This window comes from Jaculus jaculus, chromosome 14 (genome assembly GCF_020740685.1).
Source record: "Jaculus jaculus isolate mJacJac1 chromosome 14, mJacJac1.mat.Y.cur, whole genome shotgun sequence".
In the NCBI taxonomy this organism is placed as follows: Eukaryota; Metazoa; Chordata; class Mammalia; order Rodentia; family Dipodidae; genus Jaculus; species Jaculus jaculus.
This window is the reverse complement of record NC_059115.1, coordinates 5824907-5894037: the sequence shown is the minus strand read 5'-3', so window position 1 is coordinate 5894037 and position 69131 is coordinate 5824907. Positions and strand designations below refer to the sequence as shown.

Below are 69131 nucleotides of genomic sequence, written 5' to 3'. Positions count from 1 at the left end.
ATTCTTCTTTTAATTTTTCGTTTTTCGAGGTAAGGTCTCACTCTAGCCCAGACTGACCTAGAATTCGCTATGTAGTCCCAGGGTGGCCTCGAACTCATGGCAACCCGCCTACCCCTGCCTCCTGAGTGCTGGGATTAAAGGTGTGCAGCACCATGCTCAGCTAGGTTCTTTCTTTACTTTTCTCTCTTTCTTCTTTCTTTTCTCCCTTTTTCCTTTCCTTCCTTTTTTGCATGTGCATTGTGTGTGTGTGTGGGTGGGTAGGTGGGTGCACATGTATGTACGGAGGCCAGAGGACAGCCTTGGGTATTATCTCCAGGTACAACATTTGTGTTTTTTTTTTTCATTATGGAGCCTCAGGGTGGCCTCATACCCACACTGATCCTCCTCCCTCTGCCTCCCTGATTCTGGAATTAAAGGTGTGTACCACCACGCCTGGCTACAGAGGGCCTCTAGGTGCTGCAAACAAACTCCAGATACATGTGCCACTTTGTGCGTCTGGCTCTATGTGGGCTCTGGTGAATAGAATTTAGGTCATCAGGCTTTTCAGGCAAGCGCCTTAACCACCGAGTCATCTCTCCAGCTCCATCCACCATTTTGAGATAAGGCCTCTGGCTCTCTCCTTCACTTGGAACCCCCAAATCAGGCTAGACTGGCTGGCCAGCGAGGGATCCTCCTACCACCACCCCCCAGTGCTGGGATTACAGGTGCATGCCATTGCAGCCAGCATTTTTATTTGTGTACTGGAGATCAAGCCCAGATTCTCATGCTTGCAAGCCAAGGACATTACCTACTAAGCTATCTCTCTATGCCTGGCTCATTCATTTAAAAATTCCTGAGGGCTGGAGGGTTGGCTCAGTGGTTAAGGCACTTGACTGCAAAGCCTAAGGACCCAGGTTCAATTCTCCAGGACCCATGTAAGCCAGAGGCACAAAGTGACACATGCTTCTGGAGTTCATTTGCAGTGGCTGGAGGCCCTGGCACGCCCATTCTCTCTGTCTCTCTTCGCCAGGCCCCCACTCTTTCTCTACTTGCAAATAAATATTTAAAAAAGTTAAAAACCTCCCAATAGTGGAAGAGTTTGTAACATGAATTTTGTGTATCATTTCATTGGCTGATGGACACTCGGCTGATCCGTGTCGTGACTCCTGGAAACCCTGTTTCACGAGCATGAGAGTGCACCATCACGTGTGCAGTGTGCGCACGCCTGCTTCCTGCCCGGGCTTGCAGAGAAAGGAGCTTTTTGTGCCTCTTTCTTTTTCTTTTTCTTTTCTTTTAATCTACTTATTTATTTGACAGAGAAAGAGGGAGACAGAGAGAGAGAGAGGGGGGGGGGAGAATGGGCACACCAGGGCCTCCAGCCACCGCAAATAAACTCCAGATGCCTGCACCACCTTGTGCATCTGGGTTACGTGGGTCCTGGGGAATTGAACCTGGGTCCTTTGGCTTTGCAGGCAAGCAGCTTAACCGCTGACCAAGCTCTCCAGCCCTCTTTTTTTTTTTTTTTTTTTTTTTCTTTTTGGTTTTCTGAGGTAGGATCTCACTCTAGCTCAAGCTGACCTGAAACTCACTATGGAGTCTCAAGGTGGCCTCAACCTCACAGCGATCCTCCTATATCTGCCTCCTGGGTGCTGAGATTGAAGGTGTGTGCCACCATGCCCAGTGTCCTCCAGCCCTCTGGGCCTCTTTCTACAGAGTGTGACTTTATAAACAGTTACGGATGGGGAAACTAAGGCACAAGAAGGCTAAGTCACAAGCAAAAGAGTAGCAAAGTTGAGCTTTGTATGTGCATGTGTGTGCGTGTGTGTGTACGTGTGTGAACGTGTGTGCACATGCATGTGGAGGCCAGAAGTCTGTTAGGGAAAGTTTTCTTTAGTCATGCTCCACCTTATTTTCTTTCTTTTGTTTTCTTGGGTTTGTTTTTTTTCTTTTTTTGGTTTCGGTTTTTCAAGGTATGGTCTCCTCACTGGAATTTACTATGTAGTGTCAGGTGGCCTCGAACTCCTGATGATCCTCCTACCTCTGCCGCCCGAGTGCTGGGATTAAAGACGTGCACCACCACACTTGAGCTTATTTTATTTTCTGATGTAACCATATCCCAGTGACTCCTTCTCATTACTCAAGCACAATGCAAGTTGATTTTTCATTTTTATATATTTGTGAAGGAGAGAGAGAGAGAAACAGACAGACAGACAGACAGAATATGAGACTGGTTCCAGGGCTTCCTGCCACCACAAGCAAACTCCAGACATATATGCCACTTTGTGCATCTAGCTTTTCGTGAGTACTGGGGGAATTGAACTCTGGGCCAACAGGCTTTGCAAGCAAGTGTCTTTAACCACTGAACCATCTTCCCAATGATTTCTACCTTTTTTTTTTTTTTTTTTTTTGAGACAAGGTCTCTCACTCAACCCAGAGCATACTAGTTCAACCATATTAGCGATCCTCCTACCTTGGCCTCCCAAGTGCTAGGATTAAAGGTGTATGCCACCTTTAGGTAGAACTTGAACTCTTGATCCTCCTGTCTCCCTATCACGTACTCTGGAAATACTTTCAAAACATACAGCTGGGGCTTCAAGTAAAGCCTCATGCAAATCACTCATTTGTAGTTCCTTTGAGGCTTCTCCAGACCTGGGTGCACCCATTCTCTCTCTATTTTTCTGCTTGCAAAAAGAAGGAGGAGGAGGGGGAGGGGGAGGGAGGAGGAAGGAGGAGGAGAAAAAGGAGGAGGAGGAGGAGGAGGAGGAAACCGGGAATGGTGGCACATGCCTGTATTCCGAGCAGGATGAGTTCAAGGTCAATGTACTGCCTCCACAGTGAGTTCAAAGCCAGCCAGGAGCACCTGACTCAAAACCCCAAACCAAAGTCCTGGAAAGCGCCGCTTAGGGCTGGCTGACAACCGCTGAGCTTTAAGAAATCTCACCCTGGTGTGGACCATTGACAACATTCCCGCCGCAAAGCCTTCAGGTGCGCACGACCGAGTCTGCCCTCCAGCCCCTCCCTTCTCTGTGGGCGGGGCCTGCCTGGCCGCAGGGGGCGTAACGGGCGGAGTCAAGAGGCTACTTCCGGGATCCTCCCTCCACCGCGCTCCCAGAGAATTACTTTTGTATGATTGGCAGCATGTGTAACCAATAGTGGCTGGAAATCGCCATCTCGCCCCCCAAAATAACCAATGGAAAGCTTGATGAGGCGGGCTCTCTCCCAAGGGGGCGGGACAAGGTGATGGGCGTGTGTTTTGACGAATGAGAATATGGCCGCGCGTAAACTCGGGCCATGAGGAGTGAGAAGGCCGGATCTGGGGCGGGTCTGGAGCTTCAGCAGTTGAACCGCTCGCGAGCTGAGGAAGCCTGGTGAAGAAGGTGAGTGGCTGCGGCGACGGTGGGATTGCCGGGTGCCCGGGGCGAGCTGGGCTTTTCCCAGGGGAGCGAGGGCTAAGGTGGCCGGTGACCCCGTGGCGTGGGAGTCGGGAGAGGGGTGCCCCTTTAGCACGCGAGGGCCGAGGTGCGAGGTAAACAAGTCCTGTCGGGGGCACTTGATGGAAGAGGGGATCCTTGCAGAACTGGCGCTTAGTGGGAGATTGTCATGCAGAATGGAAAGACTTGGGGTGGGGGCGGTTCCCCCTGCCCCCCGTGTGTTGAGAACTTGATTTGGAGGGACGGTGTGTGCAGAAGCAAGCCTTCCTGGGCTGAGGATGTGCCTGTGGTATGTGAAGGCAGTGCCCTACTGTGTGCGTGCCCATCGCAAGTCTACAGGAACTCCCTTTCCCCTCCCCCTCCCGGCTCTGCTGTGCTGGGGATCGAACCCAGAGCCCTGTGCACGCCGGGCGTGAGCTCTGTCACCAGTCCCTGCCTAAACCTTTCAACTTCCTAACAAATGCAACCTTAGTGGTGGTGTCCACCTGTAATCCCGTCGCTGGGCAGGCCGAAGGAGGAGGGTGGAGAGTTTGAAGACATGAGTGTGAGATTATCATGGGTTGCATAAGGAACCCCTGTTTAAAACAAAACCAACACAGGCGCAAGACGAAAGAAAAAGAAAAAGTGGGTCCTAGCCGGGCGCACCTTTAATCTCAGCACTTGGGAGGCAGAGGTAGGAGGATTGCTGTGAGTTCAAGGCCACCCTGAGACTACATAGTGAAGTCCAGGTCGGCCTGGGATAGAGGAAGACCTACTTTGAAAAAACAATAAGAAACAAATAAAAAAGAGTGGGTTGCGTGTCTGGGAGACAGAGGTAGGAGGGTCACCATGAGTTCCAGGCCACCCTGAGACTGAAGGCACACTGGCTTTGGGCCAATTATTTAACCCTCTTGTGTCTGAGTTTCATCTTGGGTGGAATGACTTATTTTCTCTTTCTTTTTTCTTTTTCTTTTTCTTCTTTTTCTTTTTTCTTTTTTTTTTTTTCCTGAGTTAGGGTCTCGCTCTAGCCCAGGATGACCTGTAATTCACTATGTTGTCTCAGGGCAGCCTCAAACTTTCTAGAATCCTCCTACCTCTGCCTCCCAAGTGCTGGGATTGAAGTCATGCCCCACCACACCCAGCTGACTTCTTTGTCTCTATCTCTGTCCTAGTAGCCTTACCATCTTGCTCCAGTGGCAACTCCCAGGGGTCTCTTCCTGGCATCCACCTCTGCCCCACACTCCAGTGTCACCAACCCAAAGGCAGGCTGTTTGCCCAGACGCCCAGTTGGCATGTAGACTTAGTCTTCAAACAAGCTGGGCATGGTGGCACATGCCTTCAATCCCAGCACTTGGGAGGCAGAGGTAGGAGAATTGCTGTGAGTTTGAGGGCACCTTGAGACTCCATAGTGAATTCCAGGTCAGCCTGGAGCAAACTGAGACCCTTTCCCAAAAGACAAACAATCAAACAAACTTGTAGTATTCTTGCTCAGCCTCCAAAGCGGCTGGCGCAGGTCCCTTCCCTTCAGGTACTCAGGATGGAGTTGTTCATGGCTTTTCTCTCAGCCAAGTATGTAGTCAGGCTAGGAGCACATTTCTTGTCCAAGGTCAGGTTTGCCTGTATGCCTAGATTGTGAGTTTGGGCTAAATGACGAGACCATCTAAAAAAATTAAAGTAGGGCTTGAGAGATGATTTAGCGGTTAAGGCGCTTGCCTGCAAAGCCTAAGGACCCAGGTTCGACTCTCCAGAACCCACGTCAGCAGATGCACAATGTGGCACATGCAACTGTAGTTTGTTTCCATCAGCTAAAGGCCTTGACATGCCAATTCTTTCTCTCCTTACCTTTCTCAAATAAATAAAAAGAAAATATTTTTTAAAACCCAATGGAGAAAAAGAACCCCAAACACATCTAGGATTGAGTCCATCTTGCCTCCCACTCTGATCTAAGCCACAGTGACCTCACTGTGTTCTCAGTCTGTGTGTTTGGTCTGCATAGTCAAGTCAAAATAAAAGTGGAGAGCTGGAGAGATGGCTTAGTGGTTAAGGTGCTTGCCTGCAAAGGCGAAGGACCCAGGTTCGATTCCCCAGGACCCACATAAGCCAGCTGCACAAGGTGGCGAATGCATCTGGAGTTCATTTGCAGCAGCTGGAGGCCCACGTGCACCCATTATGTCTGCCTAGTTCTTTCTCTCTCTCAAATAACAATAAATACTTTTTTAGAAACCAAAGCAAACAAAAATGAGCTTAATCTCCAGAAGTTAGGTGAATGAGCCTGGTATGGTGGCATGAGCACTTTTTAAAGTAAAATTATTTTTGTTGATATTTATTTATTTGAGAGCGACAGAGAAAGAGGCAGATAGAGAATGGGTGTGCCAGTGCCTGCAGCCACTGTAAATGAACTCCAGATGCATGTGCCACTTTGTGCATCTGGCTTATGTGGGTACTGGGGAATCAAGCCTCGAACTGGGGTCCTAAGGCTTCACAGGCAAGCACTTAACCACTAAGCCATCTCTCCAGCCCTGGCATGAGCACTGTTAATTCCTGTGCTGGGGAGGTAGAGATAAGATCCCTGATGCTTGCTAGCCTGCCAGTCTAATCTAATTGGAGTGCTTTAGGCCAATGAGAGATCCTGTCTCAAAGAAAAAAAAAAAAAGTTGGTTCTGGAATGATGGCTTAGAGGTTAAGGTACTTGCCTGTGAAGCTTAAGGACCCAGGCTCAATTCCCCAATGTCCACATAAGCCAGATGCTCAATGTGCCACACACATCTGCATTTTGTTTGCAATTTCCAGTGACTGGAGGCCCTGGTGTACTCATTTCTCTCTGTCTGCTTGCCTCTGTCTCTTTCAAATACATTATATTTATTTGAGAGGGAGAGAATGGGCACGCCAGGGCCTCCAGCTACGGCAAATGAACTTCAGATGCATGCAGCATCTTGGATCTGGCTTATGTGGGTCCTGGGGAATCAAACCTGGGTCTTTTGGCTTTGCAGGCAAGTTCCTTAACTGCTAAGCCTTCTCTCCAGTCCAATACATTTTCTTTTTTTTTTTTTTTTGCAAAAAGGTGGATGAGCCTTAGGAACGACACCTAAGGTTGCCCTCTGACCTCCACATACACACACGGGCACACGTATGCTTACGCACTTGCACACAGGAACACGTAAAAGTCTGGTCTTTTGATTTTATTGTTGAGAGAGTGGTAGAAAGAGGAAGGAGGAGAGAGAGAGAGAGAGAAGGAGGGAGGGAGAGAGGAAGGGAGGGAGGGAGAGAATGGGCGCCCCAGGGCCTTTCAGCCACTGTGAAGGAACTCCAGACGTGTGTGCCCACTTGTGCGCATGTGCAACATTGCACTGTTGCGTCACTTTTGCATCTGGTATACGTGGGACATGGGGATTCGAACAAGCATTCTTAGGCTTCCCAGGCAAGTGCCTTAACCACTAAGCCATGTCTCCAACCCAAAGTCAGGTCTTTTTTTTTTTTTTTTTTTTTTAAGGTAGGGTCTCACTCTAGCCCAGTCTGACCTAGAATTTACTACATAGTCTCAGGGTGGCCTTGAACTCTCGGTGATCCCCATACCTCTGCCTCCTGAGTGCTGGGATTAAAGGCGTGCATCACCACGTCTGGCTTAAAATATTTTTATTTATTTGCAAGGAGAGAGAAAGAGCATGAATGAATATGACTGTGGGAATGCTGGGGCCTCCAGCCACTGCAAACCAGCTCTAGATGCCTGAGCCGCTTTGTGCATCTGGCTGTGTGGAGGTACAGGGGAATTGAGCCCTGGTTGTTAGGCCTTGAAGGCAGGCGCCATAACACTGAGCCGTCTCCCCAGCCCCCAGGTCGGGTCTCGATACTCGTCTGTGGAGACCCTCCCCCGGCTCCGTGCCACTCCGCAGAAGTCCCCACCGCACTCGCGGGCCCTCCTCCCTCCCGTCCCACTGTCCCCAGCTCCCTTCCTCACTGCCCGAGCCCCCTTGGTCTCCTGCTGTGCTTTAGACATGACACGTGTACACCGCCACAGCTGTTGTCACAGTGCTGTCCCCCATCTGGATTTGTGAGCCTTTCCTCTGCCCCCTGCCTCTCAACCCCCCTTGGGCCTCTTTGGGAGGCAGCTCTGCAGATGGGCCCTCGCCCCACTGGTTGATCTGTCACCTGGTTTATGTTGTTAGAGCCTTTGTTATACTTACCCGGCTTCTCAGGCTTGCCCACTGGGGTGTTAGGTGGGCTCAGGGAAGGCTGCAAGGAAGCGGCTTGATGCTCATTGTCAGCCTGCCCCATGTGTGCAAGCCTTTGCAGACAGAGAGGGACATGGTGCTCAAGACGGCTCCTGAGCCTGCCTGGGAGCCAGGGTGAGCTGAGACCTGGAGTGTGACCAAGAATGACCTTGGCTGTTTCCCCAGTGCCTAGGACACTGTTCCTGGCATCTCCATTAGATTGGCAAGCAGTCCCAGAGCTGTGCCAAGCCAGGGTACTGAAGGTGTAAGAAGGACAATGAGACAGTTCTGTTCTGTTTATTTACAGTGTTGGGGATTGACCCTGGGCCTTGTGCATGCTTGATAAATGCTCTACCTCTAGCCACGCGCCCAGCCCCTCACTGTGGGTTCCAGACAAGTGCTCTACCTCTGAGCCACGACCCCAGCCCCTCACTGTGGATCTAGACAAGTGCTCTACCTCTGAGCCATGCCCCAGCCCCTCACTGTGGACTCTAGACAAGTGCTCTACCTCTGAGCCACACCCCCAGCCCCTCATTCTAGACAAGCTCTATGTCTGAGCCACATTCCTATCCTCTCACTGGTGGGTTTTAGGCAAGGCTAGAGCACAGAACTCCTTCCCCAGCCCTCTTTATTTTGAGTCAGGATCCCAAGCTGGTCTTGAACTTGCGTCTTTCTGCTTCAGCCGCCTCAGGGCTGGGATTATAGGCCTTCCCCACCAGGCCCTGCTTTTGCTGTTCTTTCCTAATAGGAAAAGGCTCAGAGAAGACAAGCTCCTCACCCAGTCATACTGGGGTGGGAGGGGGGACCTGTGATCTGAATCCGGCATCCCCAGCCTGTTCCACAGGCCACGCGTAGGGCGTGAGCCTCATTAGTGCCTAGAGGGAGGGAGTGGGGAGCTGTGGGAGGATGGTCAGGGAAAGCAGGTGGGTGGTGAGTAGGGGATGACCAGTGTTCCTAGCAGGGGCGCGCTCAGTTTCATCTGTAAAATGGGGAGGAGATGGTTTTATTACCACTAGGCGGAGCTGTTGAGTAGGTAAGTGTGCTTGTCCTTGTCCCAAGCAAAGAATTTGAGGGACATGATGGGCCTGGACATGCTGAGGAGTGTTGGGGCACTTTGGGGTGTCCTATACTTGATCGTAGCCAGAGGCCGAGAAGCCTGGTGGGCTGTCTTAAAGGGCTTCTGTTTCTGTGTATTCCAGGGGACTATGAACTATGGCATGTACTGGGAGAGTGCAGGCGGAGGGAGGTGCAAGCTCATATTCACCCAGGGGTGGGGAGGCCAGCTCAGTGAGGCTGCAGCCCCGGCTGCGGGTGTCGCTGTGTGGGGTGGAGGGTTAGTGTGCTGGGCTAGGCCACGGCTAGCTGGCGAAGTGATACGTGGGTGCTGCCTGCCAAGCGTGGGTGGGCAAACAAACCTCGGTGGGGTGGGTGTGGGTGGGCGGTCTGCCCACGAGGCTGATGAGAGATGGTGGTGTGCATGAATCAGGGGGAAGTCGGTGTGTAGATTTCTTTCTGCTGAGGGGTGTGAAATCGGGGAGCTCAGTTTGGGAGGAGGAGCCAGGGGTAGTGACATAATTCCAGAAAGGCAAGGGGATCCTTAGTGGAAGATGTCAGGGGGAGAGCTAGATTCTGAGTGCGAAGGGAGCCTTGATGTCTTGAAGCCGGACACTGGGTCACAGTGGGTCACTGGGATGCCCCCACTCCGGCTGGGCTGGGGTGATGACGTCACGGGCTGGTGGGGGCGGGGCCTCGACCCCTCTCCCTCCCCTTCCTACGGGGCACTGTGTGGAAGAGGAGCCTGGAGGGGCTTGGCTTGGCAATGGAATCGGTGACAGGAGGGGCCGCGGGTCCCAGGACAGACACACAGCATGCAGGTAGAGGAACGGGGCGGGGTCGGGGGATGCAGAGCCCAGGGTTCCCCAGAAATGGGCATGGTGATGTTTTGTGAGGCTCTCCTTGGGAAGGAGGGGTTTACATACAATTTGGGCCGTTCCAGGTGAAATGTGCGGTAGATGGAATGCTGGCTGAAGGAGGATGCATGTCTGTTAGACCCTCGAAGAAATACGTGGGCAGAGTAAAGGGGTGTGATAGAGTTCAGGCAGGAAACGTGGGGAGCCCTAGGAGAGCATGGGGGCTGGCGCAGGGAGAAGCAGTGGGTGGCCCCCCATTACTCAGTGGAGAGTAGGATGGAGGCAGGAGACTGTGGGGAGATGGTGCTGGCTTCTGGGGAACACAGCACTAGGGGCAGGGACGTGGAGGGGGTCCTGAGAGGGAGGGGGGAGGTACCCCAAAGGAGAGGGAGCTGGAGTGCTGTGGCCGTGTGGGGCGTGTGGTGGCAGCCGGGTCAGGGAGGGACTGCAGTGTGCGTTGGTTGTGTGGGAAGTTGGGGCGCAGGAGCGTGCTGTCCAGCTGATGCGTGGGCCCGCGTGGCGGGTGCAATGAGGAGTGCTGGGAAGCGCGGCAGGGCCCGTGGCGGGAGAGAGCGGCTCTGCTGCGGAGAGCCCGGAGGTGGGGGCAGAGGGAGGCGGGCTCCTGTCCTGGGTCCTAGGACCCCTTCTCCAGCCCTAGTCACCCCCAGTGCCTTGGTAACGGGGACGGCGCGGCTTCTGATTGGTGCTTGGAGAGTGAGGGTAGGTCTGTGGGCAGGGCCCAGAACCCCCAGCGGGGCGGGGCGGGCACTGCCAGGCTCTGCACTTGGTGCCAATGAAGGAAGCTTAGGTTCTGAGCTCTCAGAAAGTGAAAGCACAACTGTTAGGGTACCCCAGATTTAGTAAAGCCCTCCAAAATGCACCAGACACCCCTCTCCCGGATAAGAGGTCGGTTCTAAGGCTGCAGAGTGAGTCTAAGGTCAGTCTGGGTTAGAATGAGAACCTACCTTGAAAAAACAAAACAAAAATATGAAAAAAGGGAGCCGAGCATGGAGGCACACGCCTTTAATCCTAGCACTTGGGTGGTAGAGGTAGGAGGATCACCATGAGTTCGAGACCACCCTAAGACTACAGATTGAATTTCAGGTCAGTGTGAGCTAGAGTGAGACCCTAGTTTGAAAAGCCATAAAAAAGGGGGGAGAGGGGCTGGAGAGGTGGCTTAGTGATTAAGGTGCTTGCCTGGGAAACCTAAGAACCGAGGTTCAATTCCCCAGTACCTAGGAAGCTAGATACACGTGGTGGCACATGTGTCTGGAGTTTGTTTGCAGTGGCTGGAGACCCTGGTGTGCTCACTCTCTCTTTCAAATAAATAAAGAAAAATTAAAAATAATGAAAAAAACAACAAAACCTGTACTACTGAGGCAAACCCCTAGCCCTTTCGGTTGGATTTTAGGCAAGTGAACCACACCCCCAGCCTCTCACTGGTGGATTCTAGACAAGTATTCTATTGCTGAGCCACTCCCCAGCCCCTCACTCATGGATTCTAGGTGTATAGTCTATTGCTGAGCTACATCCCAGCCCGTTTTTTTTAAAAAAATTATTTATTAGAAAAAGATAGAGAAAGAGGCAGATAAAGAATGGGCACACCAGGGCCTCCAGTCACTGCAAATGAATTCCAGACACATCACCTTGTGCATCTGGCTTATGTGGGACCTGGGGAATTGAAACTGGGTCATTAGGCTTTGCAGGCAAGAGCCTTAACCCCTAAGCCATCTCTCCAGCCTTTTTTTTTTATATTTTATTTTTTGGTTTCTCGAGGTAAGGTCTCACTCTAGCCCAGGCTGACCTGGGAATTCACTATGGAGTCTCAGGGTGGCCTTGAACTCACGGCGATCCTCCTACCTCTGCCTCCTGAGTGCTGGGATTAAAGGCGTGCGCCACCACGCCCGGCTTCCAGCCTCACTTTTTTTTTTTTAAATCCAAACATATATTTATTTATTTGCTAGCAGAGAGATAGAGACGGAGAGGAACTATAGAGGCTCCAGGACCCTTGTCACTATGGAGAACTCCAGACATATGCATCGCGTCATTGTGTGCATCTGGCTTTATGTGGGTCCTGGGGAATTAAACTGGGCCAGCAGGCTTTGTAAGCAAGGGCCTTTAACTAGTGAGCCATATCCCCAGTCCCTATAATAACTTTAAATTCACACCAAAACCCACACTATAATCACATTGTGTACATGTATCAAATTATCAAGCAAATATGTGTAATTGTTACATGCCAATAACAAAAAAGTACCTAATATAAATTAAATTGAAATGGAAAGCACATTTATAGGCCATTAGTGAAAGCCTCACTGTAATAGAAACTCCACTGGGCGGAGTCTTATTGAGCGTTAAATATGCAAAGCACTTTGTACACACTCTTACAAGGGAGTGACTCTTGGCTCCACTTTTAAAATAAAGACATAGAGACACTGAGTGCTTAAGAAGTAACATATGGGGCTGGAGAGATGGCTTAGCGGTTAAGCACTTGCCTATGAAGCCTAAGGACCCGGGTTCCAGGCTCGGTTCCCCAGGTCCCACGTTAGCCAGATGCACAAGGGGGCGCACGCATCTGGAGTTCGTTTGCAGAGGCTGGAAGCCCTGGTGCACCCATTCTCTCTCTCTCCCTCTATCTGTCTTTCTCTCTGTGTCTGTCGCTTTCAAATAAATAAATAAATAATTTAAAAAGATTAATTAAAAAAGTAACATGTAGGCTGGAGAGATGGCTTAGCTGTTAAGGCACTTCTTGCCTGCCAAGCCAAAGGACGCAGGTTCAATTCCCCAAGTCCCACATAAAGCCAAATGCACAAGGTCAGTCTCACTTTTAAAAGTATGTTTTATCTACCTGAGAGAGAGAGAGAGTATGGGCGCACCAGGGCCTCCAGCCACTGCAAATAAACTCCAGGTGCATGCGCCCCCTTGTGCATCTGGCTTATGTGGGTCCTGAAGAGTCGAACCTGGATCCTTCCAAGGCAAGAGGATTTCTGCAAGTTTGAGGACAGCCTGGGGTTCATAATCAGACCCTGTCTGAGGGTTGGCTTACTGGTTAAGGTGCTTGCTTGAAAAGCCTGAGAGCCCAGGTTCAATTCCTCAGTACTGAAATAAGCCAGATGCACAACGTAGCACATGCATCTGGAGTTTGACTGCAGTGGCTGGAGGCCCTGGTGCGCCCATTCTCTCTCTCAAATAAATAAATAAATATTAAAAAAAACAACCACAAACTCTGTCTCAGGCAGGCGTGGTGGCGCACACCTTTAATCCCAACACTCAGGAGGCAGAAGTAGGAGGATCACTGTGAGTTCAAGGCCACCCTGAGACTACACAGTGAATTCCAGGTCAGCCTGGGCCAGAGAGTGAGACTCTACCTGGAAAAAAACAAAACAAAACAAAAAGCCATATCTCACACAAAACCAAACTCATCTGTCTGTTTTGTCCCTTTCTTTAGGGTCCCTGGCCATGGACCAGCCCACTGGCTTGCAGGTGGACTATGTCTCCCGGGGTGTGGAGCACGTGGTGCGGGTGGTGGTTTCCGGGCAGGCCCTGGAGTTGGAAGTGGAGGACCGGATGACGGCCGACCAGTGGCGGGGTGAATTCGATGCCAGTGGTGAGTGTTCCTACTGGAGTGGGCTCACCTGTCCTCCCTGGGTTCAGCTTCCCCCAGTGTGGTGGTTTGATTCAGGTGTCCCCCATAAACTTAGGTGTTCTGAATGCTAGCTCCCCAGCTGATGGAGATTTGGGAATTAATGCCTCCTGGAGGGAGTGTATTGTTGGGGGCGGGCTTATGGGCTTTATAGCCAGTTTCCCCATGCCAGTGTTTGGCACACCCTCCTGTTGCTGTGGTCCATCTTATGTTGGCCAGGGGGTGATGTCCACCCTCTGCTCATGCCATTGTTTTTCCCTGCCATCGTGGAGCTTCCCCTCGAGCCTGTAAGCCAAAATAAATCTCTTTTTTCCCAGAAGCTGCTCTTGGTTGGGTGATTTCTACCAGCAATGCGAACCGGACTGCAACAGTAAAGTGGTACCGAGGAGTGGGATTGCTGCTAGATACCTGACTATGTGGCTTCAGCCTTTTGTAGCTGATTTTCAAGAGGAAAGTGGAAGGAGTTGAAACCTTGGCCTAAGAGATGCCTTGCAATGCTGTAAGTACAGCTTAATGGACTATTCTGGTCTGAGCTCTAAGACCTGAATGCAGTAAGAACTATGGACTGTGAGGTTTGGCTTATGAGGGTGAGAAAGAGCTGTGCCTGGACTGGGCTAGCAGTTTGTGTGAGAAGCTTGCTCTTGTGCCCATGTTCTGAGAAGTTGTGCAGGGTTGCTTTGCGTAGAAATGAACTGGTGTGTGCAGAGGGATATGGCACAGAAAGGAAAATCTTTGGGTGAACTGCTGCCCGTTTAGCTGCAACTGAGAGATTACAACCTTTGAGACTGGGCTAGCTGACCTGCGCTAGGGCAACAAGAAGAATGTCAACTCTTTTGAAGGGGTCTGAGTGCTCAAGGAGTGTCCTGTTCTTCAAAGTCTGCTTTAATCCCCCCTGGATTAACAAATTGGCACCCTACCTGGTATTGTGGAGTATAAGAAATGCTGGAAAGAGGGTCATTGAGTTTGCAACACGGTCTTGTGTTTTGGAAATGGCCATGGGCAGTGTGAAGCAGGTTTGCTGGTTGCCTGCATAGAGACCCCATGGGGCCATGAAGATGAACCGTGGCTTGCAGTGGAGACCCAGTGGAGATGCCGGGACCATGAGATGGCTGCCGAGGAGCTGCCGGCCCCGATGAAGTTTCCCAGGACTGTGAGTAGCCTAGCTGGAGGGGCGGAATTGGAATGCCAGAGACTTGTTGCTTGTTAGAATTATCAGACTTGAAGATTTGTCACTGGTTTGAGTTGCTGGACTTGAAGTTACAGAGTTTGATGTTTGTCCTGGTTGTTTTAAATCTTGTATTGGTTGAATGTTTCTTTGCTATGCCCAATGCCATCTTTTGCAGTGTGAATATTTATTCTGTGCCATTATGGGTTTTTTGAGGTTATATTTTGGTATTATGGCTCAGTTAAAAGATCTTGAACTATGGGGATATATGAACATCATTGAGATTGTTAAAAACTATGGGGACTTTTAAAGTCAGACTGAATGCATTGTATTTTACATCATGTATGGATATCAGTTTATGGGGGCCAGGGGCGGAATGTGGTGGTTTGATTCAGGTGTCCCCCATAAACTTAGGTGTTCTGAATGCTAGCTCCCCAGCTGATGGAGATTTGGGAATTAATGCCTCCTGGAGGGAGTGTATTGTTGGGGGCGGGCTTATGGGCTTTATAGCCAGTTTCCCCATGCCAGTGTTTGGCACACCCTCCTGTTGCTGTGGTCCATCTTATGTTGGCCAGGGGGTGATGTCCACCCTCTGCTCATGCCATCGTTTTTCCCTGCCATCGTGGAGCTTCCCCTCGAGCCTGTAAACCAAAATAAATCTCTTTTTTCCCAGAAGCTGCTCTTGGTTGGGTGATTTCTACCAGCAATGCGAACCGGACTGCAGCACCCAGCAACCAAGGCCAACCTTAATCATGGATCCCCTGCCTCTTCTGTCTGACCACAAGCTCTCCAGGGAGAAGGGGTGTGGGGCACCGCTGCTCATGCCAGAGGCACCGGAAGGAGGCACAACTGGAGAGCTTGAGTGCCTTGCTTTGGGGTTGGATGAGTGGTCAGACCTCAGGAGGAGCTTTTCTTCCCACCAGTCATCGAAGACCTGACTCACAAGACGGGGAACTTCAAGCAGTTCAACATCTTCTGTAACATGTTGGAGTCAGCCCTCACCCAGGTAGGGCCCAGGCTGTAGGGTCGGGTGAGGTGTGGAAACCCCCTGATGGATGCAGGACCCCGGGCTTTCTCTTGCTTTTGTCTTTTCTTCCCTCCCCTCTCCCCCAGGTAGTGTGTCACTCTAGCCCAGGCTGACCTTGAGCTCGCAGGGAGCCTCCTGATGCTGGGATTAAAGGTGTGCGCCTCCATGTCCAGTTGGGCTTTTGTTCACTGACAGGACAGGGCTTCCTCGTTCTCCAGTGTCAGTGGAAAATTCAGATCACAGGGAAATGTAGAGAAGAAAGTAGAACTCCACTGTTCATGTTCTTGTTAAGATGTTGGTGAGAATTGCCAATTGATTCAGCGTTTTCCTCCCTCTCTCCCTCCTCTCTGTCTGCAGATCTATAATTACACATATAGTCGATATATTTTCCAAGGTGTTCTGCAATCTGCTTTTTAAAAATATTTATTTATTTGAGAGAAAGGGGGGAGAGAGAGAGGAAGAGAGAGAATAGGCATGCCAGGGTGTATAGCCAGTGCAAATGAACTCCAGATGCATGTGATACCTTGTGCTTATGTGGGTACTGGGGAATCGAACCTGGGGCTTCAGGCTTTGCAGGCAAGCACCTTAATTGCTAAGCCATGTCTCCAGCCCTTGCAATCTGCTTTTTTACAACTGAGAACTTTGGTTTTTTTTTTGTTTTTTTTTATTTTATTTTATTTTTATTAACATTTTCCATGATTATAAAATATATCCCATGGTAATTCCCTCCCTCCCCACCCCCATACTTTCCCATTTGAAATTCCATTCTCCATCATATTACCTCCCCATTACAATCATTGTAACTACATATATACAATATCAACCTATTAAGTATCCTCCTCCCTTCCTTTCTCTTCCCTTTATGTCTCCTTTTTAACTTACTGGCCTCTGCTAGCAAGTATTTTCCTTCTCACGCAGAAGCCTAATCATCTGTAGCTAGGATCCACATATGAGAGAGAACATGTGGCGTTTGGCTTTCTGGGCCTGGGTTACCTCACTTAGTATAATTCTTTCCAGGTCCATCCATTTTTCTGCAAATTTCATAACTTCATTTTTCTTTACCGCTGAGTAGAACTCCATTGTATAAAAATGTGCTACATCTTCATTATCCACTCAACAGTTGAGGGGCATCTAGGCTGGTTCCATTTCCCAGCTATTATAAATTGAGCATCAATAAACATGGTTGAGCATGTACTTCTAAGGAAATGAGATGAGTCCTTTGGATATATGCCTAGGAGCGCTATAGCTGGGTCATATGGTAGATCAATCTCTAGCTGTTTTAAGAACCTCCACACTGTTTTCCACAATGGCTGGACCAGATTGCATTCCCACCAGCAGTGCAGAAGGGTTCCTCTTTTTCCACATCCCCGCCAACATTTATGATCATTTGTTTTCATGATGGTAGCCAATCTGACAGGAGTGAGATGGAATCTCAATGTAGTTTTAATCTGCATTTCCCTGATGACTAGTGACATAGAACATTTTTTTAGATGCTTATATGCCATTCGTATTTCTTCCTTTGAGAATGTTCTATTTAGCTCCATAGCCCATATTTTGATTGGCTTGTTTGATTCCTTATCACTTAACTTTTTGAGTTCTTTGTATATCCTAGATATTAATCCTCTGTTTTTTGTTTTTTCAAAGTAGGGTCTTGCTGTAGCGCAGGCTGACCTGCAATTCATTCTGTAGTCTCAGGGTGGCCTCGAACTCACGGCGATCCTCCTACCTCTGCCTCCCGAGTGCTGGGATTAAAGGCGTGTGCCACCACGCCCGGCAGGTTATATATACTGTTATTTTTCCTCTCCCCTGTTCCCATTCCCCTGAGGGTTCCTCAGTGGGGTTATGGATAATCTCTGGAGGGGGGAGCATGAATGTGCCACTTAGTCTCTGTGAGGGGGCAATGCCTCACAGTGCACCTTCCCACCCTACAGCTTTCACAGTCTGCCCACTCTTCTACCACGTTCCCTGAGCCTCAGAGGGCGTGTTAGAAGTCTCCCTCAATGTAAAAGAGGTAGCCATGTGCTGCAGTCAGGTTCTCATTGCTGGCAGAAATCACCCAAGAGCAGCTTTTGGGAAAAAAGGGTTTATTTTGGTTTACACATGATGGCAGGGGAAAACAGTGGCATCACCCCCTGACCAACATAAGGTGGACAATAACAACAGGAGAGTGCGCCAAACACTGGTGAAGGGAAACTCTTTATAACACCCATAAGCTTGCCCCCAATAATACACTGCCTCCAGGAGACTTTAATTTCCAACTGCCGTCAGCTGGGGAGACTGGCATTCAGAATACCTAGATTGAGCCAGGCGTGGTAGTGCATGCCTTTAATCCCAGCACTCTGAGTCAGAGGTAGGAGGATTGCATGAGTTCAAGGCCACCCTGACACTACACAGTGAATTCCAGGTCAGCCTGGCCTAGAGTGAGACCCTGCCTCGACGAACAACAACAAAAAGAATACCCAAGTCATGGGGGACACCAGAATGAAACTACCACATTCCGCCCCGGCCCCATGAACTGATATCCATCCACACATGTTATGAAATACACTGCATTCAGTACAACTTTGAGTCCCTATCGTTTTTAGTAATCCTAACAAAGTTCAAACATAGCCATAATCCAAAGTCTTAACTGAGCCATAATACCAAAAAACCTCCAAAACCCCATAATGGCACAGAAAAAACATTCACACTACAAAAGATGGCATTGGGCATAGAAAAGATGTATTCAACCAATACAAGATTTAAAATAACCAGGGTAAACACCAAACTCTGTAGCTTCAAGTCCAACAACTCTAGTCAGTGACAAATTTCCAAGTCTGGTAATTCTAACCAGCGACAAGTCTCTGGAGTTCCAATTCCGCTCCTCCAGCTAGGCTACTCACAGTCCTGGAAAACTTCATCCAAGGCCGGCAGCTTTCTTGGGCAGCCATCTCGTTTCCCCGCATCTCTCCTGCAAGCCACGGCTCACCCTCATGGCTCCATTGGGTCTCCATTCAGGCATCCAGCAAACCTTCTTCACACTGCCCATTGCCATTTCCAAAACACAAGTCTGTTGCAAATGCAATGACCCTCTCTTTCCTCTTTCCTGCATTTCTTATACTCCACAATACCAGGTAGGGTGCCAGTTTCTTAATCCATGGGGGAATAAAGCAGACTTTGAAGAACAGGACACTCCTTCAGCGTTCAGGCTCTTTCAAAAGACTGCATTTTTTTCTGTTGTCCCGATGCATGTCAGCTGGCCTAAGTCAATGGTTGTAACCTTTCATACAACTGAAGCTGAACAGGCAGAAAGTTTGGCCCAGAGATTTCATTTGTGCCATGTCTCTCTGCTCACATGAGTCCATTTCTGCACATCCGTGCACAAGTTCTCAGGACAGGGCCATAGCAGCAAGCTTGTCACACAAACTGCTTCTAGCCCAGTCCAAGCAAAGCTCTTTCTCACCCTCCTGAACCAAACCTCGTAGTTCATAGTTCTTTCTGCATTCAGGTCTTTCAACTCTGACCAGAATAGTCCATCAAGCTGTACTTACAGCACTGCAAGCGTCTCTTAGGCCAAGGTTTCTATTTCTTCCACATTCCTTTTGAAAATCAGCTGCAAAAGGCCAGAATCACACGATCAGGTGTCTAGCAGCAACCCCACTCCTCAGTACCACTTTACTGTTACAGTCAGATTCTCATTGCTGGCAGAAATCACCCGACCAAGAGCAGATTTGGGGAGAAAAGGGGGTTGGTTTGGCTTACAGACTTGAGGGGAAGCTCCATGAGCAGAAGGTGGACCTCACTCCCTGGCCAACGTCAGGTGGACCATAGCAACAGGAGAGTGTGCCAAACACTGGCAAGGGGAAACTGGCTATAACACCCATAAGCCCACCCCCCACAATACACTGCTTCCAGGAGAGGTTTTTTTTTTTTTTTTTTTTGGCTTTTTCAAGGTAGGTCTCACTCTACCTCAGGCTGACCTGGAATTCACTATGTAGTCTCAGGATGGCTTCAAACTCATGGCGATCCTCCTACTTCTGCCTCCCGAGTGCTGGGATTAAAGGTGGTATGTGCCATCACACCTGGCTCTGCTTCCAGGAGGCTTTAATTTCCAAATCTCCATCAGCTGGGGAGACTAGCATTCAGAACACGTAAGTTTATGGGGAAACCTGAGTCAACCCCCCCACCCGTGTGAGGGTAGCCATCCTTCCTTCCGTTTGCTGAGCATCTGCCTTATGCAGGCCCTGGCCCAGGCGCTCGAGGTACAGCAGTGACCAGAGGCCAGAGGCCCTGGGGCGCCTATCTCCCTTTTTCTCTCTAATAAGTAGATAAATAAAAATAAAGTATGGAAAATTAAAGAGGAGAAGCAGGTTAGCGCTTAGAGGGACAGAGCCCTGTGTGCAGAGTAGGCCGTATTCTGGCACCACACTGCATTGCGTCTCTGAAGGTCGATCTGACCTCATGTCTCTGACAGTGCCGGTGTGTGACTTGAAGCACCAGAGCACCTCGTGATCCCCCTTAAACTTGTTTGCTTATTTACCAGCAGAGGGACAGAGAGAACGGAGACAGAGAGAATGGCCATGCCAGGGCCTCTAGTCACGAAAAATGAACTCCAGACGCATGTGCCACTTTGTGCATCTGGCTTATGTGGGTACTGGAGAATAAATCCCAGGCCATTAGTCTTTGCAGGCAAATGCCTTAACTGTGGGTCATCTCTCCAGCCCTTTTAAAATAATTATTTATTTACTAAGACACAGAGAGAGAGAGACAGAGAGAGAGAGGGAGAGCAAGCACAGGTTCTCCAGCCACTGCCAACAAACTCCAGACGCATGCGCCCCCTTGTTCATCTGGCTTACGTGGGTCCTGGGGAATCAAACCTGGGTCCTTTGGCTTTGCAGAAAATGTTTTAACTGTTAAGCCATGTCTTCAGCCCTCATAATCCCCCTCTTAGTCTTTATCAAGGCTGTAACATTTTCATACTTGTAGGCATGGTAGCCAAGAACTCAAACTCCAAATTCGAACATATTCCTGCTACTTTTACTTATTTGTTTTTCCTTTTAAAAATATTACTTACTGGGGCTGGAGAGATGGCTTAGCGATTAAGGCACTTGCCTGCAGTGCCAAAGGACCCAGATTCTACTCCCCAGAACCCTCGTAAGCCAGATGCACAAGGGGTGCATGCATGTGGAGTTCGTTGGCAGTGGCTGGAGGCCCTGACATGCCCATTCTCTTACTCTCTCTCTATCTGCCTATTTCTGTATTTCTCTCTCTCTCTCTCTCCCAAATAAATAAATAAAAATAAAATATTTTAAAAATATTATTTATCTATTTGCAAGCAGTGAGAGAGAGAGAGAGAGAGAGAGAGAGAGAGAGAGAGAGAGAGAGAGAGAATGGGCATGCCAGGGCCACCGGTTCCTGCAAACAAACTCCAGATGCATGTGCCACTTTTGTGCATCTGGCCTTATGTGGGTACTGGGGAATTGAACCTGAGTCATTAGGCTTTATAGGCAAGTGCCTTAACCACTGGGCCATCTCTCTAGGCCTTCTTTTTTTGAGGTAGGGTCTCATTCTAGTCCAGGCTGACCTGGAACTCACTCTGAAGCCCCAGGCTGTCCTTGAACTGACAGTAATCCTCCTACCTCTGCCTCACAAGTGCTCGGATTAAAGGTGTGAGCTATCATGGCCAGCCTTCCCCCACCCTTTTTTGAGGTAGGTTTTTGCTCTAGCCTAGGCTGACCTGGAATTCACTATGTAGTCAGGGTGACCTCGAACTCATAGCGACCCTCCTACCTCTGTCTCCTGAGAGCTGGGACTAAAGGTGTGCCCCACCACGCTTGGCTTCCTGCCACTTTTTCACGAGGACTCCTAAGCTAGTTTCTTACCCTCACTGCCTTAGTTTCTCTAGCTACATAGAGCCAGCAATAGTCGTTCCTCTGTCATTGTATTGTGGAGAGTAAATGTTGGTCTTCTGTAAAAGCTTGGCATCAGTGCTGGCTAACATAATTGCTGTGTAGATAACATGTTTTTTGTTTGTAGATGTTTTTATTGCCAGCTTTTGTATTAATGATTCTTTTCCTAAAATTCTTTTTGTTTTTGTTTTTGTTTTTCGAGGTAGGGTCTCACTTTAGCTCAGGCTGACCTGGAATTCTCTATGTAGTCTCAGGATGGCCTCGAACTCACGGCGATCCTCGTACCTCTGCCTCCCGAGTGCTGGGATTAAAGGCGTGCGCCACCATGCCCGGCTTTTTCTAAAATATTTTATTTGTTGTTTATTTGATTGAGAGAGGGTGAAAGAAGGAGAGAGAATGGGCGCGCCAGGGCCTCCAGCTGCTGCAAACCAGCCCATGTGTCACCTTGTGCATCTGGCTTATGTGGGTCATGGGGAATTGAACCTGGGTCCTTGGACTTTGCAGGCAAACACCTTAACTGCTAACCTGTCTCTCCAGCCCTATATTTATGATTAGTTTATTTATTTGCAAACAGAGGGAAACAGAGAGGAGAGAGAAAGAACAAGAAAGAAAGAGAGAGAAAGTGAATGGTCATATCAGGGCCTCTAGCCAGTGCAAGCAGACTCCAGATACATGGGCTACTTTTATCCAACTTTAGGTGGATCCTGGGAAATTGAATCCCGGTCATTAGGCTTTGCAGGCAAGCATCTCAACTGCTAAGCCATCTCTCCAGCCTGTATTTATGATTCTTGTTAGTTGTTGCTTAGTATTTCACTGTATTGGCACCTGACTAGTGGTTCCCAAGCTGTTCGGTCTCTTGACCCCTTTAGGCTCTAAAGTTTACTGAGGAAACTGAAGAGCTTTTGTTGATGCAGATTCTTTTTTTTTTTCTTCCTTCAACACTGGGATTGAACCCAGGACTTTGCATATGCTAGGTAAGTGCCCTATCATTAAACTATCAGACTTATTATTTTTAACTGGAGATGGAGTTCTGCTAAGTTTCCCAGGCTGGCCTTGAACTTTGCCATTCTCCTGCCTCGGCCTGCCAAGTAGTAACCCCAGAACTCTGGAGACAGGGACAGAAGAATCCCTGGGGATCACTGGGTTGACAGCCTGGCTTAATTGGTGAGCTCTAGTTCAGCCAGAGACCCTGTTTCAAAGAATAAGGCCGAGGGCTGGACAGATGGCGTAGTGGTTAAGGTGCTTGCCTGTGAAGCCTAACTGCCCATGCTCAACTCTCCAGATCCCATGTAAGCCAGATGCACAAGGTGACGCAAGCGCGCAAAGTTGCACATGCGCACAAGGTGGTGCAGGCGTCTAGAGTTCGAATACAGTGGCTGGAGGCCCTGGCACACCAGTTCTCCCTCAGTCTCTTGCTCTTGTTCTTTCTCATAAAAAGAAATACAAAGAACAGAATAAGGATGACCCTGATGTCAACCTCTGGTCTCCACATCCAGGTGCAGACTCACACACATGCATATGAATGTGCATACATGCATACACACACAAAAATAAAATGATGTAGCTGGGCATGGTGGTGCGCACCTTTAATCCCTACACTTGGGAGAGAGAGGTAGGAGGATCGCCGTGAGTTCAAGGCCATCCAGAGACTACAGAGTGAATTCCAGGCCAGCCTGAGCTAGAGAGAGACCCTATCTCATAAAGAAAAAAAAAAAAAAGGTGTAGAGAACCCCTGCCTCACACAGGTGAGCAGTGGGAAGAGGAGGGCCGTATACTGCTTTCGCATCACTGAGGCTCCTTTGCTAACACTGTCACGTGCTGGACAGCCCTGGAAGCTGGTTGTCACCTGGAATCTGCAGTGAACTCCTGTTGCTGCTGCATTAGAAGCCATTGAGGTAGCCAGCTGTGGTGGGGGCGGCAGGCCCATCAGAGGTTGACAGCCATCCTCAGCTGTGCAGGGAGTGCAGGGCCAGTCTGGGCCACATGAGACCTTGTCTCAAAAAAAGCCAAACCAAGGCTGGGCGTGGTGGCGCACACCTTTAATCCCAGCATTCAGGAGGCAGAGGTAGGAGTATTGCTGAGTTCAAGGCCACCCAGGACTACAGAGTGAATTCCAGGTCAGTCTGGGTTAGAGTGAGATCCTACCTCAGAAAACAAAACAACGTGCACACGTGTGCGCACACACACATACACACACCCCAACATCAACCACACAAACCAGAACAAACTCTGCATGGATCTGTTACTTTGCAATTTTAAAAAATATTTATTTATTTATTTATTTATTTATTTATTTATTTATTTGACAGAAAGTGGCGGGGGGGGGGTGGGGAGAGAGACAGAGAGAGAATGGGTGCACCAGGGCCTCCAGCCGCTGCAAACAAACTCCAGATGCATGTGCCTCCTTGTGCATCTGGCTTATGTGAGTCCTGGAGACTTGAACCTGGGTCCCTTGTCTTTACAGGCAAATGCCTTAATGGCTAAGCCATCCCTCTAGCCCTACTTTTTGATTTTTGAGTATGTTTTGAAAAATACTGGCTTACTGAGTTTTTTAAAAAATTTTTTTGAGGTGAGGTCTTACTCTAGTCCACGCTAACCTATATAACCTATGTTATACATATGTATGTGTGTGTATATATATGTATGTATGTATGTATGTATGTATGTATGTATGACCTATGTAGCCTCAGGTTGGCCTCGAACTCACAGTGATCCTCCTACCTCTGCCTTCCCAGAGCTGGGATTAAACACCTGCACCACCATGCTGGCCTGGTAAATTCTTTAGTTGCTGCTGTTGGCTTGGTTTTGTCATCTTTTCTCTTTTTCTCTCTTTTTTTTGGGGGGGGGGCGGAGTCTCATGAAGCCCACAGGAGAATAACCTTGACCTCCCGCTCCTCCTGCCTCCACACTGCTGGGCGTGCTGGGGTGACTGTGTGCGCCACTGGCCAGATCCCTGCGGGGGCGGGGCGGTCGCTTCACCCACCAGTACTTGGGCCTCCCAGTGGGAAGGGCGCATGTGTTGTTAACGAAGGTCGTCTTGACTGCATGGCTGCTGCCTGACGCGCTCCTAGGCTTTTAGGGTTCTGTGGCCAGTACTAGGCGAGCTCTGGGGGTGTAAGGCATCTCCCATGGCGACCACTTAGCTTCTCTCCAGTGTATTCTTCGAATCTCACTGGGTCCTGTTCTGCGACAGGGTCTCTGTGACTGCAGCCTCCCGCGAGGGAAGCCCAGGGGTCCACTGACCCTGCAGAGTGGGGCCAGGAGGGGGGTACTGTGGGTGAGGCTGGCTGAGTCCTCCAGAGCGCCTGCCTTTCCCTCCAACAGAGCAGCGAGTCCGTCACCCTCGACCTGTTGACCTACACAGACCTGGAGTCCCTGCGGAGCCGCAAGTTGGGGGGCCGTCCGGGTGCCTTGGCCCCCAGGTCCGCCCAGCTCAACTCCAAGCGCTACCTGATCCTCATCTACTCGGTGGAGTTTGACAGGTGTGCTCCCGCCCAGGGGCGGGGGGAGGCGTGGTCTCCGGTGGGGGGGGGTTGTGCTAACTGTGAAGTCCTTGGGGTCTATATCATTTCCTATCGTGATTGGCTGCAAAGAGCAGAGCAGCCGTGATCTGTACTAGTCTGTTTATATATTTATTTAATTTTGGGGTTTTTTGAGGTAGGGTCTCATTGTATCCCAGGCTGACCTGCAATTCACTGGGTAACATTCTCAGGCTGGTCTCAAACTCTGCCTCTCAAGTGCTGAGCTTAAAGGCATGTATCGCCATGCCCAGCTGGGTTTATTTATTTATTTATTAAATATTTTTATTTTATTTATCTTTTTATTTTTATTTTGCTTTTTGAGGTAGGGTCTCACTGAAGCTCAGGCTAACCTGGAATTCACTGTTTGGTCTCAGGGTGGCCTCGAACTCATGGCGATCCTCCTACCTCTGCCTCCCGAGTGCTGGCTCTTGAATGATCTCATTAGTTTTTAGTTGTTTTTTTTTTTTTTTTTCAAGGTTGGGTCTCACTCTAGCTCAAGCTGATCTGGAATTCGCTATGTTGTCTCAGGCTGGCCTTGAACCCATGTTGATCTTCCTACATCTGCCTCCTGAGTGCTGGGATTAAAGGCGTAAGCCACCACACTCGGCCTATTTTTTAATTTAAATTTTTCTTTTATTTATTAGAGAGAGAAAGAGGGAAAGAAGCAGGTAGAAAATGGGTGGGCCAGGACTTCCAGGTGCTGCAAATGAACTCCCAATGCCTGTGCCACCGTGTGCATCTGGCTTATGTGGGTCTTGGGGAACCAAACTTGGGTCCTTTGGCTTCTCAGACAATTGCCCTAACCACTAACCCATCCCTCCAGCCGTAAATGTTTATATTAACTAATTAATTTATTCACAAGCAGGGGGGAGGGAGGGAAAATGGACACACCAGGGCCTCCAGCTGTTGCAAACAAACTCTAGATGCATGCACCACTGTGCATCTGGCTTGACGTGGGTCCTGGGAATCAAACCTGGGGCATTTGGTTTTGTAGGCAAGTGCCTTAAGTGCTGACCCATCTCTCCAGCCCCTTATTTATTTATCTGTTTGCGGTACTGAACATTGAACTCCGGGCCTCTTGCGTGCTAGACAAGTCCTCTGTCACTGAGCTCCATCCCAGCCCCAGGAGTGGCTCTTGGGTAGCTGGATGACAGTGTCTGCCCTGCCTCCTGGATCCTGCAGTGGGAAGTTATCACACCTGGGGTGGGGTGGGGGCCAGTTCACAAAGCTTCCCTCAGCCCAGGTGTCACTCAGGCCCAGCCAACCAGAATCAACTGGTGTGGAGTCAGGGTTCGCATGAGCAGCGTGTGACAAGACACTTAGCCGAGATTGCCCCAGGACAGTCGGTCCCTGTGACCTCATAATCCCAGAACCAGAGGCTCCTGGACCTGAATGACTGGCACAGCGGGCGTGTGGAGCTCGCGTGGCCTGCAGTCGCGGGTAGAATGTGAGCTTTGCGTGGAGTAGTGGCGCGCGCCTGTAGTCCCAGCTCTCAGGAGGCCGAGGCAGGATGATGGGGAGCTCAGAGTCACCTGTGCTATGGAGTGAGTTGTTTGCTCAAAACACACTGGGGGCTGGAGAGATAGCTTGGTGGTTAAGGCACTTGCCTGCAGAGCCTAAGGATCCAGGTTCAATTCTCCAGAACCCACGTAAGCCAGATGTACATGGTGGCACATGCATGTAGAGTTGGTTTGCTGTGGCATGCCCATTCTCCCTCTCTCTCTCTTTCTAATATATAAATCAAGATAAAATATTAAGTCAGGTGTGGTGGTGCACCATTAACCCCAGCACTTGGGAGGTAGAGGTAGGAGGATCGTTGTGAGTTCAAGGCCAGCCTGAGACTACATAGTGAATTCCGGGTCTGCGTAGTGGTTAAGGCACTTGCCTAAAAAGCCAAATACCCAGGTTTGATTCCCCAGTACCCACATAAAGCCAGATGCACAAGGTGGAGCATGTGTCTGGAGTTCATTTGCAATGGATGGAGGCCCTCATGCACCCATTCTCTCTCTTCCTCTCTCTTTCTCCCTCTTTCTCTAATAAATTAAAAAAGAAAGAAAGCCATGCCTTTAGTTCCAGCATTTGGGAGGTGCAGGTAGGAGGATCGACATGAGTTCAGGGCCACCCTGGGACTGCATGCTGAATCCCAAGTCAGACTGGGCTACAGTGAAACCCTACCTCGAAAACCAAAACTAAAGAAGGAAGGAAGGAAGGAAGGAAGGAAGGAAGGAAGGAGGGAGGGAGGGAGGGAGGGAGGGAGGGAGGGGGGGAGGGAGGGAGGGAGGGAGGGAGGGAGGGAGGGAGGGAGGAAGGAAGGAAGGAAGGAAGGAGGGAAGGAAGGAGGGAGGGAGGGAGGGAAGGAAGGAGAGACTTGTAAAACAAGAACATGGGCATTGGGGAATATGTTTTTTGGTTGTCTTTTGGCTCTGAGAGCCTGTTCTGCTCCCCCTCCTCAGGATTCACTACCCGCTGCCCCTCCCGTACCAGGGCAAACCAGACCCCGTGGTCCTGCAGGGCATCATCCGCACACTGAAGGAGGAGCTGGGCCGCCTGCGGGGGCTGGACCGTGGCCAGAACCCCCGAGACACGAGGGAGACAGAGATTTGGCACCTGCGGGAGCAGTGAGTCTGGGTGGGGAGGTGGGTGTGCTCCCACTACCCTGGGTCTGTGTCCTGGTCTTGGGGATGCCGCCCTCCCTCACTGGCCCTCTTCCTTCTGAGCCCCCCCCCCTTTTGTCAGCAGTGCTGGCCGCACCTGCTCTGGCATAGCAGTGAGTGACAGTCTGGCTGTGCCCTCTGGGACTCCCAGGCCAGCGCAGGCGACGGACTGCCTGCGTGCTTGCATGCTGGGACAGTGAGGGCCCAGAGTGGGTGGGGCTGGGGGTCCCAGCAGGGTTACCAGCTCAGCCTGGTAGGCAGGGGTGCTGCCTCCAGAGATCACCGTGTTACCTGGAAAGACGGGCTGTACTGCTTTTTGCCAACACCGCTTTGCACTGACCCGTCCCCTGCCCCGTGTGTGCCCAGCCCAGCGTGGGTGGACGCTAGTCAGTAACCATGTGGGGGTATCAGCAGAAAGAGCTGGGGTGAGGGCGAGGCAGGAAGGAGAGCTGTAACCGGGACCTGATAGGTCTTGAGAGGTGGTCAGGTGAAGAACTTGGGGATCAGTGTTCTAGGCAGAGGGAACAGCATGTGGGAAGACCTGGAGAGAGTGTGTGGTCAGAACAAGGGGACTGGGCCTGGGAGAACGTGAGGGCTTCTTACGTGTGTATGGACACCTCTGTGCTCAGCAAGCTGTGAGCAAGATGAATCCGCACCTGACTGCACTTGGAGGGGCCAGGTCTTTGGGGAGGACTAGTTTGAAATATATATAGGTTTTTTTTTAGGGTAGTGTCTCACTCTAGCCCAGGCTGACCTGGAATTCACTATGTGGTCTCAGGATGGTCTGGAACTCATGGTAATCTTCCTACCTCCACCTGTCGAGTGCTGGGATTAAAGGCATGTGCCTGAATTTATTTTTTGGGGGGTTGTTTTGAGGTAGAGTTTCACTCTAGCCCAGGCTGACCTGGAATTCACTATGTGGTCTCAGGGTGGCTTCAAACTTAAAGCAATTCTCCTACCTCTGCCTCCTGAGTGCTGGGATTTCAGGCATGTGCTACCACGCTCGGCTATTACTTTCTTTTGTTTTTGAGCTAAGGTCTTGCTGTAGCCCAGGCTGAACTGGAATTCAGTATGTAGTCTCAGAGTCTCAGGGTGGCCTTGAACTCATGGCAGTCCTCCCAACCGTGCCTTCTGAGTGCTGGGATTAAAGGCGTGCACAACTATTCCAGACTATTATATTTTTTATTTTTTTTTAAATTATTTATTTATTTATTTATTTATTTATTTAAGAGCAACAGACACAGAGAGAAAGACAGATAGAGGGAGAGAGAGAGAATGGGCGCGCCAGGGCTTCCAGCCTCTGCAGACGAACTCCAGACGCGTGCGCCCCCTTGTGCATCTGGCTAACGTGGGACCTGGGGAACCGAGCCTCGAACTGGGGTCCTTAGGCTTCACAGGCAAGCGCTTAACCGCTAAGCCATCTCTCCAGCCCTATTTTTTATTTTTATTTATTATTTTTTTTGTAGCAAGCCGAATGGACGGGATTTTTTTTTAGAGAGAGAGAGTGAGAGAGAGAGAGAGAGAGAGAGAGAGTGTGTGTGTGTGTGTGTGTGTGTGTGTGTGAGTGGGGAGAGGGAGAGATGCCAGGGCCTCCAGCCACTGTGATCAGACTCCAGATGCGTGTGCGCATGTGACACCTGTCACACTCCTGTGACCTTGTGTGTGTGGCTTACGTGGGACCTGGAGCATGGCATGAGTGCTTAGGCGTGGCAGGCAGGTGCCTAACAGCTGAGCCACCTCTCCAGCCCTGCTGTGAATTTTATCATTAAGGTCTTATGTACTCTAGGATAGGCCTTAAACTGGCTATGTAGCTGAGGCTGACCTTGAACTTATGTCCTGCAGCCCACACCTCCTGCAGGAGTACCGGTGTGTAGCCTCGTGAGTGGTTTAGGTGGCACTGAGGGCCAAGTGCGGGGCTTTGTGTGTGCACTCTGCCAAGTTACATCCCAGTCTCAGCAGTTAACAAAAAACAATTTTGCCAATAATTGATGTTTATTGAGCAGTTAACTGCATGACCGGGACCTTGCTGAATATTCCATAGGTGACTTCATTTTATCCCCCTCACAGCTGTCCCAAGGGGCAAACTGCTGTCATTCCCATGTTCCAGAAGCCCAGAGAAGCTCAGGGCCTTTCCCCAGGGCACACCTGGAATCGGGCCAGTCTAGACTTTGGATCAGGGAACGCTTCTGCTCTGTTGGCTAAGGCAGACTGAGTGCCAGGTACAGTCGGGGAGGACTGCACCCCCCCACCCCCAGGGAGGGGCGCTTACCGATGCGGGACCCATGGCCATGCTCTGCCGGGCCCAGGTGGAGGATGGCCAGGGCCGGAGCACGAAAAGCTTAATTTGCTGTGAGGTCTCCAGGATCTACCCTGAGGCAGGCTGGTAGGAGGTGTGTGCACTTCCCTGATGGGCCACAAGGTGGCACCTTCTACCTTTAGGACGGGACCACGGACTACAGAGCTGGCTTGAGCTCCCTCAGTGAAGAGATCCTACAGCTCAGCTCAGCTGGCCTTGAGCTATTAGACTTCCGGCCTCTGGGTGTAAGCACCACCATGACCACCTCCAGCCGGCCTCCATACAGAGAGCCCACAGGAGAAAAACTGCCCCCGAGGTGGCAATCCAGTCAGAAAGCAGACGGTCAAGTTGACAGGTGTCAAGTTGGCCGGGGCCTGGGCTAGGAAGGACATATAGGAGAGTCTACGTCATCTGGGCAGGCAGGCTTCCTGGAGTGAGTGGAGATCAAGTTGGTAGGAAGGAAGAACATTCTGGAAGGAGAGAGCCACAGTGGCAAAAGAACAGACTGGCTGGAGCCCTGTGGGGTTGAGGGGGGTGGGAGGAGGGAAGGGGAGAAGTCGTAGGCCTAGCGGGAAGGTCCTTGGGGAGCTGGGTCCCCTAGCTGGGAACGTTTTATTAGGAGAATTTCCAGGCACACAGGAGAGTGCGCAGTGATGCTCACGTGCGGGTCCGCTGGCTTCAGTGGTAACTCAGCCTCTTTTCCTCCTCTTTGAGCATCTTTGTGCCCTCCCGGGAACCAAAACCTAGGTATCATTATCTCTTCCAAAAACACTTACACATATGTCCTTAATGTGTACAAACACTGAGAAACAGCTGTGCCACACCTGTAACACCAGAACTTGGAAGGTGGTGGTAGAGGATTGTGAATTTGACGCCAGCTTGAGCTACATAGTCAGACCATTTCTCAAGAGACCAAGAACTGGTAATATGGCCTAGCTGTGGAGCATGTGCCTACAATTCAGAGTGAGGGGCTGGGGCGTGGCTCAGAGGTAGAGCACTTGTCTAGAGTCCACAGTGAGGGGCTGGGGGCGTGGCTCAGAGGTAGAGCACTTGTCTAGAGTCCACAGTGAGGGGCTGGGGGCGTGGCTCAGAGGTAGAGCACTTGTCTAGAATCCACAGTGAGGGGCTGGGGGCGTGGCTCAGAGGTAGAGCACTTGTCTAGATCCACAGTGAGGGGCTGGGGGCGTGGCTCAGAGGTAGAGCACTTGTCTAGAGTCCACAGTGAGGGGCTGGGGGCGTGGCTCAGAGGTAGAGCACTTGTCTAGAGTCCACAGTGAGGGGCTGGGGGCGTGGCTCAGAGGTAGAGCACTTGTCTAGATCCACAGTGAGGGGCTGGGGGCGTGGCTCAGAGGTAGAGCACTTGTCTAGATCCACAGTGAGGGGCTGGGGGCGTGGCTCAGAGGTAGAGCACTTGTCTAGATCCACAGTGAGGGGCTGGGGGCGTGGCTCAGAGGTAGAGCACTTGTCTAGATCCACAGTGAGGGGCTGGGGGCGTGGCTCAGAGGTAGAGCACTTGTCTAGAGTCCACAGTGAGGGGCTGGGGGCGCGGCTCAGAGGTAGAGCACTTGTCTAGAGTCCACAGTGAGGGGCTGGGGGCGTGGCTCAGAGGTAGAGCACTTGTCTAGAGTCCACAGTGAGGGGCTGGGGGCGTGGCTCAGAGGTAGAGCACTTGTCTAGATCCACAGTGAGGGGCTGGGGGCGTGGCTCAGAGGTAGAGCACTTGTCTAGAATCCACAGTGAGGGGCTGGGGGCGTGGCTCAGAGGTAGAGCACTTGTCTAGGATCCACAGTGAGGGGCTGGGGGCGTGGCTCAGAGGTAGAGCACTTGTCTAGATCCACAGTGAGGGGCTGGGGGCGTGGCTCAGAGGTAGAGCACTTGTCTAGATCCACAGTGAGGGGCTGGGGGCGTGGCTCAGAGGTAGAGCACTTGTCTCGATCCACAGTGAGGGGCTGGGGGCGTGGCTCAGAGGTAGAGCACTTGTCTAGAATCCACAGTGAGGGGCTGGGGGCGTGGCTCAGAGGTAGAGCACTTGTCTAGGATCCACAGTGAGGGGCTGGGGGCGTGGCTCAGAGGTAGAGCACTTGTCTAGATCCACAGTGAGGGGCTGGGGGTGTGGCTCAGAGGTAGAGCACTTGTCTAGATCCACAGTGAGGGGCTGGGGGCGTGGCTCAGAGGTAGAGCACTTGTCTAGATCCACAGTGAGGGGCTGGGGGCGTGGCTCAGAGGTAGAGCCCTTGTCTAGAGTCCACAGTGAGGGGCTGGGGGCGTGGCTCAGAGGTAGAGCCCTTGTCTAGAGTCCACAGTGAGGGGCTGGGGGCGTGGCTCAGAGGTAGAGCACATGTCTAGAACCCATAGTGAGGGGCTGGGAACATGGCTCTGCTGTAGAACTCTTCCCTGGCATACCAAAGGCCCTGAGTTACTTTCCCAACACTGGGAAATAAAGAGCAGCACTTCTCTCAATGGTCTCTACACCCAACACTAGTAAATTGTAGTTCTGTAATTTTATCTGCTACTCTGTGTGAGTATGTTCACACTTCTCTATCTCACCAGTATCTTCTGTTGCTGTTTGAAGTAGTATCCAAATACTTCTGATTACTGCTGTTTGTTAATGTGTTTCTCTTTAAAAAAAATTTTTTTGTTTATTTATTTATTTGAGAGAGACAGAGAGAGAGAGAGAGAGAGAGAGAGAGAGAGAGAGAGAGAATGGGCACGCCAGGTCCTCCGGCCACTGCAAACGAATTCCAGACACGTGCGCCCCCTTGTGCATCTGGCTAATGTGGGTCCTGGGGAATCGAGCCTCGAACCGGGGTCCTTAGGCCTCACAGGCAAGCACTTAACCGCTAAGCCATCTCTCCAGCCCTCTTTTTTAATTTTAATTACTTGAGAGTGACATGGGCGGGGGGGGGGGGAGGGAGGGAGAGAGAGAGAGAGGGAGGGGAGGGAGAATGGGCACGCCAGGGCCTCCAGCCACTGCAGACTCCAGATGCAGGCACCACTTTGTGCATCTGGCTTACGTTAGTCCTTGGGTATGGAGCCTCAATCCTGGGTCCTTAGGTTTCACAGGCAAGCGCTTAACTGCTAAGCCATCTCTGCAGCCCAATGTGTTTTTAAGTAGCTTTTGTTTTCAAGGTGGGGTTTCACTGTAGCTCAGGGTCTCCTGGAATTCACTATGTAGTCTCAGGGTGGCCTCGAACTTACAGCAGTCCTCTTACCTCTGCCTCCCAAGTGCTGGGATTAATGGTGTGAGCCACCACACCCGGCTTGTTTTTTCCACTGACTCAATATACTGTACTTTGCGTAAGTATTCAGTGGACATTGATAATTTTCACTTTGGTTATCTCATACACATGCATGCGTGCACACACGTCCACACACACTGCTTGCATCTGGGTGTATCCAGCCCTCTGCTAGGCTGTACGAGATAATACCAACCCAACCATTCAAAGGGGTCATCTCATTTTGGGGTATCTCTTTGAGATTTGTTTTTTATGTTTGTTTGTTTGTTTTTCGATGTAGGGTCTCACTCTAGTCCAGGCTGACCTGGAAGTCACTGTGTAGTCTCGGTGTGGCCTTGAACTCAAAGTGATCCTCTTACCTCTGCCTCCCGAGTGCTGAGATTAAAGGCGTGCGCCACCATGCCCAGCTCTTTGTATGTTTTTTAGAGATAGTATCTCTCATCCAGGCTGACCTGGAATTCACTTTGTAGTCCCAGGTTGCCCTTGAACCCACATAGATCCTCCTGCCTCTGCCTGTAAAGTGCTGGGGTGAAGGTGTGTGCCACCAAGCCTAGTTCTCTTTGAGATTCTTTTTTGAGGTAGGATCTCACTCTAGCCCACACTCACTAGGACTTAAACTCACAGTGATCCTCCTACCTCTGCCTTCCAAGTGCTGGGTTTAAAGATGTGTGCCACCACACCTTGCGTCTTTTTTAAAAATTAATTTATTTATTTGAGAGCAACAGACACAGAAGAAAGACAGACAGAGGGAGAGAGAGAGAATGGGCGCGCCAGGGCTTCCAGCCTCTGCAAACAAACTCCAGACGTGTGCGCCCCCTGGTGCATCTGGCTAACGTGGACCTGGGGAACCAAGCCTCGAACTGGGGTCCTTAGGCTTCACAGGCAAGCGCTTAACCGCTAAGCCTCTCCAGCCCACCTTGTGTCTTTTTGAGATTACAAAATTATTATTTATTAAAGGGGGGGGGAAATGGTTGTGCCAGGGCCTTCAGCCACTACAGATAAACTCCAGACCCATCTATTACTTTGTACATCTGGCTTTATATGGATACTGAGGAATTGAACCCCAGCAGTCAGATTGCAAGTAAGTGCCTTTAACTACTGAGCTCTCTCTCCAGCCCTCTTTGAGATTTTGTAAAAAATATTTATTTATATGAGGAAAGAGGAAGAGGGAGGGAGGGAGGAAGACAGACAGAGAGACAGAGACAGAGAGACAGAGAGAGAGAGAGAGAGACAGAGAGAGACAGAGAGAGACAGAGAGAGACAGAGAGAGAGAGAGAGAGAGAATGGGCATGCCAGGACCTCCAGTCACTCAGATGAAATCCAGATGCATGCATCCCCTTGTGCATTTGGCTTATGTGGGACCTAGAGAATAGAGCTGGAATCCTTTGGCTGTGCAGGCAAATGCTTTAACCGCTAAGCTACTACTGAGCTCTCTCTCCAGCCCTGAGATCTTTCTTTCTTTCTTTTTTTTTTTTTTTTTTGTTTTTTTAAAAAGAGATACACTCAAGATGACTTAAAAATTTTATTTGTTTATATGTTTGTTTATTTGAGAGAGGGAGGGAAGGGAGGGGTAGAGAAAGAGAGAGAGGGAGAACGAATGCACACCAGGGCCTCCAGCTGTTGCAAACAAACTCCAGATGCATGTGCCTCCTTGTGCATCTTGCTCACATGGGTCCTGGGGAATCGAACCATGGTCCTTTGACTTTGCAGGCAAGCAGCTCAACTGCTAAGCCATCTCTTCAGCCCTGAGTAGTGTCTTTTGATGAACAGAGGTTCTTTTCTCGTGTGGGTTAACTTCTACTTTTCAGGAGACTTGTTTATGTTCAGCTGGTGTTTTCATCAGCACTCCAACCTTTGAACAGAGCATATCTCTGGGTTTATTTGATGAGTAAATAATGTTCCATTTTTTATTTTTATTTTTATTGTTTCGTTTTTCAAGGTAGGGTCTCACTGTAGTCCAGGCTGACCTGGGATTCACTATGTAGTCTCAGGGTGGCCTCGAACTCACAGTGATCCTCTTACCTCTGCCTCTTGAGTGCTGGGATTAAAGGTGTGCACCACCACGCCCAGCTCTTTATTTTTATTTATTTATTTATTTATTTCAGAACAGCAGAAAGAGAGAGAGGGGGCCACTGCAAACAAACTCCAGATACATGCGCCCCCTTGTGCGTGTGGCTTACATGGGTTCTGGGGAATCGAGCCTTGAACTGGGGTCCTTAGGCTTCACAGGCAAGTGGTTAACCACTAAGCCATGTCTCCAGCCCCCACGTTACATTGTTTGTGCATATGTGGCCTGTGTATGCGTGTTTGTATGTATGTGGGAGCACATGACCTGTGGAGGGCAGAGGGCAGCGCTGAGCATCTTCCTCAGTAGTTCGCCACCTTTTATTATCATCGTGTTTCCTGAGACAGGACCTCCCACTGAAACTGGAGTTCACAAGTCTGGTCATTCTTTTGTGTTTACTTGCCCAGTGCTGGGGTTTCAGGTGCGCTCCCCCACGCCCGGCTTCTGCGTGACTGTTGGGGTCCGAACTCTGGTCCTCATAGTGCACAGCAAGCGCTTCACCACTGAGCTGCCTCCCCAGCCCCTGGTCCCATTAAACACTATTTATTTACTTTTGTTTATTTGAGAGAGAGAGAAATGGGTGCACTCGGCCCTCTAGCCACTCCAAGTGTACCCCACATGCACACCCCACCTCATGCCTCCAGTGCACGTGGGTTCTGGAGAATAGAACCTGGGTCCTTCGGCTTTGCAGGCAAGCGCCTTAACTGCTAAGCCATCTCTCCAGCCTTTATTCCGGTTTTTATTAGTTTTCTCCTCCTAATCTTTAGAGACTTTAAAAAATTTTTATTTATTTGTGGGGGCATGGGAGAGAGGGAGGAAGGGAGCGAATGGACACACCAGGGCCTCTAGCTGCTGCAAAAGAACTCCAGATGGATGTGCCACCTTGTGCATCTTGCATACATGGGTACTGGTGAATTGAACCTGGGTCCTTAGGCTTCACAGGCAAACTCCTTAACCACTAAGCCATGTTTCCAGCCTGGGGCTTAAAAAAACAATTTTTTTTCTTTGGTCTTTCGAGGTAGGGTCTCACTCTAGCCCAGGCTGACCTGGAATTTACTACATAGTCTCAGGCTGGCCTCAAACTCACAGTGAAACCTCCTACCTCTGCCTCTCAATTGCTAGGATTAAAGACATGCACCACCATGCTTGGCTCTTAAAAGTATTTCTTTATTTGCAAGCAAAGAGAGAGAGAAGTGAGACAGACAGACAGAACAGGTGTGGCAGGGCCTCCAGCCACTGCAAATGAACTCCAGACACAGGCGTACCCCTTTGTGCATCTTGCGCTTATGTGGGCACTGGGGAATCGAACCTGGGTCATTAGGCTTTACAGGCAAGCGCCTTAACAACTGAGCTATCTCTACAGCTCCCTTTTTGATTTTATAACTATCTTTTTCTGGTGGTGACAAATAGTAGTTTTCAGGGATAGTAACAAAATAATCAGTTTGTTTTACTGTAAATAATAACCAATTTAATTTTTTTATGAGAGAGAATTGGTGCACCAGGGTCTCCAGCCTTTGCAATTGAACTCTAGACATGTGTGCCACCTTACGGGCATGTGCACAACCTTGCGCCTGGCTTATGCGAGACCTGAGAGTTGAACTTGGGTCCTTAGGCTTTGCAGGCAAGCGCCTTAACCACTAAATCATATCTACAGCCCCAATGTGATTATTATAAGAGTTGGGAATAAAGGTGACGATGTCTGTGCAGACCACTTTAGTCCTCAGGCAGTGCCCCCTTGCTGCCACACTGTGTAGTCACACCACACGGTGCTCCAACACTGTACCAACTCTGATATCGAGTGAGTTCTTTTTATGCCAGTTTTCTTCTAGCTAGCCAAGCTTGCCCATAGTCCCAGCTATGTGGGAAGCTGAGACAGGAGGGCCACTGGAAGCAGGAGGTAAACACTAGCCCAGGAAACACAGTGAGTCTCTGCCTCTACAGAAAATATTTTTATAATTTCTGATTCCAGATTCAGAGCTAGAAAATGTGGTTTTGTTCAGAGACGCCTCAGTTTACCTCTGTGTTCCTCCCTTCTCATTTTATTCATTCATTTATTTTTATTTTTCTTGAGGTAGGGGCTCACTCTACCTCAGGTTGACCTGGAACTCACTCTGTAGTGCCAGGCTGGCCTTGAACTCAGTGATCCTCCTACCTTTGTCTCCCAAATGCTGGAATTAAAGGCATGTGCCACCACGCCTGTCAGTCATTACATATGTAATTTTTATTTTTTTCGAGATAGGATCTTGCTGTAGCCCAGGCTGACCTGGAATTCACTATGTCGTCTCAGGTTGGCCTCAAACTCACAGTGATCCTCCTACCTGTTCTTCCCGAGGGCTGGGATTAAAGGCCTGTGTATGTATGTATTTTAATGCATACACATATTGTAGTTGCTTACTTTTACAAAAGGGACTTCCTTAATATATTGTTCTGTGCCATTTAGTGTTTATTTGAGAGAGAGAGAGAGAATGTGCGCCCCAGGGCCCCTAGCCCCTGCAGACAAACTCCAGATGCATGCACCACTTTATTTTTTATTTTTATTTTATTTTATTTTTTTTTCAGAAGCAACTTATGGTTTATTTCTTGCTGTCAGTTTTGAAGGGACGTCTCATCATGGTGGGGCAAGCATGGCAGAGGCAGCCAGCCAGGCATCACACACTTCAAGGAGACACAGTCCATTATGAATGGTCAGGCCATCACATCACAGGTAGTTGGAAAGCAGACAGTGCGAGTCAAATGTGGCAAGTGAGGCTGGGCTGTAACACTCCAAGGCCTGCCCCCAGTAAGGCTCTGTCCCCCAAAGACTCCACAATTTTCCCATGCAGCACCATCAAATGGGGATCAAGTATTCAAATGTGAGGCCATGGGGGGACATTTTACATTCAAACCACTAAAATGCCTTCCAATGAAAACCTCAGAATGTTGGAGATTCCAGATCCATGGGATATCTGCCAAGGAAAGCTACAGGCTGCACAGCCAGATGGCTGGAGCTACCCAGACCACTGGGACCCAAATGATTCCAACACAAGCCCCAAATGCCAGATATGGAGCTGTAAGATTTGCTGTGGCATGCACCACTTTATCCATCTGCCCGACCTGGGTATTGGGTCCTTGGGCTTTGCAGGCAAGCGTCTTAACCGCTAAGCCGTCTCTGCAGCCTGTTCTGTGCCGTTTAAACCTCTGTCTCCTAGTGTCCTGCAGACGGCAGAGCGTCCACCACCGTCTTTCAGGACTGCGTGGGTCTCCTCTGAGTGCACAACCACAACAGAAATTCGCCTCCTTTTGTTAAGGGACACTTAGGTTTCCTTCTTAAAAAGCTTCATGTTGTTTCCTTTTTAAAACATATTTATCAGGCTGGAGAGATGGCTTAGCAGCTAAGTGCTTGCCTGTCAAGCCTAAGGACCCCGGTTTGAGGCTCGATTCCCCAGGACCCTCGATAGCCAGATTCGCGTCTGGAGGCCCTTTGCAGTGGCTGGAGGCCTTGGTGTGCCCATTCTCTATCTATCTGCCTCTTTCTCTCTCTGTCACTCTCAAATAAATAAATACAAAAACAAACAAACAAAAACATATTTATTTGAGAAAGAGGGGGGTCGAGAGAGAATGGACACAGCAGGGCCTCCAGCCACTGCAGACGAACTCCAGATGCATGCGCCCCCTTGTGCATCCGGTTTACATGGGCCCTGGAGGATCGAACTGGGATCCATTGGCTTTGCAGGCGAACACCTTAACCGCTAAGCCATTTCTCCAGTCCTTCATGTTATTTTCTTCAGGGTCTTGTTGAGCGCAGTTTCTAGTAAAAGGAGACCCTGAGATCTGGCTGGGAAGGGTGGGTGAGGAGGAGAGCACCAGGATCAGGCCTGGCTTTCATGGGGTGCTCAGACCAATGACCTCTTTTAGAATCAGAAGATACGAGACTCTGTTCCCATTCCTTATCTCCTACCTGGAAAAACGCGTCTTTGCTGTGGGATGGGTGAAGGCTGTGTGTGTGTGTGGCCATGTCTTTGTGGTGGGATGGGTGAAGGTACTGTATTGTGTATGTATTTCCATGTTATCACTGTAGGATGGATGAAGGTTGTGTGTGTGTGTGGCCAGCCTTTGCGTTGGGATGGATGAAGGTAGTGTGTGTGTGTATGTGTGTGTGTGGTCAGTCTGCGGTGGGATGGTGAAGGTAGTGAGTGTGTGGTCAGTGGGCGGTGGATGGTGAAGGTAGTGAGTGTGGTCAGTGGGCGGTGGATGGTGAAGGTAGTGTGTGGTCAGTGTGCGGTGGATGGTGAAGGTAGTGAGTGTGGTCAGTGGGCGGTGGATGGTGAAGGTAGTGAGTGTGTGGTCAGTGGGCGGTGGATGGTGAAGGTAGTGAGTGTGGTCAGTGGGCGGTGGATGGTGAAGGTAGTGAGTGTGTGGTCAGTGGGCGGTGGATGATGAGGGTAGTGAGTGTGTGGTCAGTGTGCGGTGGGTTGGTGACGGTAGTGAGTGTGTGGTCAGTGTGCGGTGGATGGTGAAGGTAGTGAGTGTGTGGTCAGTGTGCGGTGGGTTGGTGACGGTAGTGAGTGTGTGGTCAGTGGACGGTGGATGGTGAATGTAGGGAGTGTGTGGTCAGTGTGCGGTGGATGGTGAAGGTAGGGAGTGTGTGGTCAGTGTGCGGTGGATGGTGAAGGTAGTGAGTGTGTGGTCAGTGTGCGGTGGATGGTGAAGGTAGGGAGTGTGTGGTCAGTGTGCGGTGGATGGTGAGGGTAGTGAGTGTGTGGTCAGTGTGCGGTGGATGGTGAAGGCAGTGTGGGGTCTGGGCAAGCTCCCCCACCCCGTGAGGAGCGGGAGGGTGGACCGAGCCGCTGTCCCCTCCTCCCGCAGGGTGTCCCGCCTGGCGGCGGAGAAGCGCGAGCTTGAGGCGCAGCTGGGCCGCTCGCGGGAGGAGGCGCTGGCCGGCAGGGCGGCGCGCCAGGAGGCCGAGGCGCTGCGCGGGCTGGTGCGGAGCTTGGAGCTGGAGCTGCGGCAGGAGCGCGGCCTGGGCTCGCGAGGGGTGGCCCGCCGCGGCCAGGACTGCCGCCGCCTGGCCAAGGAGGTGAGGCGGGCGGCGGCGGGGCGGCGGGGGGGGTGGTGTCGGGGGGTGGGTGTCGGGTCCCCGGCGGGGCTGGACCCTGCGGCCTTCTGCCCGCAGCTCGAGGAGGCGAAGGCGTCGGAGCGCAGCCTACGCGCGCGGCTGAAGACGCTGAGCGGCGAGCTGGCGCTGTGCAAGCGGGGGTGAGGCCGCTGGGCCGGAGGGGCGTCTGCAGCGGGCCGGGCAGGGAGCTGGGCGGGGCTCGGGGTCTGGCCTGGGGCGCAGCCGGGGAAAGGGGGGTCTGCGGGCTGCTGTCCGCCGGCCTTGCCTGGCCTGGGTGGAGGGACATTGGGAAGGGCTCCCGCGGAGCTGTGTCCGGCGCAGGTGTCAGTGGGCAGGGCGTGACAAACGGGGTTTGGAGTGGGGAGCTGGACTCGGGGAGCGGCGGCGCATTGGGAAGGGAATATGTGGGAGTTGGGGGTGGGCTTGAGGGTTCAGAGCAGCGCAGTTGGCACCAACACTGGGGTTTTCCTGGCCAGTAGGAAACTAACAGCGGGTCCTGTGCCCGCAGGAGACGGGCGCTGCCAATGGGCCCGGCCCCGGCCCGGGAAGACCGGGCTTCGTCGTCCCGCGAGCGCTCCACGTCTCGTGGCCGCGGTGCCACCCGATCCTCGTCGCGGGAGAGCGGCCGTGGGGTCCGGGGCCGAGGCCGACCCGCCCGTCCGTCACCCTCGCCCTCAGGTCTGTGCCCTTCTGCCCTGCCTTGGATGCGGAACAAGCTCGCCTGGGAGGCCGGGTGGTGACCCCAGCCTCCTCCCCACACTGTCCTAGGTGGCCGCGCACCCCGTTTCGATCCTACAGCCTTTGTGAAAGCCAAGGAGAAGAAGCAGAGAGAGATCAGGGTGAAGTCAGTGCCTCTCCCCTGCCCTCACCCCTGCTGGGTACCTGGTCCCTCTCCGTGCCAGCCTGTCTCCCTGTCACTTGACCCCAATCTGGTTTCTTCCCTTCAGGCCTTGTTCCTCCCTCTGCCCATCTCTGCCCCCCCATCCTCCCGCCCATCCCTGGCCCTCCTCCCGCCCCCGCCCCTCACCTGCTGTGCTGGTCTCTCCATCCCCGTGGGCTGTGTCCCCAGTGACCCCCGGTGGGTCACCACGGGGCGGGCTCCTCCGTTTCCCAGGCAGCAGCAGCAGCGCCACCGGTTGGGCAGTGGAGGAAGCGGGGACGGCCCTTCCGTCTCCTGGTCTCGGCAGACCCGGCCTCCAGCCGCTGTGACCGGCCGAGGGGACGCCGCGAGCGGCTCCCGGCACCGCAGCTCCTCGGGTAAGCGCGGGGCGGGCGGGCGGCGCGGGGGGCGGGCGGCGGGCGGCGGCGCTCACTCGCCGTCTCCCCCAGTGGACAGCTTCCGCAGCCGCTGCTCGTCGGCCAGCTCCTGCAGCGAGTTCGAGGACTTCTCCGAGTCGCTGTCCAGAGGGTAAACGTGGACCGCGGGAAGGGCCGTCTCGGAAGGGTGCCGTGGAGACCGGAACCGCCCCTTGGAGGGGCGACTAGAGGACAGAGGCCGAGGGTCTCTACCCGAGCCAGGCCAGTGGGAGGCACAAAGACCCCTCCTGTGCTCTCTCCGCAGCCCCCGCCGTGGCCGCGGGAAGCCGCCCAGCCCCTCGCCCTGGAGCGGGTCCAGCCCGGTGAGTGTCTCCCACGCCTGGAGGAGCCACGGCCAGCTGGGCGGCGATTCTGTCCGGGGGGCAGGTTCGAGTCTGCAGTGACTCCGGGAGGGAGGCGGGCGTCCCAGGCCACAGGTCTGTGCCCAGGCAGGAACGCGGGCGGGGGGCAGTTTGCGGTTGAAGGCTGACCCCTCGAATTACCAGCTCTTCAGAACCGGCCCCCGCCCCGCCCGTCCTACCGCAGGGGCGAGCAGCCCATTCACTCTGACCTGCCAGGGCTCTTCACTCCAGCACCCCTCTTTTAACCCCCCAGAAATCCACTGCACCTTTATTGGAGGACCGGGTAGCAGGAGGGAGGACGGTTGGGGCGGAGGCGGAGGCGGGAACCATTTCTGGAGCCATATCGCGGCGTTGCCGAGCCTCACTCGCGGTAGTGCGGCCAACTCTGAATGGCTTCGTAGAGCTGGTCTCCTGGGGAGAGCGTCTGCTGCACGTCGCGGTGTCCCTTCACCTCATACTTGGGTCTCAGGAACCCCCGAGCCACGCCACAGTCCAGCAGGTTCAAGGCAGCCTGGAGGGCGCGTTTCGGAGGCACCCTCTCTGTGGGAGGGGGCACACGCAGAAGTTAGACTGGGGCCTCCCCAGAGGGCACAGCTAGTGAGGTAGGGTGGCGGGTAAACAGCTTCTAGCAGGTCTTAACCATCCTGTGTCCCAGTTCCCTGGACATTTGTGGTGAGAAAGTCAGGGTTCCTGATTCCGTAGGCCGTGTGGGAGGTGAAGCTAGAGGGGCGCCCGGCACGGGGAAGCCTTCAGCCAGAGCTGGTTGTCTGAATTGCCTGGCCCTGGCCCTGGCCCTCCTACCTCCATTAATGAGGTGACATCTAGATGGCGCCTCCTGTGTGTCAAAGAGCACTTTTTGAGACAGGTGCTCACTATGGAGCTGAAGTTGGTCTTGAACTCACTATGTGGTCCAGCCTGGGTTTGAACTCAGGGTTCTCTTGCCTCCATCTGCTGAGTGCTGAGATTACAGCTGGCACCAGGCACCATCCTGCCTTTCTTTTGTTTGTTATTTTGGTTTTCTTTTTTCAAGGTAGAGTTTCAATCTAGCCCAGGCTGATCTGCAATTCACTATGTAGTTCAGGCCAGCCTCAAATTCACAGCAATCCTCCAACCTCTGCCTCCAAAGTGCAGGAATTAAAGGCGTGTGTCACCATGCTGGGCTTTTTTTTTTTTTTTTTTTTTTGTGGTAGGGTCTCACTCCAGCGTAGGCTGACCTGGAATTCACTATGTAGTCTCATGGTGGTCTCAAACTCACGGCAATCCACCTACCTTTGCCTCTGGAGTGCTGGAATTACACCATACCTGACTTTTAAAACAGATTTTTTGTTATTTTAGAGTGCGTGAGAGATGGGGGGGGCGTGGCCTGCCAGGGCCTCAGCCACTACAGTTGAACTCCAGATGCTCCTAGTGGGCATGTGGGCATGTAAGACCATGCGTTTGGCTTATGTGGGGTCAAACATGGGTCCTTAGGCTTCTCAGGCAAGTGCCTTAAACACAAAGACCCTGGCTTGCTTTTTTTTTTTTTTTTTTTCTATTTTGAGGTGGGGTCTTGCTCTAGCTGACCTGGAATTCACTATGTAATCTCAGGGTGGCCTTGAACTCATGGTGATCCTCCTACCTCTGCCTCCCCAGTGCTGGGATTAAAGGCGTGTGTCACCGTGCCCGGGTTTTTTGTTTGTTTTGTTTTCGAGTTGGGCTCTTACTCTAGCACAGGCTGCTGTGGGATTTACTCTGTAGTTCCAGGCTGGCCTTGAACTCAGGACGATCCTCCTGCCTGTGCCTCCCACGTCTTTTTTTTATTTTTTTTTTCCTTTTAAGCAGGGTCTCAACTCTAGCTCAGGCCGTCCTCACTTTGTAGCCCAACCTGGCCTCGAACTCTTGGTGATCGTCCTGTTTTAGCCTTCCAAGAGTACTGGGATTAAAGGCATGCGCCACCACACCCAGCAGATATACTATAGATCAACTGGAGATCGAACACTGCTTCCCTCCCATCAGCTCCTGGACATTCAGCACTCACCCATGTAGTTGCCCATGAAGGTGATGCCAATAGATATGGGGTTCCAGGTGGGACCTGTGTGGGCACCCTTGATGTTCCAGCCACGACCTTCATACACATTCCCATCCTCTCCAATCAGGAAGCTGTTTGGAGGGGGCAGGGTTTGATGAGAACAGGTGGTCTTCCCAGTGAGGACCCCTTCCCCCAAAACTCACCAGTGCTCCTTTCCTGCCATTGCAGGTAGAGTTTCCCCCACATCTCTTCTTCCTTCATTCCCCACAATTCATAACTTGATGGTGGCCATTTACTGTCCCTGGCACGTTCCTAGCACACCTCTGTGCCTACCTTTTTCTCCTTTTTCTGGCAGCAGGAGAGCCACTGTCACCCCTGTCTTACACAAAATCAGAGGGGGTGGAGTCAGTCCCCAAGGTTGCACAGCAGTCCCACCCCTGGTTCCCTTCTGTCTCCCTCCCTCCCTTCCTCTCTCCCTCTCTCTCATGTGCTCCCACAAACAGTCGTCCTCCCCAGTGCTGAGATGCAGACAGTCCAGTCCCCAGAGCCCCCTCCCTGGCCCTCAGAAGTCCACCCTTGCTCCTCTGCCTCTGGCCCATGGAGGCCTCTCAGGATCCAGGACTCGAGGATGTGAGTGAGTTCCTTCCATCCACTTCACTCCAACACGTTTTTGACTGAATGCATCTCCCTGGGCACCTTGGAGTTACACTGGGGTGGGGTGGGGTGGGATGGGGATCTCACCCCCTCCCCCCCCCCCATGACACACAGAATCCTGGAACTTCTTTTTTTGTTGTTGTTGTTGTTCATTATTTATTTATTTATTTGAGAGCGACAGACATAGAGAGAAAGACAGAGGGAGAGAGAGAGAGAATGGGCGCGCCAGGGCTTCCAGCCACTGCAAACGAACTCCAGACGCGTGCGCCCCCTTGTGCATCTGGGTAACGTGGGACCTGGGGAACTGAGCCTCGAACTGGGGTCCTTAGGCTTCACAGGCAAGCACTTAACTGCTAAGCCATCTCTCCAGCCCAAGAATCCTGGAACTTCTTAAGCCAGCTCACTGCCCGCCTTGAGGCCTGGCAGTTGTTTGGGGAAGAAGCATCAAGCAGGTGACTTTCCTGCCACATTCCTGGCAGCTGGCCCAGGGCAGGGGGGGGAGGGGCTTCCTGTGTTTTTCACCTTGCAGGCATCTAAACCTTGGCCACCCTGGGCAGGTGGGGACAGTCAACAGCTCAAAGGACAGGCAAGGAAACTGAGGCTTGGAGCAAAAATAAGAAGGGCACACCCAGAATATTTGACCCTGAACCCCACAGTATAAGAGCAAACAGGTCTGCTACTTCCTAAGGCCATTTAGAGCAGACGCTGTGGGCCTGGGCTCTGGTAGTACTGCTTAGGACTGGAGCTCCTGACCCCTTGCATCTGACCTTGAAGTTGGAGCCTTTGAGTAATAAGATCTTGAGCAGGAAGGGCCAGGGACATCCTTGAGGTTTCTGTCAGTGGGGATTGACAGTACAGACTGGCGAGGCCTAGGGCCTCCATTTCCAGTAAATTGTGCAGGTTGCTTACCTTGGCCCGGAGAACACACAGAGCTCCTATGTCCCCACTGTCTTTGAACAGAGGCCCGTGTGAGGGACTCTGTGACTCTGAACAAGGGACCTGTCCTGCCCTCATTCCCTGTGGTTAGTTCACTGCAGCCAGAGGGTGAGTCTCCAAGAACCCGAGCCAGCCTGTGCCCTCACAGCCTAGAACCTTCTGTGGGTCCCATCTTACCACGAGGTACTTCCGGCTGGCCCTGCGGTCATTCACACTGCTGCCCCAGTTCTGTCCAGCGGCCTCCACCTGTCAGACTTGCTCCTAGCATTCGTCCTGTGGGGTCTCCTACTGCAGTTCCCCCCCCAGAGTCACCTCAAAGTCACAGCCTCTGGGAGGCCTTCCCTCACCTTAAGGGCCTGACTTCTGAGGGTTACCCTCAATCACCTGCAACCCCACCCCCAACCCCGCTCCTGTTAAGACAGGGTTTTTTTGGTTTTGGTTTTTTTGGTTTTGGGGTTTTTTGTTGTTGTTGTTGTTTTTGTTTTTGTTTTTCCAGGTAGGGTCTTACTCCAGCCCAGGCTGACCTGGAATTCACTATGGAGTCTCAGGGTGGCCTCGAACTCACGGCAATCCTCCTACCTCTGCTTCCCAAGTGCTGGAATTAAAGGCGTGCACCACAACGCCTGGCAAGACGTTTTTTGTTTTGTTTTGTTTTTTAAAGATTTTGATTTTTAAAGATTTACTTACCAGAAAGAGGAGGGGGGAAAGGAGAGGATGGGTATGCCAGGGTCTCCAGCCACTGCAAGCGAACTCCAGACGCATGTGCCACTATGTGCATCTGGTTTATGTGGGACATGGAGAATTGAACCTGGCTCCTTAGGCTTTGCAGGCCTTAACCACTAAGCCATCTCTCCAGCCATTTAAGACAGGGTTTTGCTCTAAGCTCAGCCTGGCCTCAGCCTGTAACCTCTGTTGGGGTTACACAGGTGAGCCAGTATGCATGACTCCATCCTGCCTCCGTCATCCATCTAAACTCCCCTCCAAATCTGCCTCTGCCGCTGCTTGCTGCTGGTCTTTGAGCACATAGGGCTGGAGTGGCAGTTTCCAGCAGTGTCCCCAGTCCTGGCACCTAGTAGGTGCCTGGTGGCAATGGCAATGACCCATGCATTTTTTGGGGGGGGCTCCTATGCCATGCTAGGCAGTATCATAGATCTGAATGGTGTGTGTGTGGGGGGGGCGGTTATAATCCCATCGCCCTGTGCCGAGGAGGAGTGGACAGGACCCGTCCATGCTGTCTCGGGCAGCAGTGCACCCGTTGCTCAAGATGGTGACATGGGGACCTGGAGGTGGGCTCAGTCAAGTCTGGCTCCATCCTCCTGACAAGGCAACCCCCTAAAGCCTGTTACCCTAAGAAAAGACCCAATCTAAGGAGGTGGAGGATGTTCCCCCACCCCACCAGGAGAGTTAGGACGAGCCGCAGGGGACTGGAGGGATGGCTTAGCAGTTAAGGCGTTTGTCTGCAAGGGCAAAGGACCTAGGTTCGATTCCCACGTAAGCCAGATGCACAAGGGGGCGCATGCATTCGTTTGCAGTGGCTGGAGCCCTGGCACGCCCATTCTCTTTTTCCCTCTTTCTCTCTTGTCAAATAAATAATAATAAAAGAATACCTTCATTCTCCCCCACCAAGAAAACGAGCCGACCCCCGCCCCCGCCCCCCCCCACTCACTTGTAGCCCACGTCGCACCAGCCCAGCGTCTGCTGGTGGTAGTGCTGCACGATGCGGGCCTGCTGCTGGCAGGAGGCCGGGCTGTGGCAGGGGCTGCCCGCCGTGTGCGAGACCACCACGTAGCGGAGCGGGTGCTGGAGGCGCTGCGAGCACCCGGGCGCCCGCGCCTGCCACGCGCTGCGGGCCACGACGGGGCTGCAGCACGCGCCCAGCCCGAGCAGGGCCAGAAGCGCGCCGGCCGCCGCGGCCAAGGAGGTGGACATGCCGGGTGGGGGTGCGCCGCGCCCCACCCCGGGCCTGGGGACTTTTCTCTGCGGGGACCGGAGGGACGGAGGGGCCCTCGGGTTTGCTTCAGCCCCGGGCCTGGCTTCCTGCTGCCTCCTCTGCAGGGCAAAGGCGGGAACAGGGCGTGGTGCGGGTTGTGGTTGGAGCTTGGGTTAGGCGGGGAGCCGAGGTCAGGAAAGGGGCACGCCCGATTCTTGCCAACCTTTCTCTCCTCTCAGTGGGACACGGTGTCATCTTCCAGGAAGTTGCACAGGAGGGAGAGGCCCCGGTCTTAGCACATATCCTCCTTCCCTTAGTCTCAGGAAGAGTCCTTTATGGGGGAATAATATACATATCACACACACACACACACACACACACGCACGTGTAAGTTTTGAAGCAGAGAGAGAATGGGCGTGCCAAGACCTCCAGCCACAGCAAACGAACTCCAGATGCATGCGCCCCCTTGTACATCTGGCTAACGTGGGTCCTGGAACATCGAACCTTGATCCCTTGGTTTTGCAGGCAAACATCTTAACTTCTAAGCCATCTCTCCAGCCCGTGTTTACAAACCTTTTTTTTTTTTTTTTTTTTTTGAGGTAGGGTCTTACTTTAGCCCGGGTTCACCTGGAATTCACTCTGTAATCTCAGGCTGGCCTCAAACTCACAGCGATCCTCCTAGCTCTGCCTCCCAAGCCCTGAGATTAAAGGTGTGTGCCACCACGCCCACCTACAAAACTTTTAACAGGACAGTCTTGATAGTTTTTTTGTACCTGCAAATGAACATTTATGAGTTCAACAACCGTTTCATTGTATGTTTACCCATTAATCTTACAGGCAGATTTAACTAATTTACTGATAGCTAAGGATGTCTCTTACCATTTCAAAACACCAGTATTTCAGCTTGCTTGTGGAAGCACGGTTACCTCCATGTTCACTTTCTTGAATGCTAGTGATGATGCGTGTCTAGGTGACTGCAGCTGACACACTCGGGAAGGAAGTCTTGGCATTGCTGTAGCATTTAATTCAGATGTAAAATTGTAATGTATCCCCTCAGAACATACTGCGGACTTATTTGGTACTAATTCACTGTAGGTAGGCACCTCATATAAGATAAATAAAAACAGACAAAGTCACTGCCTTTGAAAAAGAAAAAGACACTGGGCATGGTGGCACACATCTGTAATCCCAGCACTTGAGAGACAGAGGTAGGAGAATTGCTGTGAGTTCAAGGCCACCCTGAGAATACATAGTGAATTCCAGGTCAGCCTGGTCTAGAGTGAGACCCTACCTTGAAAAGGAAAAAAAAAAAAAAAAAAGACAGGAAAGGGCACTTTGTCAGCAAGGAAGGCAGAATATATTGCACAGCTGCAAAGATGTCGCAGCCTAATTCTTAAAACGCAGCCAGACAGCGTGATGTAGGCCTGTAAACCTGCCACTTAGGAGGTGGAGGCGGGAGAAGCAAGGAGCTCAAGGGCCATCCTGGGATACATAATGAGTTCTAGGAAGGTGGAGGAGGGTTTGGGGGTGTAGCTTACACTTTGATTAATTACTCCTTCAAAACTGAGTCAGGTTCTGGGTGTGGTGGCTCAGCCGGGCACCCTGGGGGACAGCCTGAGGCTGGAGGTCTGTCTGTGCTGGGCTGGAGTGAGGGCTGAGCGCTGCGCACACAGGCTCCTGCGCTGCCTGGGACTCCTGAGTGGGCCACTGACCTGCCCAGTGGTTGCCGCAGCTGTCACCACAGCGTGCAAGAGAGCTGGGCTTCCACTGCTCCCTCGGCGGGACCGTTTGGTGCCCACTGACCGTATACACCAGAGGCGCCGTTGCTGGGGGTACCAGCCTGGTGTCCTTGCCTCTGGCTGTGGGAATTGTCTCAACCTGGACATTCAACCACTTGAATGAGGAAAAGTTCTGACACTTTAGCAGGTTTATTATTATTAATTTTTATTTATTATGTATATTTATTATTTTATATGTTATATATTATTTATATATAAATAATAATGTTTATTATTATTATTTGCAAAGAAAGAATGACTGAAGATGGATGGGCATGCCAGGGCCTCCACCTGCTACAAAGGAACTCCAGATATTTGTGCCACCCTGTGCATCTGGCTTTATGCTGGTACTGGAATCGAACCTGAGTTGTTAGGCTCTGCAGGCAAGCACCTTACTTTGAGCCATCTCTCCAGCCCAGGTATTGACATAATTGTTATTCTTTCTCTCTCAGCTGCAAGTCCCTGCCACTGGCTGTCGGGTTCTCAGGGCCACCAGAAGCCAGAACTCCACGGGTGTCCTCTGCTTGCTGAGACCAGGACCACCCCACCGCCCAGTGTGTGTCCTCTGGAAACCTGATGTCACATGACCTGTGCACAGGAGAGCGTGGCAAGCTCAGAGCTCTGAAGACCCAGGGCAGCGGGGACAGGAGGAAGGGGGTCACTGCTGAGGCCTGCGCACCCCTGAGAGCGGATCAAGTTTGAACTCCTCCCCTCATGTCAGACTCCTGGCGGCCCTCAGCCTGGAGGTGCAGCGACCTGAGCCCCTCGGCATCGGGACCGCTGACCAGCCAGAGCAGCTGGTCTCGGGCAGCAGCAGGCAGCGGCCCAGGAGCTGGGGCCACTGGGCAGGTCAATGGCCACTCAGGAGGCCTGGGCAGTCCGGGAGTCAAGGAGCCAGCCGGGCCCATGTTCAGTGCCTTGCTCAGCCCACACCGGCTGGGTTGCGCCTGGAGCCCTAAGTCCACCAGGCTCCCTGGAGTCACAGTGGGGATAAAGGGACTCCCCAAGAGAGCTTTCCCCTCCCAAGAATGTGCTTAGAAGAGAACATTGTTTTCTTACTCTTCCTTAGTAAATAGTCTGTCACTTAAATGCTGAGTGAACAGGGCCATTCTTCAGTGTAGTCAAGCATTTAGAGACAAATAGCTTCTAAAACTTTAAACGTGAGAAAAATATATACTTTGACAATTATATTCTTAGGGAAAGAGTATACTGTACACACATTCATAATCTATTAAGTGTAATCATGAGCTGATTTAAAGTAAGCACACTTGTGGGAGCTGTAGAGAAGGCTTAGTGGTTAAGGCACTTGCTGGCAGAGCCAGAGGACCGAGGTTCGATCCCCCAGTACCTGGGTAAGCCAGCTACACTAGCCGTCCATTGGCTAGAGGCCCTGGCATGCCTGTTTTCTCTCTGTCTACCTGCCTGTTTCTCTAATAAATAAACCAGACAATAAGCACACTAGTCTAGTAGCAGCTGGCTGATGTCACAATGTGCATTGTGAGGTCCCTGAAAGCTCTATGACATATCTGAGATATCTACTCCCCTCAGTGCTGTTTGGGCCAGTGGGAGACTTGGTGATTCACCAGACGCTCACACGTAGCAGTCAGTGCTAGTTTTCGCGAATACTTGACTATGGGAAATTTTTTCAGTTTTGGAGGTGAGTTCACACTGTCTTTGGGTGCTTTCCCTTTAAGTAGACTGGACTGTGTCTTTCAAATACTTTGTTTAAATATTTCTTCTGGCTCACATGGTGATAGTTCCATTTTATACTGTGATTTATTCCTTTATCGTTGTACTTTTATTCACTAAATTACGTGTACATTATTTCTAATACTGTGAAAGGGCTTAAGTGTGTGTATTTTGTGTTAATGAACTAAAAACACTCAGTTGATGAACAAGAATGTAAAGATTCGCTCTTGATTTATACTGATGTGTGATACGTACATAGTTTCAATGACCAATGAGATTGGTTTTCAGATAATTGTGAATATCTGCATGTCTGTACTTGAAGCTTTAATAAAAGAGTTGTTAGTGCTAATCCTGTTGTCACAGACTCTGTGGCTTGTTTCTCCTGACCAGTCTGAGCTGTCAGAAACTTGAACCCTGCCTGGCCTTTCCTGTCGTTTGACAATGAGCTAAATGTAGAGGCCCTTATATTTGTGAGTAATTAATACACGGAATATAGTGGGTTGTCACAGGTACTAGAACTTTTTTTTTTTTTTTTGGTTTTCTGAGGTAGGGTCTCACTGTATCTGCTTCACGTCGAAGGGGAACAGTGCCCAGAGGAGCAGTTTCAGCGTCCTGGCTGACCGCGCCCCAGGAGGCCGTTCGCCTCTGCTGCCAGTTTAGGCGGCGTGTGCGGCGTGCTGGGGGAACCGCTGGGCCTCCGCGCAGACCTGCGTGAGACTGCAGTTTATACCATGCGGGAAAATAAGACAGGACTTACTACTAGGAACTACAGAAACCAGTCATTGATGCTTTAAAATATATTCTGTTCATTTATTTGTAAGGGGGAGAGAGAGAGAGAATGAATGAGCAAACCAGGACCTCTTGACACTGCAAATTCTAGATACATGCGCACTACGGGTACTGGGTATTGAACCCAGGCCATCAGGCTTTGCAAGCAAGAGCCTTTAATCCCTGAGCCATCCCTTCAGCCCCCAATCTTTTTTTTTTTTTTTTGGTTTTTCGAGTGGACTTGTAGAAAACTGCAGTGATGATGGTGGACACAGACTCAGGAGCTTTGATGGCCTTTTTATAACTTAAAAATATGTGTTCTCTGCTATCAGAAGCTGGAGCAGATTTGCACTTGGTGTTTCTGAGCCGAGCAGACCTGTGAACTTCTTGCTTACTCTGCTTGCGGGGGGGGGGGGGGGACACGGCCGAAGTGCTGGCGAAGGTGGCCGGGCCCAGGTCGCCCAGTCCCGCCGCCCAGGCAGCCCCCTGCGGCCCTTCTTCCCCGTGGAGGGCGACGTGGTCCCGCACGCGCAGGTGGGCTTCAGGCCCGGGCGCAGTGGCGCGGGAAGGGCGGGGCCGCGGGTCCCAGCGGGTGGGAAGGGCGGGGCCGCGGGTCCCAGCGAGTGGGAAGGGCGGGGCCGCGGGTCCCAGCGGGTGGGAAGGGCGGGGCCGAGCCGCCTGCAGCGCCCCCCGCCAGGAGCGGCCCTGCGCTCGGACTGGGGGCGGGGCGGAGCTGCAATTAGTTCTACTTTTACTTTTTAAATTGATTTTATATAAATTCCAATTCTTTGTCGCTACATGGGTTTTGAGAGGTTACCTACAAAGTTTTAGAATTGTTTACAGTATGCTGATGTATATTAAGTTCTGACACATTAAATCACCACCTCCTCTAATGGTCTCTCTTGTCTCTTCCTCACTCTCTCCCTCTCTCAAATAAATAAACTAAAATAAAATAAAAGATTAAAATTAATTAACACGGGATTTTTTTTTTTTTTTTTTTTTTTGGTTTTCCGAGGTAGGGTCTCATTGTATCCCAGGCTGACTTGGAATTCACTCTGTAGTCTCAGGGTGGCCTCGAACTCACAGCAATCCTGCAATCCTCCTACCTCTGCCTCCCGAGTGCTGGGATTAAAGGCGTGCGCCACCACGCCCGGCCTTGGGATTTTTTTATAATCATGGAAAATGCTAATAAAAATTTTAAAAAGTTTAAAAAAAAACCAAAAAAGATTAAAATAGTTACAAATAAAGGGGGACTGGGGAAATGGCTTAGCATTTAAGGTGTTTGCCTGAGAAGCCTAAGGATCCAGGTTAGATTCCTCACTACCCAAGTAAGCCAGATGTACAAGGGGCACATGCATCTATGCATCTGGAATTTGTTTGCAGTGGTTTGTAGGCCCTGGCATGCTCATTCTCTCTTTCTCTGTCTCTCTCTCTTTTTGAAAAAAATTTTTTTTATTTATTTATTTGACACAGAGAGAAAGATGCAGATAGAGGGAGAGAGAATGGGCACATCACGGCCTCCAGCCACTGCAAACAAACTCCAGATGTATGTGCCCCCTTATGCCCCTGGCTTACGTGGGTCCTGGGGAATGGAGCCTCAAACCGAGGTCCTTAGGCTTCACAGGCAAGCGCTTAACCGCTAAGCCATCTCTCTAGCCCCTCTTCCTCTTTCTCAAATAAATAAATTAAATTAAATTAAAAAGGTTAAAATAGTTTGAAATTCCAGCAAACTGCATGTTTTTTGTTGTTGTTGTTGTTTTTTGTTTTTCGAGGTAGGATCTCACTCTGGTCCAGGCTGACCTGGAATTAACTCACAGCGATCCTCCTACCTCTGTCTCCGGAGTGCTGAGATTATAGGCGTGTGCTACCATGCCCGGCTTATTTTTTCTTTTGTATCTAATACCACTTGTAGTGTCAGTGAAAACACTTTGCAAATGCTTTAACAGCTGGATTGTACCTGCCTTGACCATGATTGGGGTTTAATGCCACTGTTGGTTCATCCATCCTCTTTATTTTATTTATTTATTTATTTGTTGGTTGGTTTGTTTTTCAAGGTAGGGTCTCACTCTAGGGTCTCATTCTAGGCTGACCTGGAATTCACTATGTAGTCTCAGGGTGGCCTCAAACTCTCAGCGATCCTCCTACCTCTGCCTCCTGAGTGCTGGGATTAAAGGCGTGCTCCCCCATGCCTGGCCTATCCTCTTTGAACAATCTTGTTGGACATCTGAGCAGAGATAATCAAATAACTTTTCATACCACAGCAAACATGAACATTTACCTAGTTGGTGACTACTGAGGAAATCAGCAGCTTTCCCTTTTAAACCATGGTAAAATGTTTACAATGTTGCCCTTCACTGAGCTCTAGTTCTGTAGAGCTGTGCACTCCTCATGGTGAACACCATTGTTGTAACTGGTTATAAATCTTTTGAATAGCCGGGCGTGGTGGCGCACGCCTTTAATCTCAGCACTTGGGAGGCAGAGATAGGAGGATTGCAGTGAGTTCGAGGCCACCCAGAGACTACACAGTGAATTCCAGGTCAGCCTGGGCTAGAGTGAGACCCTACCTCGAAAAACCAAAAAATTAAAATTAAAATTAAAAAATCTGTAGAATAATTCCAGATCGCTACACTTTTGTGATTTGAGAAGTGAATTCTTTAAGAAGTCACCAGGGGGCTGGAGGGATGCCTTAGCAGTTAAGGCATTTGCCTGCAAGCCCAAACCACCCAGGTTGAATTCCCCAGGACCCATGTAAGCCAGATGCACAAGGTGGCACATTCATGTGGAGTTTGTTTGCAGTGGCTGAAGGCCCTGACATACCCATTCTCTCTCTTTCTCTCTTTCTTTCTGTCAAATAAATATATATTTTTTAAAAAAGGATCTTAAAAACTAAAAAAAAAAAACTCCACACTTCTGTGAGAACTAAAGACCTGGGTAGATAGGGCTGAAAAGATGGCTTATCAGTTAAAGTGTTTGCCTGAAAAAAAAAAAAAAAAAAAAAAAAAAAGGGCTGAAGAGATGGCTTAGTGGTGAAGTGCTTGCCTAAGGACCTCAATTTAAGGCTTGGTTCCCCAAGACCCATGTTAGCCAGATGCACAATGGGGAGCACAAGTCTGGAGTTTGTTTGCAGTGGCTGGAGGCCCTGGGGCCCCCATTCTCTCTATATATGCCTTTTTCTCTCTCTGTCTCTCTCAAACAAATAAATTAATTAATTAAAAAAAATCATCAGGATGTGATGATTTGAATTCTAAACTTGTGACATATCTGTGAAACCTTTAGGTAATAAAATACAACCGTTTTATCTTCCTTTAAAAAAAAAAAAACAGCACTGTTCTGCCTTTCCCCTGGTAGTGGACACTGGATGTTCATGTGCCAACACTAATGCCATCTCTGAGGTGTTCATCTGATCCTGACCACGTGGAGTCTGGTACAACTTAAGTTGCTCCTTTCAGCTCAAGCAGGCCCATGCCATAAAAGAAAAATGGCTCAACAATTTCAAACCTAGGCCTTTAAGGATTTCACTGAGTCATGCTAAGCTGTGGGGAATATAGTGGGAAATTTTGCTAATAACTAACTTGCCTAGCCCTTTATGCCACCTACCTTACCCTCATTAAGTCACTTCAGAGCACCTCAGATGTAGGATGTGCTTTAGCATGGCTTTAATCCCAGCACTGTGGAGGCAGACGTAGGAAGGAGTTCAAGGCCACCCTGAGCGAGTACATAGTGACTTCCAGGTCAGCCTGGGCTACAGTGAGACCCTACCTCAAGAAACCAGAAAAACCACCACCCCAGAAAGCACCACAGACCCGAGCTCTTCCTTACTGACTACACATTGCCCAGTTGGAATGAAAGAGACTTGGAGAGGGATTGCCAAGGCTTCATATAGTCCCCAATGTAGAGTAAAATTGGAACCCAGGCATGTGGGCCCTTTGACCTGCGCTCTGACTCAGCTATGGGATCATCAGAAGTTCCAATCTCTGTGTCAATGTCTCGAGTTCTGGAAGCTCACACACAGCCTACACGTTGTCCACTTTACAAGGCAGAGGCCGTGGTCTCAGGCCAGGGCCGGGATTGCTGGACGCTCTATAGTCTTCGTGGGGAAAGCGCAGAGAGCGCCCCGGCGCTCTCACGTAGTTCATAGATGCCGAGGTTTGAGGCGCACCCGCTCTTTGAGTGCTCAGTCACCCTCCCACCTTCCTAAGGCCTGCGAACAATGCAGAGACCATATGGCCGTATTTGATGGCAGTGCTGACAGTGGAGAAAGTGACATATAGGGACTCAAAGTGGCCTTCCTTTGTTAGCACAGTGTACGATGGTTGTGACAACTCTCATGTACAGTTAGTTGGGTTAAGCCTCAGTGGTCAACACCCGTATGAGCGTGGAGGGCGGGTCCCAACTGAGATAGCCACTTCCCAATGATGGTTTCTTGTGCTCTTCTAGGAGGCGGTAAGGAGGTAGAGGACACCAGCTCCTCAGAAATTGTGGAGGAAAATATAGCAGTAAAGAAGGTAATGTAGCCTCTACTTTTTCTTTCTTTTTAAAAAAAAATATTTTATTTTATTTATTTGACAGAGAAAGAGGGAGAGAAAAAGAGAGAATGGGTGTGCTAGGGCCTCCAGCCACTGCAAATGAATTCTAGATGCATGCAACCCCTTGTGCATTTGGCTAACGTGGGTCCTGGGGAATCAAACCTGGATCCTTTGCCTTTGCAAGGAAATGCCTTAACCGCTAAGCCATCCCTCCAGCCCAGCCTTTACTTTTTCTAAGATAGGAAGATAGTGTTTGTGACTCCTTCAATTTTTTGTGGAGGTCACATATGAACAATAAATTGATTATGTAAGGCCAGGCATGGTGGCACATGCCTTTAATCCCAGCGCTGCAGAGGCAGTGGTAGTAGAACGACTGTGAGTTCAAGACCAACCTGAACTAAAGAGTGACGCTATCCTGAGAGTATATAGTGAACTCCAGATCAGCCTGGGCTAGAGTGAAACCCAGCCTGGAAAAATAAACAAAAAAGTGGACAATTCTATCATCTCTTAATTTTTATGTATTTTATATTTATTTATTTATTTATTGGACAGAGAAAGAGGGAGAGGGAGAGAAAATGGGAGTGCCATGGCCTCTAGCCACTGCAAACGAACTCCAGACACATGTGTCCCCTTGTGCATCTGGCTAACATGGGTCTTTTGGCTTTGCAGGCAAATGCCCTAATGGCTAAGCCATCTCCCCAGCCCTCTACCATCTTTTTAAAGGATGTTTGTTATCTCTAAGTGACCTTTCCCACTTCTTCTAGGGGATGCCATGGTTTGGATAGAATTTAAGGGTGTCACCCCAAGGCTCTTGGAGTGGATGCTTCATATGTCCAGTATTGTGGCATTGAGGTGGTGACACATTAAGTCACAGGCACAGTGTATTTAATTGGGACAACCTAAGCACTTTAGAGTGGAGTAATGAGCTCTCACAAGAGCAGGTTGTTACCAAGTTTCTCTGCCATGTTGCTATGTATCTTTGGAACTCTAATGCAACCCCAGGAAACAGAGATGTGATCTGGGCTTTGAATCAGCAAATGTCCAATAAATACTGCTGAAAGTGCCCAGCTTCACATGACTGCCACCTATGACAGACTGACTTGTGACTTGACCACTCACTCCCATTACTCCACACTTCTGTGAGAACTAAAGACCTGGGTAGATAGGGCTGAAAAGATGGCTTCTCAGTTAAAGTGTTTGCCTGCAAAGCCACAGGATCCTGGTTCGATTCCCCAGGACCCACATCAGCCAGATGCACAAGATGGTGCATGTGTCTGGAGTTTGTTTTCAGTGGCTGGAGGCTGTGGCTAGCCCATTCTCTCTCTCTCTCTCTCTCTCTCTCTCTCTCTCTCTCTCTCTCTCTCTCAAATAAATAAATAAAAATAAAAAAATATATATTTTTACAAGACCTGGGTGAAGAGAAGAACTCAGCATGATGTGGCCTCAAAATGTTTCTTCTCCTTTACATTACAGGTGGCATTTCCGAAAAGGAACTTAGGTATGTGTTCTGGAATCACTCAATGAAGACACATTTTAGATAAGCTTTGTAGAAAAACTGGCTTTTTGATGTGGTACTGTGATCTGAGTCAAGTGCTGGGAATTGGGAGTCCAGTCTGTAAATTCAGCTCTGTTTTTTTTTTTTTTTAACTTAGTTTGGAAGTTTGGACATCACTGTCTATCTACATGTGTGTGTTTATCTTAGAAAGATATTCCCCTATATACAATCCAATTTTCTCAACTGAAAAAAAAATCACAGTGTATCCTGTACCTGCATTAACTAGTTCGACCCCACTATTGACACGTTTGGTGGATTTATTTCACTGGACACCACCCCACTGATGAACTCAGCAATGGCACAGAGGAAAGTAACCAAGCTCTCTAGCCAGGGGCTGCAACAACCACAGTGTGTACCCACGCGTGTGCTGGGCTAAATGCAATGCTCCTGTGTTACAAATGCTGCTTGTCACCCGGGATGGGATGACAGTCCCTGTGTGAGAGCTCCAGCCCCACAGAGCTGGGGAAACATTTACGTTGGTAGAGTGCCAGCCTTGTGTGCGGGAGGCTCTTAGTTCAATCCCCAGGTCTGGAAAATAAGGTCTAGCTCTCCCCCTGCATACCTGCAACCCTCCAGCTCACAGAGGCACTAAACACTATCAAGATTGTCTCAGTGATCCAGACACTGCGATAGCATCTGCGCATAGGGCCACGTACATTCACTTGTTCGGATGGTAGAAAAAGCCTGTCCGGTCCCGCTCAGTTCACGGGTTCTGAACATCGGAGCCACTCCACAGGAAAACGTGTGTTTGCATGTCACAGTCAGGCTCCTGCCAAGCAGGCCCATTCCTGCAGGAAGCGGTGACGTGCTTTAGCGCATTAGAGAGTCTACTATCACGACTGCGAAGAGCAGCACGATTTAGGGATGGCTCCACCAAGGTCTGCAATCCCCACGCGCCCCTTACCCAGCTCGGCCATCCTTTTGCGAGGACGCTTGTGAAGTGGAGGTGAGCAGACTGCTCATTGTCTCTCATTGATAGACAGACAGGGTCTATGTGCACTGAGAAGGGCAAGCCCAGGAGGTGATCTGCCCTGTGAATGGACATCATGATTTATAAACACGTGTGCATGAGGATGCGCCTGATGCAGCCCTTGGCTATGAGGGCCTTTGTTAAGAGGAGCTGGGCTAGGCTATGGATGGAGCTTGCCAGTATGCACAATTCAGTGTGTTCAATCCCTGGTACTTCATGAAATCAGGTATGGTGGGGCACGGCAGTAATCCCCACCCTTTGGGAGGAAGAAGCAATAGGATCAGAAATTCAAGGTCATCATCAGCTACATTAGTTTAAGCCCAGCTAGTCCGCTGGACAACATTCAAAAGAATGGATTGTAGCCGGGTGTGGTGATGCACACCTTTAATCCCAGCACTCGGGAGGCAGAGGTAGGGGGATCACTGTGAGTTCAAGGCCAGCCTGAGACTGCATAGTGAATTCCAGGTCAGCCTGGGCTAGAGTGAGACCCTGCCTCAAAAATAAAAACAAAAACAAAAAAAAACCAAAACCATCGGGTGATGCCCTTTTATTGCCAATGCTTGGGCCATAGATAGGAGGCTGTAGACGCGGAAGCCAACTTTGCCGGGAGGGGAGCAGGGAGGGTCCCCTGGGTGCTAGTGCGGCCACAGCCCTTCTCGGCCAGACCTAGCCCAGGCTGCACACAGTTGTGAGAACAAATGGCCGCCGAGAAAGTGGTGGTCACGGACACAGTTCATTCAGTCTCCTCCGTACTTCCCCTTTCGTTCACCTCGAAGCCCTTACCCAGTGCTGGACATTGGAGGGGAAATGTCTTTGTTGAACAACCATCATGTTACAGTCCGTTTCCAGCTGTTAAATCTGAGTCCCGGGAGGAGGCCCCAGCTCTGTTCTCACGTCTGCGTGGTTAGCTGGTCATCAGAAGCCCTCGCTGAGAGGCAGATGACAGTGGGAAGGTAGTGGAGAGGGATGGCCACGCAGCAATGCCAACCAAGTTCCTCTGATGACTTCTGTTGAAGGAAATCTGTCCTGTTTGGATCAGGATTGCAGATGTTTTGTTTCTGTCAGGTAGTCTGGTCACAGTGACATGATGGTACTTAATCCAGTATCCTCGGGTGAAAAGTAGGAGCGACAGGATGGCCCCTTACCTGACTCCTTCCCAGAAGTGGGCGCAGCGTGCCGCCCTGAGCTGTTAACCATCCTGGTGAGATAAGGCACGGAAGTAAACATCTGCTCTCCATCGAGACACCAACGCGTGCCCTGTGGACACAATCCTTCCTGTGTCATGCCTCAGTATCTCCAATAGCCAATTATTTGTTGTTCTACAATTAAGGAAGAATAGACAAATACTAAGATTTGTGCCTGGTATTAAACCTGTTTTCCTAATACAAAGTCATGTTACCAAGGAGAAAAAGCAACTACATACTGATGGGTGAAGGCACAATTTCCATGTTTGGACATGTGGAGGTTGACTTACGATTGGCAGATGTAAAACAACCTGTTTCTGTCTTCTCTTTGGCTGTCTCGTGGACTTTATTTTCCTGTCAATGAGCCAAGCTCGGTTGTTCAACTTCTGCCCTCATGTCTTTGAGCCCTAGGGAACTAATAATCATGCTATTAGTGGACAGTTTCTTGTGTCCTTCTAGGACATCGGGAGGAGGAAGATTTATCCACATCCTCTGAGGATGACGTGGAGCCAACTCCCATGAAGGTAAGGTAGCATCTCCTTTTCCTAAGACTTAACGGCTGCTTTCAAGCCAGGCGCGGGGGTGCATGTCTTTATTCTCAGCACTTGGGATGCAGCAGTAAGAGGATCGCTGTGAGTCTGAGGCCACCCTGAGATGACACAGTGAATTCCAGATCGTCCTGGGCTTGAGCAAGGTCCTACTTCGAAAAACAAACAAACCAAGTTGATTTCATGATTTCTTGAGATTTTGTAGACATAACATACAATAAAATTGATTATGTACACTAGGTTTTAGAGTGTCTGCCAAGGAAGAGGAGGAAATGGAATTTAACCAAACCATCCCTGATTTCAAATGGGTATAAAAAAAAAATGCCAGTGTAGGTTGCAAACTGCATGCTTTGGTATCTGTTGGTTGAAGCAAGTGGTTCTGTTTAGATTCAGAGTGTTTGCCAGACGTGGTGGGGCACGCCTTTAATCCCAGCACTTGCGAGGCAGAGGTAGGAGGGTCGCCATGAGTTGGAGGCCACCCTGAGACTACACAGTGAATTCCCAGTCAGCCTGAGCTACAGTGAGACTCTACCTCAGGGTGGAGGGGGGAGAAGATTAAGATTGTTTGATATTTCAACCAAAAGTGGACAATTGGGTTTTTTCGAGGTAGGGTCTCACTCTGGTCCAGGCTGACTTGGAAATAACTATGTAGCCTCAGGGTGGACTCGAATTCATGGCGATCCTCCTACCTCTGCCTCCTGAGTGCTGGGATTAAAGGCATGTGTCACCATGCCTGGCTCAAAGGTGGACAATTTTTATCATCTATGAAAAGGATGTGTTTTCTCTAAGTGACCTCTCCCATTTCTTCTGGGGGATGTTTGGCTTGGATAGAATTTAAGGGTGTCACCCAAAGGTCCTTGTGGTGATGCTTTATGTGTCCAGTGTTGTGGCACTGAGGTGGTGGTGGCACATTTCAGTTACAAGGCACAGTGTGGATAATGAGGACATCGTAACCATTAGAACAGAGTAATGAGCTCTCATGAGAGCAGGTGGCTACCAAGTTTCCCTGCCATGTTGCTATGTGCCTTATGAATTCTAAACGCAGCCCCCCGAAGGCTGAGAAGCATGATCTGGGCTTTGAATCCGCAAACGAACAATAAACACTGCTTAAAGCGCCCAGCCTCGTGTGACAGCCACACATAATAGACCAACACAGCCTTTGACTTGACCACTCACTCCCGTTACTCCAAACCTCTGGGAGAACTAAAGACCTGAGTAAAGAGAACTCAGGATGATGTGGCCTCAAAATGTTTCTCCTCTTTACATTACAGGTGAAGCGTAAGAAGAGAAGATTTTGTATGTATCTGGAATCACTTACTAAAGACCCACTTTAGATAAGCATTGTAGAAATTCTGGCTTTTCTGCTGTAGTGCTGTGATCTGATTCCTGTGCTGGGAATTAGGAGTCCAGGCCCTAAATTCTGCTCTGTTTCTTATTTAGTTCAGCGTTTGGGGCATCAGCATGTATCTATATGTGTGTATTTATCTGAGGGAGGTATTTCCTGGTGTACAATCCAATTTTCTCAATTGAGAAACATCACAGTATATCCTGTATCTGGATTAATTAGTTCCAATCCCAAGACAGACACACTGGGTAGATGTAATTTCTTGGACACCACCTCACAGATGAACTCAGCAATGGCACAGAGGAAAGTAACCAAGCTCTCTAGCCATGGGCTGCAACAACCACAGTGTGTACCCATGCGTATGCAGGCTAAACGCAACACTCCTGTGTTACAAGTGCTGCTTGTCACCCAGGATGGGATGACAGTCCCTGTGTGAGAGCTCCAGCCCCACAGAGTTGGGGAAACATTTACATTGCTAGAGTGCCAGCCTTGTGTGCGGGAGGCTCTTAGTTCAATCCCCAGGACTGGAAAATAAGGTCTAGCTCTCCCCCTGCATACCTGCAACCCTCCAGCTCACAGAGGCGCTAAACACTATCAAGATTGTCTCAGTGATCCAGACACTGCGATAGCATCTGCGCATCTGTCTGCAGACTTTCACATGCTGTATGATGCAAAGAGCCTGGCTGTGTGAGATGACTATGTTGAAAGTTTGTAATGAGATCACATGCTTAAGCTCAGAATAATTACTCACTTCCCTCTGTTTTCTTGCCGTTAAGCTAACCTGTATTATTGATGCATTTCCAGTGTCTTCTCATGACAAAACATTCCAGGATCAACAAATCAAACTTTTTTTTGAAAATACAAAAGTTCAACCAAAAACGTGCTGTGTAGAACCTGTAACAGGTAACGTCATAGGCTGACTGTGCAGTTTTAATAATTTGGTTAAGTTGTGGACAGTGACTGTATGTATAGCATATCCCATAGGTAAAATGATGAAGAGGTGTAGTCATACTTTTTGGGGGATGGGGGCTCATGTTATGGTAGCACTCTAGTCCAGGGTGACCTGAAATTCATTCTGTAATCTCACGGTGGCCTCAAAATCATGGTGATCCTCTACCTCTGTTTCTCAAGTATTGGGATTAGAGGCATGCGCCACCACGCCTGCCTTTAGTCATACTTTTTAAGATGTGAAATGTTAATTTGTTACGTCAGAAAGTGCCAACGACAAAATTGAAAAATGCACTTAAACTCAGATTTTCTTTAGCCCCATCACTTTGGAAGCTGGGGTCAGAGCACGCCTGTGACTTCAAGGCAAGGCTGGGCTACAGACACAATTCCAGGCCATCCCTAGTCAGAGTGAGACTGCTCAAGAAAAATAGTAATTTTGGGATTTCGTTCAATGTGAGGCTAATAATTTTCTACAATATAGACCCATCTAATATCTATTCAACATATTTCTACATATTTCCACAATTGTTGAACATATCAGACCACCCTATAGAAGGTCTTCTTGTAGCTCAATCTGACGTGGAACTCACTGTATTCTGAGGTTGGCCTTGAACTTTTGGAGATCTCTTCAGCTTTCCTAGTGCTGGTATTTAAAGGTCTGCACCACAATATGTGGCATGAATATGTTTTTTAAATATTATTATTTATTTTCAAGCAGGGAGAGACAGAGATGAGAGAGAGAGAGAGAGCATTCCAGGGCTACAAGCTATTGAAAAATATCCCCACTCCAGAAGCATGTGCCAATTCATCTTACTTTTTGTAGGAACAAGGGAATTGAAAAAGTGTGCTGGCTTTGGAGCCAAGTGCCTTAACCACTAACCCATCTCTGAAGCCGACATATTTTTATTTTATTTTATTTTATATTTTATTGTATTTTATTTTATTTTTTATTTTATTTTATTTTATTATTGGTTTTTTGGTTTTTCATGGTAGGGTCTTACTCTAGCCCAGGCTGACCTGGAATTCACTATGGAATTTCAGGGTGGCCTTGACCTCATGGCAATCCTCCTACCTCTACCTCCTGAGTGCTGGGATTAAAGACGTGCACCACCACGCCCGGCTGGTATATATTTTTAATTTGTGATAATGGAAATCCTGAAACATTATTAACAGAGAACTTTAAATTTTTAAAAATCAAATTTATGTATCTTATGGATGCAAGGGAATGAGAAATGAAAAATCATGCATTTCCTGCAATCTACTACACTATAACATCAGAAATGGCTCTGCACCAATTACATTTCCTGCAAAATGACTTCATGTACTAAAAGCAGGATATTCAAATGATCTTGAAAAAGTAAAAAAGGTCATTAGCCATATTGATGACTTACTTAGCATGAAGGTAGAATAGGAAAAAGCCTCCATTAAAAAACTGTGCATTCTATGCCATTTCACATCCCTTTGTGTGTGTTAAGGACAGGGCCTCCTGTAGCTCAGGCAGGCCTTAAATCCAGTGTGCCTAAAAATGGTTTTAAACCCTATTCACCCTTCCTCATGAGGTGACATGACAGGTAGGGACTGCCACATTCAGCTCAGTAGGACTGATTTGTACCATTCACAGTGCCCAGAGCTTTACGGCCCGGGCTTCAATGTGTCAGTCATTCCGGCTTCTTCCTCTCCTTCCCCGGTAGAAGGGATCATTAGCATCTCAGTACCATGTGCTCACCATGCACCTCAATGACTGTTTAGGTCCACATAGAGAAAATTCCACCGGCCAGATGAAGTCACAAGTTGCCAATATAATAACATTGCTTCTGCTTCCTTCTAGATCTCGAGGACGAGGAAGACTGGGCCACTCCTAATACTCTTGTAAGACTACAGTTCTGTGTCTTTATAGAAATGTAGTTCTTTGTTCAGTGCATGTGCACTGTGTTTGGACAGATTAAGGTAATGAGCTGGTAAGAATTCAGTGGGAACCTCTGAGCTGCCTAATGCGGGTTCCCCATGATGACTAATGTTGCCAAATTCAATATCATTGATACATGGAAGGTTTTTCCTCTTCATTGAATTTCCATCTCATAATACCAGTGGGATACATGAAAGTCCAAGTGGATTTGATAACTGTAGTCTGCCTTAAAGACTATTCCTTGTCGTCTGAGGTCCATTGTGATATCATTGTTGATCTATGCAAAGTGTGCCACTGCATGATTTCTTTTTTTTTTAATTAATTTATTTATTTATTTGAGAGCGACAGACACAGAGAAAAAGACAGATAGAGGGAGAGAGAGAGAATGGGCGCACCAGGGCTTGCAGCCTCTGCAAATGAACTCCAGACGCGTGCGCCCCCTAGTGCATCTGGCTAACGTGGGACCTGGGGAACCGAGCCTCGAACCTGGGTCCTTAGGCTTCACAGGCAAGGGCTTAACTGCTAAGCCATCTCTCCAGCCCGACTGCGTGATTTCTTAATGCATCCCAGGGAAGCCAAAAACGATGTGGAGTGTACTGAGGGATGACCATTCACGGTGTTGCTTTTTCTCTAGGTGCGGAGGCTTGAGGTGGAGGAGTATCCTGGTACGTACTGGGAAATCCCACATGTACTGAGGAAGCCTGCTCCTCTTTCAGTGCAGTGATCTCTGAGTTGGGAGTTCCTGGCAGGAAAGAGGAGGGGGAAGGTGGTCATGACATGACCTGATTCTGCTGTGTGGACTCATGTGGAGTGCTGAAGTTCTGTGCACCGATTATCTTTCCTCTTCCAAGGGGACAGATGAAATGACAAGGCTCTGTCAGTTACTGGCATCAATCAGCTAGCTCCTGTACACATTGTGACATTAGAAGAAGGACTCTGGGTGGGAATAGAGGGACTGAGTTTCTCCTTTACGGCTTCATGCTGTACCTGTCATTCCACCTACAAGATGGTAGGGAGAGTATCCAAGTAGACAACTATCATGATATTCATGTGGCCAAAAGTCAGTGTGGGTTTGGTACCATGGAGATAATTGTGAATCAGGAGAAAGGCAAGGCTGGCGTGAGTGGGTGTTTTTCGTGTGTGGTGCAGAATGGACTGGGTGACCCACTCTCTCTATTGGCTTTATTCCAGAGACCCCTCCTTCCTCGTGCATCCCTGTGGGTGGCACAAATAACAGCATTGATCTTCACTCCGGTAATCCCTCCTATTTACCTGACCCATCATCTGCCCTATCTTGGTTATCTGCTCTGTGGGTCTTTTGCAAAAACCATGCATGTGCTCTGTACGGTCATACTCTGATAGCTGAGGAGTCAGGGAGCATTAACACACCCAGACAGAGAGAACCTGTGAAAGCAGCAATTGTTTCCTGTCACTGCCTGACACTAAGTGAGACACCTCCATTGATGTGATGTACATTGGTGTCATATTTTCATGACAATCATTCCTCTTCCTGTGTCCTCTTTGAAAGGTTCTTCCTGTCTGAGACCATGTGAATACACACTGCAGTTTTTATTGCCTAGTGTGACAGTGGTGAATTTGATCTCTTAACCTCATGTAGCTTGATTTTGGTCACACTGTAGTGTAAACGTGATTTCAATGATTCTTGGCATGCCACAAGGATGCCCCCTTCACTGAGAGTGACACAAACCCCCCCCTGACTGTCCTGATGACAGGGAATCACAAGCGTGTCTCCATTAGTATGCAGGAATGACAAAAGTGACATTAGAGCTGGGTGTGGTGCTGCAGGCCAATAATTCAAACACTTGGGGTGCAGAGGTAGGAGGATCTGCACGAGTTCCAGGCCACCCTGAGACAACATAGTGAAATCCAGGTCAGCCTGGCCTAAAGTGACACAATACCTATTAAAAAAAAAAAAAAAAGAAGAAGAAGAAGAAAAAAAGATATATTTGAAATCTGAACTAGTATTAAATTATTGTACTTTAATCTTTACAAATCCTGTTTGTGTACACTATGGGTTTGAACCTGTGGTGAGTACACAAAGCTGCATTTCCTAGCTTATGGTCTTTCACCCTCAGGATGGATTTCTATCCAATTTCACATCCTGTTCAAGGGACTTCTTGTTGCAGCAGTATGAAATATTCAAATAGGCTTGAAAATGTTAAGAATGTCAATGGCCATTTTGATAACTTTCCCAAGCTCTGCAAAGAGTGGGAAAAGGCTTCCATTAGAAAACAGTTTCATTCTATACCATTTCACTTTGCTCCTTTGCATGTTTGTGGGACAGGGCCTTAAATCCAGTGTGCCTAAAAGTGGTCTCAAACCCTCTTCACCCTTCCTTCCTAGAGCTGACATGACAGGTAGGGGCTGCCACATTCAGCTCAGTAGGACTGTTTTGTACCATTCACAGTGCCCAGAGCTTTACGGCCCGGGCTTCGATGTGTCGTCTGTCTTCTTTCTCTCCTTGCCCCGGTAGAAGGGATCATGAGCAGCTGAGTACCACGTGCTCACCATGCACCTCAATGACTGTTTAGGACCCCACAGAGAAATTTCCACCAGTGAAACATAATAAAAAGTTGCCAACATAGTGACATTGCTTCTGCTTCCTTCTAGATCTCGAGCACGAGGAAGTCCAGGACAGTCCATTAATTCCTGTAAGACCACAATTCTGTGTCTGTATAGAATACAATTCTATGTCCAGTACATGTGCATGTCTTTGGACAGATTAAGATCATGGAGCTGGTTAGAAATCAGTGGGAACCTTGACCAGCCTGTTGCAGATTCCCCAAGAAAATTCATGTGGCCAAATTCAATATCATTCATATGTGCAACATTTTTCTTGTCAATGAATGTCCATCTCATATTAACAGCAGGATACTTGAAAGTGCAAGTGGATTTTGTAACTGTGGTCTGCCTTAAAGACTATACTTTGTCACTTGTGGTCAATTGTAACATCATTGTTGACCTATGCAAAGTGTGCCACTCTGTGATTTCCTAATGCATCTGAGTTAAGCCAAAAATGATGTGGAATGTACTGAGGGATGACCTTCCACAATGTTTCTCTTTCTCTAGGAGCAGAAGCTCAAGGAGGAGGAGGAATCTGGTACGTACTGGGAAATCCCACATGGACTGAGGAAGTACATTCCTCTTTCAGTGCTGAGATCTCTGAGTTGGGAGATCCTGGTAGAAAAGAGGAGGGTGAAGGTGGTAATGAGATGACCTGATTGTGTCATGAAGGCTGTGTGGAATCATATCGAATGCTGAAGTTTTCCTATGCACCGATTATCTTTCCTCTTCCAAGTGGACAGAGGAAATGACAAGGCTCTGTCAGTTACTGCATATTTAGTTAGCTCCCTGTACACATCGACCATCGTGATGTCAAAGAAGGACTCTGGGTGGGAATAGAGGGACTGAGTTTCTCCTTTATGACTTCCTGCTGCACCTGTCATTCCACCTATAAGATGATAGGGAGAGTATCCAAGTGGAAAGCTGTCATGATATTCATGTGGCCAAAAGTCAGTGTCAGTTTGATACCATGGAGGTGTTTGTGAAACAGAGGAAGTCAAGGCTGGTGTGGTGTGAAGGGTGTGTTTTTGTGCTGCACATTGGATTGGGTGAGCCACTCTCTCCATTGGCTTTATTCCAGAGTCCCCTCCTTCCGGGTACGTCGCGGTGCGTACTGCCCGAAACAGCATCGATCTCCACTCTGGTAAGCCCTGCTATTTACCTGATCTACCATCTGCCATACTTTTGGTTATCTGGTCTGTGCACCGTTTGGAAAAACCATGCGTGTGTTCTGGAGAGTCATACTTTGATAGCTAGTAAGTGAGGGAGCATTAACCTATCCCAGACAGAGAGAAATCTGTGAAAGCAGCAAGTTTGGCCTGTCACTGCCTACATAACAAATGAGACACCTCCAATGATTTCATGTACATTGTTCTCATAGTTTCACGAGCAGTCATTCCTCTACCTCTATCCTCTTTGAAAGTTTCTGCCCTCCTGAGAACATATGAATACATAGAACAGGTTTTAAAAAAATATTTAATCAATTTATTTATTTGAGAGAGAGCAAAAGAGGGAGTGAGAGAGAAATGGAGAGAGAGAAAGAGAGGGGGGTGGTAATGGGAATGCCAAAGCCTCCAGCCACTGCAAACGAACTCCAAATGCATGTGCCCCTTGTGCATTTGGATAACATGGGTCCTTTGGTTTTGCGGCTGCTAAACCCCTTAGCGACTAAGAAACCTCTCTAGCTCCATAGAGCAGTGTTTATTGCCTATTGTTACCTTTGTGAATTGTGTCTCTAAGCTTAATGTAGCTTGCCTTTTGTCACACTTTAAACATGACTTCAATGATTCTCAGCATGCCACAAGGATACCACCTTCACTGAGAGAGACACAAACCTCCTGACTGTCCTGATGACAGGGACTCACAAATGTGTCTCCAGTAGTATGCAGGAATGACAAAAGGGACATTAGAGCTGGGTGTGGTGCTGCAGGCCAATAATTCAAACATTTGGGTTACAGAGGTAGGAAGATCCCAATGTGTTCCAGGCCACCCTGAGAAAACAGTGAAATCCAGGACAGACTGGCCTAGAGGAACACCATACCTCTAAA

The 69131-nt window shown here is 49.9% G+C and overlaps 2 protein-coding genes across 2 annotated transcripts; one reads left to right on the top strand and one right to left on the bottom strand.

Moving 5' to 3' along the window:
- The first annotated feature begins 9373 nt into the window (after positions 1-9373).
- Positions 9374-41344, top strand: LOC123454694 (centrosomal protein CCDC61-like). The gene is made up of 10 exons (XM_045133553.1): positions 9374-9471; positions 12956-13114; positions 15239-15321; positions 24555-24712; positions 27205-27369; positions 39848-40058; positions 40155-40237; positions 40574-40775; positions 40866-40941; positions 41212-41344. The coding sequence occupies exons 1-9, from the start codon at positions 9417-9419 to the stop codon at positions 40902-40904; spliced, it is 1155 nt and encodes a 384-aa protein (XP_044989488.1). The 5' UTR covers positions 9374-9416; the 3' UTR covers positions 40905-40941; positions 41212-41344.
- A 74-nt stretch (positions 41345-41418) lies between these two features.
- LOC123454698 (peptidoglycan recognition protein 1-like) lies at positions 41419-47395 on the bottom strand. Its single transcript, XM_045133557.1, has 3 exons — positions 47020-47395; positions 43773-43894; positions 41419-42295 (listed from the first exon to the last, which is right to left on the bottom strand). Exons 1-3 carry the CDS (start codon positions 47280-47282, stop codon positions 42117-42119), a joined length of 564 nt encoding a protein of 187 aa, XP_044989492.1. The 5' UTR covers positions 47283-47395; the 3' UTR covers positions 41419-42116.
- Positions 47396-69131: the final 21736 nt, after the last annotated feature.

Excerpts from the sequence above, each read along its gene's own strand:
- LOC123454698 (XM_045133557.1), bottom strand. The coding sequence starts at position 47,282 with ATGTCCACCTCCTTGGCCGCGGCGGCCGGCGCGCTTCTGGCCCTGCTC. Across the intron at positions 43,895-47,019 it reads TGGTGCGACGTGGGCTACAA|CTTCCTGATTGGAGAGGATG; the intron begins GTGAGTGGGGGG and ends CCCTCCAAACAG. Across the intron at positions 42,296-43,772 it reads CTTCATGGGCAACTACATGG|AGAGGGTGCCTCCGAAACGC; the intron begins GTGAGTGCTGAA and ends CCCCTCCCACAG.
- LOC123454694 (XM_045133553.1), top strand. The coding sequence starts at position 9,417 with ATGGAATCGGTGACAGGAGGGGCCGCGGGTCCCAGGACAGACACACAG. Across the intron at positions 15,322-24,554 it reads TGGAGTCAGCCCTCACCCAG|AGCAGCGAGTCCGTCACCCT; the intron begins GTAGGGCCCAGG and ends TCCCTCCAACAG. Across the intron at positions 40,776-40,865 it reads TCCGTCACCCTCGCCCTCAG|GTGGCCGCGCACCCCGTTTC; the intron begins GTCTGTGCCCTT and ends ACACTGTCCTAG.